Source organism: Papio anubis, chromosome 8 (genome assembly GCF_008728515.1).
Source record: "Papio anubis isolate 15944 chromosome 8, Panubis1.0, whole genome shotgun sequence".
Classification (NCBI taxonomy): domain Eukaryota; kingdom Metazoa; phylum Chordata; class Mammalia; order Primates; family Cercopithecidae; genus Papio; species Papio anubis.
Window position 1 is genome coordinate 28,238,645 of NC_044983.1, and position 60,948 is coordinate 28,299,592.

A 60,948-nucleotide genomic window follows, 5' to 3' on the forward strand; every position below is an offset into this window, starting at 1 on the left:
AAGGGAGAGATCATTCGATAATAATCATTACAAACTTCACTACTCCACTTTCAGTAGTGGGTAGAACAACCAGAAAAAAGATCAACAAGGAAATAAAAGAGTTGAACAACACTATAAACAAACTAGACCTAACAAACTCTATAGAGCTCTATTATAGAACACTCTACCCAACAGTAGACACTTTTCTCATACCTAGCATTCTTCTCAAGTCTATATGGACCAACACCAGAATAGATTATATTTAAACCACAAAACAAATCTCAAAGACTTCTCAAAAATTGAAATCACACAAAGTTTCTTCTCCAACCACACAGAATGAAATTAGAAATCAATAGCAGGAGGAAATCTGGAAAATTAACAAATATGTGAAAATTAAATAACACTTAATTTAATTTTCACTCTTAACCAACAGGTGAAAGAGAAAAGTAACAAAAGGAATTAGAAAATACTTTGAGATGAATAAAAATAAAAACACAACATACAAAAAACTTTTGAGATGCAGTGAAAGCAGTGCTCAAAGAAAATGTATAACTCTAAACACTTACATTTAAAAATAAAAAAAGATGTCAAATCAATTACCTAACCTCCTATTTTAAGAAACTAGAAAAAGAAAAGCAAACTAAATTCAGGAATCAGAAGAAAGTAAACAATAAAGATTAGACAAAGATAAATGAAATATAGAAAAACAATAGAAAGAAACAACAAAACAAAAAGTTAGGTTTTTTAAAAAGATAAGCAGGCCGGGCGCGGTGGCTCAAGCCTGTAATCCCAGCACTTTGGGAGGCCGAGGCGGGTGGATCACGAGGTCAGGAGATCGAGACCATCCTGGCTAACCTGGTGAAACCCCGTCTCTACTAAAAAATACAAAAAAACTAGCCGGGCGTGGTGGCGGGCGCCTGTAGTCCCAGCTACTTGGAGGCTGAGGCAGGAGAATGGCGTGAACCTGGGAGGCGGAGCTTGCAGTGAGCCAAGATCGCGCCACCGCACTCCAGCCTGGGCGACACAGCGAGACTCCGTCTCAAAAAAAAAAAAAAAAAAAAAGATAAGCAAAATTAACAAACTTTTAGCCAGCACTTTGGGAGGCAGGGAGGGTGGATCACCTGAGGTCAGGAGTTCGAGATCAGCCTGACCAACATGGAGAAACCCTGTTTCTCCTAAAAATACCAACAACAACAACAAAAAAAATTAGCCAGGCATGGTAGTACATGCCTGTAATCCCAGCTACTTGGGAGGTTGAGGCAGGAGAATCACTTGAACCTGGGAGGTGGAGGTTGTGGTGAGCCGAGAGAGCACCATTGCACTCCAGCCTGGGCAACAAGAGTGAAACTCCGTCTCAAACAAAAAAGAAAAAAAGAAAGGGACAAATTCCTACACAAAGTACCAAAGCTGACTCAAGAAGAAGCAGAAAATTTTAATAGACCCATAGCAAGTAGTGACATTGAATCACTAATCAAAACATTTTCAACAGAGAAAATTCCAAGACCCAATGACCTCACTGGGGAATACTACCAAATGCCTAAAGAAGAATTAATATTCTTCTCAAACTCTTCCAAAAAATAGATGAGAACACTTATTAACTCTTTATATGAAGCTAGTATCACCCCAATGCCAAAGCCAGGTAAAGACACCAGAAGAAAACAAAACTACAGATCAATATATCTCATGAAGATCGATGAGAAAATTCTCAACAAAATACTACCAAATTGAATCTAGTAGCATAGTAAAAGGATTACATACCATGGCCAAGTTGGATTTATTCCAGGAATGCAAGGATGATTCGACATATGGAAATAAATCCATGTAATACACCACATTAATAGAACAAAGGAGAGAAAAACATGAAAACCTCTTCATGCATAAAATGTTTGACAAAAGCCAACACTCTTTCACTGAAAAAAAAAAAAAATTCAACAAACCAGAACTATAAGGGAACTTCCTCAACCTGATCAAGGGCATCTATTAAAAACTCACAGCTAATATCACACTTACTGATGAAATAGTGAAGGTATTTTTCCCTGAGATCTGGAAAATGACACACGTGTCCACTGTCACCACTTCTGTTTGACATTGTGCTGGAAGTTCCAGCCCGAGCAATTAAGCAAGTAAAACAATTAAAGGCATCCAAATCTGAAAAGAAGAAGTAAACATTTTTCAGATGACCTGATCGTATATATACAGAGAAAGAGAAAACCCTAAGGAATACACAATAAAATTTTTAGAGATGATAAATGAATTCAGCAAAGTGACAGATATAAGAACAATACACAAAAATCAGTTGTGCTTCTAAACACCAGCAATGAACACTCTGAAAAGGAAATTAAGAAAATAACTCCACTTACCATATAATCCAAAATAATAAAATACCTAGGAATAAATGTAACCAAGGAGGGCAAAGACTTATATATATGCTGAAAACCACAAAACGTTGCTGAAAAAAATTAAAGAAGACCTAAATAAATCAAAAAACATTTCACTATCATAGATTAGAAGACAGTATTATTAAGATGGCAATTGTATTAGGCCATACTTAGATTGCTATAAAAGAATAGCTCAGACTGCATAATTTGTAAAGAAAAGAGGTTTAATTGGCTCATGGTTCTGCAGGCTGTACAGGAAGCACAGTGCTGCACATCTGCTCGGCTTCTGGGAAGGCTCAGGGAGCTTTTACTCATGGCAGAAGGTGAAGCAAGAACAGGCACATCACATGGCAAGAGCAAGAGCAAGAGCAAGAAAGAGTGTGGGGGAAGATGTCACACACTTTTAAACAGTCAGATCTTTCAAGTACTCACTCACTACAGCAAGGACAACACCAAGGGGATAGCACTAAGCCAGTCATGAAAAATCCACTCCCATGATCCAGTTGCCTCCCACCTGGCCCCACCTCCAACACTGGGGATTACAATTCAACGTGAGATTCTAGGGGAACAGCATCCAAACTATATCAGTCATGTTCCCCACATTGATCTACATATTGATCCTCTGTCAAATTCTGTCATTTTGGCAGAAATAGACAAGCTGATTCTAAAATTCATAGGGAATTGCTAAAGATGGAGAATAGCCTAAAACAAAGATGGAAAAAGAAGAACAAAGTAGGAAAACACAGTTCCCCATTTCAAAACTTACAACAAAGCTACAGTAATCACAACAGTGTGGTATTGGCATAAGGATAGACAGATCAACAGAGTAGAACTGAGAGTCCAGAAATAAATTCTTACATCTATGGCTAATTGGTTTCCAACAAGTTTGCCAAGGCTATTAAATGAGGAAAGAATCCTCTCTTCAACAAATGGTGTTGAGACAACTGGATATTCACATACAAAAGAATGAAATCAAACCCCTACCTCACACCATATGTAAAAACTAATTTGAAATTGATCAAAGACCTAAATGTAAGAATAAAAATGATAAAACTTTTAGAATAAAAAATAAAACATAAGTACACGTCTTCTTGATCTCAAACTAGTTTTCTTAAATATGGCACCCAAAGCACAAGCAACAAAATAAAAAATAGACAAATTGAACTTCAGAATAAGAGGCTTTTCCACATCAAGGAAACTATCAAGAAAGTAGAAATGATAACCTACAGAATGGGAGAAAAATATTTGCAAACATATGTCTGGTAAAGGCCTAGTATCCAGAACAGAAAAAGAATTATTCCCCGTCCCCTCCCCTCCCCGCGGCCTCCATTCCCTCCCAGGGTCGCTTCGCAGAGCTGCTGGGAACCCTGCGGTGGCAGCACTTTTCACGGCAGGAGGGGGAGCTGGGCTCCGAGCTGGGCTCCGGAGCTGAGCCGCCCGAGCCGGAGGGACTGGTTGGTTGAGGGAGAGAGGGAGGGAGTCCCGGGCTGCCCAACCGCATGTTCAGCCCTATCCGCTCCTGCGGGGAGTCCTGGGCAGGTGGGGCGGGGGTCCACTAAGACCGCCACCGGCCCCTCGGCGCTGACGGGACCGCGAGGGACGCACCCGCCGAAGGCAGCCCCGCCGAAGGCAGACGCGGCCCGGACTTCGTCCTGAGCAGCGGGCGCGGGGCAGCGCAGCGGGAGGAAGCGAGAGGTGCTCCTCTCCCCGGAGTTGGAAGCCCCTTGGCCGGGTCCAAAATGCGCAAGAAGAAGCCAACGCCCATCCAGCTGACCCCGGCCCCCCACGGCTCCGCGGTTAACGAGACCAGCTCTGCGGAAACCAACTTGGAGGCCTTGCAGAAGAAGCTGGAAGAGCAGCAGCGAAAGCACCTTGAGGCCTTTCTTACCCAGAAGCAGAAGGTGGGAGAACTAAAGGATGACGACTTTGAGAAGATCAGTGAGCTGGGGGCTGGCAATGGCGGTGTGGTGTTCAAGGTCTCCTGCAAGCCTTCCAGCCTGGTCATGGCCAGAAAGCTAATTCATCTGGAGATCAAACCCGCAATCCAGAACCAGATCATAAGGGACCTGCTGGTTCTGCATGAGTGCAACTCTCGTGGGCTTCTGTGGTGCATTCTACAGTGAGAGGTGAGATCAGTATCTGCATGTAGCACATGGATGGAGGTTCCCTGGATCAAGTCCTGAAGAAAGCTGGAAGAATTCCTGAACAAATTTTAGAAAAAGTTAGCGTTGCTGTAATAAAAGGCCTGACGTATCTGAGGGAGAAGCACAAGATCATGCACAGAGATGTCCAGCCCTCCCACATCCTAGTCAAGTCCCGTGGGGAAATCAAGCTCTGTAACTTTGGGGTCAGTGGGCAGCTCATCAACTCCATGGCCAACTCCTTCATGGGCCCAAAGTCCTACATGTCACCGGAAAGATTCCAGGGGACTCATTACTCTGTGCAGTCAGACATCTGGAGCATGGGATTTTCTCTGGTAGAGATGGCAGTTGGGAGGTATCCCATCCCTCATCCAGATGGCAAGGAGCTGGAGCTGATGTTTGGGTGCCAGGTGGAGGGAGATGCGGCTGAGACCCCACCCAGGCCAAGGACCCCAGGGAGGCCCCTTAGCTCATAAGGAATGGACAGCCAACCTCCCATGGCAATTTTTGAGTTGTTGGATTACCTAATCAACGAGCCTCCTCCAAAAATGCCCAGAGTGTTCACTTTGGAATTTCAAGATTTTGTGAATAAATGCCTAATTAAAAACCCCGCAGAGAGAGCAGATTTGAAGAAACTCATGGTTCATGCTTTTCTCAAGAGATCTGATGCTGAGGAAGTGGATTTTGCAGGTTGGCTCTGCTCCACTGTCGGCCTTAACCAGCCCAGCATGCCAACCCATGCTACTGGCGTGTAAGTGTTTGGGAAGCAGCAAAGAAAGAAAGAAAGAAAGAGAAAGGAAAGAAAAAAAGAGGAAGGAGGGAGGGAGGGGAGGTGAGCGAGGAAGGGAAGTGAGAGCAAAAGAAAAAAAGAAAGAAAAAGAAGGAAAGGAAGGAAGGAAATAAAAAAAGAAAGAAAGAGAAAAGAAAGAAAGAGAGAGAAAGAAAGAAAGAGAGAGAAAAGAAAAGAAAGAGGAAGGAGGGAGGGGAGGGAGGGAAGGGAAGGGAGAGGAAAGAAGAAAAAGAAAGAAAAAGAAGGAAAGAAATGAAGGAAAGAAAAAGAAAGAGAAAGAAAGAGGGAGAGAAAGAGAAAGAGAGAAAGAAAGAAAGAAAGAAAGAAAGAAAGAAAGAAAGAAAGAAAGAAAGAAAGAAAGAAAAGAAAGAGAAAGGAAGGAAGGAAGGAAGGAAGGAGGAGGGAGGAAGGAAGGGGAGAGGAAGAAAAGAAAAGAAGGAAAGAAGGAAGGAAAGAAAGAGGAAAGAAAGAGAAAGAAAGAAGGAAAGAAAGAAAAGAGTGGAAGAGGGGAAGGGAAGGAGTGAAAAGAAAGAAGGAAGGAAAGAAAGAGGAGGAAAGAAAGAGGAAAGAAAGAGGGGAGGAAAAGAAGGGGAGGAATGGAAAGGAATGGGGGAATGGAATGGAAGGAAGGAAGTTATTCAACCTATGAACAACAGTCCATAGACCAGATTTAACACCCAGCTCCAACCAAATCCAAATCCAACCATTTGAATTAGGGCAAAAATTTTAGCCTCTGAGTCTCAGTGTCCTATATAAAAATGGAGATAATAATGCCTGCCTCATAGAGTCCTTAGGATTAAATGAGCTAACGAAAGTAAAGAACATATAATGCGCCCTAGAATGTAATAAATTCTCAGCAGTGAAGAATTTACTGCTGGGTGCAGTGGCTCATTTATAGAATCTCAGCACTTTGGGAGGCTGAGGTGGGAGTATCAGTTGTGTCTAGGAGTTTGAGATGAGCTTGGGCAACATAGTGAGACCCCGTCTCTATAAAATGATGATAATAATAATACAATGGCATCAGCAGTAGCTGGGAAAGTTATTTGCTGCAAAGAAAGACAAGTGTCATGAGTTTCCACTTTGCATAATGTGTTCGCCAAAATTACAGCTCTATGTTAACTTCAGTCTCTCTGCCTATACAAATCTTTCCAAAACCAACTTAAATCTCATCTCAATTAAGCCTTTCCAGTTACCCACACTGAAGATACCTCCTCTTCCATTGAACTTCTCAGAAAAAGAAAAAAGAAATGACGCAAAAAGAAAAGGTACCGCCAGGTGCAATGGCTCATGCCTGTAATCCCAGCGCTTTGGGAGGCCAAGGCAGGAGGATCATTTGAGCCCAGCAGTTCGAGACCAACCTGGGCAACAAGGTAAGACCTTATCTCTGTAAAAAAATAAATAAACAAATATTAAAAAAGAAAAGGCACTAATTTAAAAACCTCTATCTCCTACCATAACTTCTTTCCTTTGACATCACTTTCTCCATTTCCTTCCACATTTCTTTGACCTCATCAACATCCCAAAAACAATGACATTGCTACTTTTTTTTTACCCAGCACATTCCATCTCATCAAGCTGCAATTCCATAGTCTAACAATACATTTGCTGTCTTACAAATACCTTCAGCTCCATGACCTTCTCCTTCCAAAGCAGAACCTGCACTCTGCACAGATCCAATATCCACCTTACCTCCTCTATGCCTTGAACTTGAAACATTAGTTATGACTGGAGAAAAACATCCAGTTAGGCAGAATGGTAACAGGTCAAATTAATAGTGACCATCCTCAAATGTACACTCGACCATGCCCAGAAATTTTCTTAAGTATCCTCTATTAAAACCTTCTCCCATTCTCCATTAGGATTTCATACCTCTCCACTCCACTAAAACTCTGACTTCCTGTTCCATGTAGCCTCAATTGATCATTCCTCACACTTCATGAAGAATACAGAACCCATCAAGTACCAAGTCATCCCTTGTATTTTAGCCACCAATTCTCCATTTGCAACTACAGTCTTCTTTTTCCTTCTATTACATAGAAATGCCTTTCCCATAATGAAAGTTATACTTCTACATCTCTGCTCTAGATTGAATCCTCTTTTCACTCAGGGCCTTGCCGCATACCAAGGTGTGAATATGGTGATCTGGGGGTTTTCTTTTAACTTTTACATAAGTGATTATGGGGCCAGGCGTGGTGGCTCATGCCTGTAATCCCAGCACTTTGGGAGGCGTAGGTGAGAGGATCACTTGAGTCCAGGAGTTTGAGACCAGCCTAGGCAACAAAGTGAGACCCTCATCTCTAAATATAAATAAATACAATATGATAAATAAAAGAAGCTATCATGGATTACTTACATCGTTTTTAAGGAAGAAATTAAGAGGGAGGTGTAATCCGTTGTCATCAGAAAGTTCTGGCATCCTTGGAGAGGATCTAACACTACATTGTCATTTTGGGTCAACATTCAGCCACCAATTCAATTTTGGGGTAGGAATAGAAATTAAATTCTGCAGCCGGGCACGGTGGCTACGCCTGCAATCCCAGCACCTTGGGAAGCCAAGGCAGGTGGATCATGAGGTCAGGAGATCGATACCATCCTGGCCAACATGGTGAAACCCTGTCTCTACTAAAAATACAAAATCAGCCAGGTGTGGAGGCACGCACCTGTAGTCCCAGCTAACTTGGGAGGCTGAGGCAGGAGAATTGCTTGAACACCAGAGGCGGAGCCGAGATCACGCCATTGCACTCCAGCCTGGCAACAGAGCGAGACTCCATCTCGGAAAAAAAAAAAAAAAAATCTGCCCAACAGAGAACTGAGTGAGCCAGTCTCATAAAGATCATATGAAGTGCTACAGAATGTAGTAACTATCTCTTGTAAAATAACAGGCCATATATCTCAAGCCTCTCCCATAGCCGACTTAATTGTTGCTAATTTTCTAATTTACCTAAATCACAAAAGTGAAATCAGAGAGATTACCTAATGACTGATCTGTTAAAAGAGGAGTGAATTCAAAAGGCATCAGCAGCATTGGAGAGCCTCTGGTGTGGGGAGGGCTCACCTCCGCAGGGCCACTTTTTCTTGTCAGTGAATCACACGGTCAAATTACGGAAGAAAGTGACAGGAATTCGGCTAAATTCCAACTCCTGGCCTCAGAAGGTTATTCATAATCAACCCTGCAGCAGCAGCTCTCTGTCTGGCAGGGGAGGTTTCCTCTAATTATGTATCGCTCCCTGCGGGCCACCCAGCAGGACCTTTATTTTCTTCACAGTTATTAATCAGCTATCCAGTGTTAACAAGAACATCAGATCCAGAAGTATACAAATCCACCCCCAATTCTTTGTCATAATCACTAGGCAGGCCACCTTAGGAGCTCACTAATGAGCTGACCGTCTAAAAGCCTCCTGCTAACTACCAAGTCTCCTATTCTTAATGATCACTTCCAAAATGGGATATTTTTGTTTCAAATACATAGGCCTATTCAATACCCTGAAATATATAACTTGTCAGCAACTTTCTGGCAAAACTTTATCTAAATTAGGCAATGCTGAAACTGACTAAATTGTAATAAAACCGAAGAAATGTCCAATGGGCAATTCAAATTCAACACCTGGGGACCTTCCAGTCCCCAGAGACTGAGTCCCAATCTTTGTTCTTTTCTTTTTTTTTTTTTTTTTTTTGGAGGTGGGGGCGGGCGGCAGAGTTGCACTCTGTCGCCCAGGCTGGAGTGCAGTGGGGCGATCTCGGCTCACTGCAACCTCACTGATACCACTCCAATGACTGGAGGAACACCAGGGTCCTCGGTCTCGCGCCGGTTTAGATAAAACGAAACGGACACACGTGGAGTGGTTTTAAACATCGGAAAGTTTAATAGGCAAAAAAGAAGAAAGAAGAAAACAGCTGCCCCGTACAGAGACAGAGGGAAGGGGGATTCTAACAAAGAGAAAACTCCGTGTGCAGCGGGAAAGTGGCTGCTTATATGAGGAAGCTGGAGGAGGTGGTGTCTGATTTACATAGGGCCCAGGGGATTGGTTTGACCAGGTGTGTCATTTACGTAACCCGAGAAAAACCTGGCCCTCCCACCTTAGCCCTGTAACATGCAAATGCAGGTCGCCATTATGTTCTGAACACATGGTATTATTTGGAGGTGGTCATGACAATTGCTACACCAGTTGAAAAGGAAAAGACAGCAGGAATCGCCATATTAAGTGAACCCAGTTTCTAATGGCCGACATTTGCATATTAAAGCTTGCTGACCCAACCCTTCAAGCCACCTTTTCTGTTCAGAAAACAGATGGTTCAGGGATTGTTTCTTATTACAGGAAAATTTCCACCAAGAAACTTTACCCTTACTATCTGCCTAAAAATTATTTCTTTTTTTTTTTTTTTTTTTAAGATTGGAGTCTCGCTCTGCCGCCCAGGCTGGAGTGCCCTGGCGCGATCTCGGCTCACTGCAAGTTCCGCCTCCCCGGTTCACGCCATTCTCCTGCCTCAGCCTCCGGAGTAGCTGGGACTACAGGCGCCGCCACCACGTCCGACTAATTTTTTGTATTTTTAATAGAGACGGGGTTTCACTGTGTTAGCCAGGATGGTCTCGATCTGCTGACCTCGTGATCCGCCCGCCTCGGCTTCCCAAAGTGCTGGGATTATAGGTGTGAGTCACCGCCCCCAGCCCCAATCTGTGTTTCTATTATCAAAGTCTTATCCTTTGAATGTGTCTTCTTCTAACAACTTCAAAATAGGATCCCTGTTCTGGAGTATTACATTGAGCCTTACCAAACTGCCAATCTAATAATTTTTTGTCTACAAACATGGCGATTTTGTGGTTCAACTTAATATACTGGCCCTCAGAGTCTTTTGGAAGGGGATTGAGATTTTTAAAGCATACAAATAAAGAATTTTAATAATAATAATTGTAATAACTAACGTTATTGAATCATTCATTTAGTCCTCACAACATGTAACACTCTCATTTCACAGATGTGAAAACTGAGCATAAAGAAGTTGAGTAAGGCCAGGTGCAGTGGCTCATGCCTGTAATCCCAGCACTTTGGGAGGCCAAGGTGAGAGGATCACTTGAGGCCAGGAGTTCAAGACCAGCCTGGGCAACATAGTGAGACCTTGTCCCTATAAAAACTTTTTATTATTTTCTTTTATTTTTTAAAAATTAGTGCACACCTGTAGTACCATCTACTTGGGAGGCTGAGATAGGGGATCACTTGAGCCTGAGAGGTTGAGACTGCAGTGAGCCAAGAATGCACTACTGCACTCCAGCCTCAGTGACAGAGCAAGACCCTGTCTCCAAAAAAAGAGAAGTTGAGTACTTTTCTCAAGGTCACAGACTGGCAAAGGCTAGATTCAACACAGGCTTGTCTGATACACAGGCGTTAACCACTGCACTGTATTTCCCGAAAAGTTTCTGTTGATCATGAAGGGACTCCCTCTGACCCCATATACTTTTCTAGGCATTGAAACTTTTACTTTTTCCACTGAGATCCCATAAGGGATAAAGTTACACATGGGCACTATGGGTGAGTCTACTGTATGCAAAACAGGTATTGTGTGGCTACACACGTGTGCACATGCAGCATGCTCCTGTAGAAGTGTGTGCCATGAGTGGAAATTAGGCTATGATTGTGTGGTATGGACAACAACGTTTGATAGATTAGAATTCTGAAGATTTCTAATTTTATGAACTTATGAACAGGACAGACTCAATGTTTTAAAAACTCTCCCACTATTAACACAGAAGAATGCCAGATGTAACATCCATTTGAATGCATAGCAGCCAGCTGTGGTGGCTCATGCCTGTAATCTCAGCATTTTGGGAGACTGAGGCAGGTGAATCACTTGAGGTCAGTAGTTCGAGACCAGCTTGGCCAACATGGCAAAACCCCCTCTCTACTAAAACTACAAAAATTAGCCAGGCATGGTGGTGCATGCCTGTAATCCCAGCTAATCGGGAGGCTTAGGCAAGAGAATCGCTTGAACCTAGGAGGCAGAGGTTGCAGTGAGCCAAGATCGCACCACTGCACTCCAGCGTGGATGACAGAGTGAGACTCTATTAAAAAAAAAAAAAAAAAAGGTAAAACCATTTGAATGCAGAGTTAAGCTTACAAGAAAGTAAGAGAAATCCCCAGAGCTCAGCAATGAAGATTTGGTTTCTGAAAACCAGAGCATTATGCAAGTGAGCTGATGTGGCAATTAACCTGGATTGGTTGGGTTTATCTTCATCTTGACGAATGTTAGGAATTTGTTTTAACATGCACACAGCGATAAAGTAAAAGACCTTGAGACTGCCAAGTAGGAAGCTGAAGTAAGACCCACCCATCCTCCCTCCCCTGACTCCACATACAGCACAGGAAGAGTCGACTAGAAAAATCTCTCTCTACCAGCATAATGAAATGACGTGGAAGTTAGTCCCTTCTGGCCTACCTAGACTCTGAATAGAAAAACAAAAATATGAGTTTCCTCACTGGAAAGTCAATTATGGAGCCCTGCTGAAGATGAACTCACAACATACAATCACACAACTCAGTACTTAATAATCCGTCGTGAGCAAGAGCCAGCAGAAGTAACAAGCATGTAACAAAGTTCATTAGACTCTCAGAGCTTCAGGTTGCTGAATAATCAAATGAAGATGATAAAACAAAGACATAAAGGAGAAAAGTAAACATAGGAGACAGTATAGAAAGAAAAAAAACCTTATGAAATGAAAAATGGAATCACTGAAACAGAAAACCCATTAGTCAAATTTGGCAGCAGCTTAGACACAGCTGAAAAGGGAAGAGTAGACTATGATAGGGCTCAGGAAATTGCCCAGAATGCAAAAGAAATAAAACACAGAAAGTCTTCAAGAGAGTTTAAGAGCCACAGAAGAGAGAATGAGAAGATAAATATGTATCTAATTGGAATTCCAGCAGAAACAAAGAGACGTGAGAGAGGTAATATTCAAAGAACACATGGCTGAGAATTTTCTAGAATTAATGAAAGACATGAATCCTCAGATTCAGGAAATACAATACAAAAAGTACCAAGCAGGAATGCAGAAATAAAGCTATACCTTGTCACATTATAATAAACAGCAAAACTCCAAGACAACAAGAAAATTTTAAACACCAAAAAAAAGTAGATTAACTACAAAGGAATGACAAAGAGCAGACTTAACAACAATAGAAACCAAAAACACAATATCTTCAAAGTGAAAAAATGTAATTATTATCTAGGATTCTCTGCAGATAAAGAAGATAAACTATCACTGAAGAATGAGGGCAAACTAAAGACATTTTAAAGCAAACAAAGAATAAGAGAGTTGACCTCTGTCAAACCTTGGCTGAGAGGAATCCTAAAAGACATAATTTAGGAAGAAGGAAAAGAGGGCTGAGTGCAATGGCTCATGCCTATAATCCTAGCACCTTGGGAAGCCAGGGCAGGAGGATTGCTTGAGACCAGGAGTTCCAGACCAGCCTGGGCAACATAGCAAAACCCTGTCTCTATGCAAATGTTAAAAAATTACCCTGGCATGGCAGCATCCACCTGTAGTCCCAGCCACTCGGGAGGCTGAGATGGGAGGACCGCTTGAGCCCAGGAGTTCCAGGCTATAGTGAGCCATGATCATGCCACTGCACTCCAATTTGGGCAACAGAGAGAGATCCTGTCTTTAAAATGGGAGGGAACAAAGAGAGGGAGGGAGGGAGGGAGGGAAGGAAGCCAGTGGAAAGGAATAAGGTGCAAATGTGTCAAATGTAGGTAAATCTAAGTAAGCATTGCTCATATAAAACAATAAAAAGTAACAAATTTGTGGAGGAAACAAAACATTGTGAAACTAGAATATTAGCTACAAATAACATATTATTGGGACTGTGTAAAGAATAAAGATTATTTTCTACTTCTAGAGGAGGCTGGTGATGCTAATCAATTTCAGACTTTCTTAAATCAAGATGCAAGTTAAATGTAAGAAATAGAAATTGAATGCATGATGTCGTTAGTTAAAAAGAAAAATGTGAATTTAAAAAACACACTTAAAGCAAGACAAAAAAAGGAGCAAAGAAAAAGCATAGTAAATAGAAAGCACAAAAGAGGAGGACAGGAAGAAATCTAAACATGTAAGTAATTGCAATAAATGCAAATGGATGAAATTCATCATTAATAGAGCATCAGCCTTTAAAAATGCATGTATGGCTGGGCACGGTGGCTCACGCCTGTAATCCCAGAACTTTGGGAGGCCAAGGCAGGCAGATCACCTGAGGTCAGGAGTTCGAGACCAGCCTGGCCAACATGGTGAAACACCTGTCTCTACTAAAAGTACAAAAATTAGCCAGCTGTGGTGGCGCACGCCTGTAATCCCAACTACTTGGAAAGCTGAGACACGAGAATCGCTTGAGCCCAGGAGACGTAGGTTGCAGTGAGCTGAAATTGCGCCACTGCACTCCAGCCTAGGTGACAAAGGGAGACTCCATCTCAAAAAAAAGGTTTTTAATTAAAAACTTAAAATGCAGGCATAAGCTGCTTACTAGAGACACAGTGGAATACAGAAAAATTACAACTAAAGATGTAAAAATATATTACAAGTAAATATCATCAAAACTACTGGTAGAGCTATATTAATATTTTAAATAAGACTTTAAGTCCAAAAGAATTATTATGAAAAAATAGATGAAAGCTATACCACCAAAAACATACAACAATTCAGAACATGTACTCAACTAATAACAGTATCAGAATATGAAGTAAACATGGGTAAAATTACAAGGAAAATTTTTAAATCCATTGTAAAACTGGGAAATTTTAACAAAAGTACCTCAGTAATTAATAAAGCAAATGGACAAAAAAAAAAAAAGTAAACAGAGGTCGGGCACGGTGGCTGATGCCTGTAATCCCAGCACTTTGGGAGGCCAAGGTGGGCAGATCACTTGAGGTCAGGAGTTCGAGACCAGCCTGGCCAATGTGATGAAACCCTGTCTCTACTAAAAATACAAAAATTAGCCAGGCATGATGGTGAGTGCCTGTAATCCCAGTTACTCTACTTGGGAGGCTGAGGCAGAAGAACTGCTTGAACCGGGAGGCAGAGGTTGCAGTGAGCCAAGATTGTACCACTGCGCTGCATCTTGGGTGACAGGAAAAACAAACAAACAACAAATATATATATAATTAATATATTATATATCAGATTATATAATATACTATAATAAATATAGAATGATTATAATACATAGTAAATATAATAGATATATAGATATATGTAGTCTATATACACAATCATATATATATACCATATCAAGCTAATTTTTTATTAACATATATAAAATATATAAACTATGCTTGTGTATATATATGTGTATATATATACCACAGCCAAAAATCAGCAAATATGCGTGCTGTTAAAACATAAGCAGAATGTTTTAGAGTATTTGAACATGTATTTTGTCTCAAAGTAAATCTCAAAAACTTCTAACAACCCAATCCTAACAAAACTCAAACTAGAAACCAATAACAAAAAAGTAACAAAAAAATTATATAAGGCCGGGCGCGGTGGCTCAAGCCTGTAATCCCAGCACTTTGGGAGGCCGAGACTGGTGGATCACGAGGTCAGGAGATCGAGACCATCCTGGCTAACACAGTGAAACCCCGTCTCTACTAAGAAATACAAAAAACTAGCCGGGCGAGGTGGCGGGCGCCTGTAGTCCCAGCTACTCGGGAGGCTGAGGCAGGAGAATGGCGTGAACCCGGGAGGCGGAGCTTGCAGTGAGCTGAGATCCGGCCACTGCACTCTAGCCTGGGCTACAGAGCCAGACTCCGTCTCTCTCAAAAAAAAAAAAAAAAAAAATTATATAAAGAAATGTTAAAATACACTTCTAAATAACTCTTATTTATTTATTTACTTTTTAATTGAGATGGAGTCTCACTGTGTTGCCCAGGCTGGAGTGCAGTGGTGCGATCTCGGCTCACTGCAACCTGTGCCACCCAGGTTCAAGCAATTCTTGTGCCTCAGCCTCCCGAGTAGCTGGGACTACAGGTGCATGCCACCACACCCGGCTAAATTTTGTATTTTTAGTAGAGACAGGATTTCACCATGTCGGCCAGTCTGGTCTCAAACTCCTGACCTCAGGTGATCTACCCACCTCAGCCTCTCAAAGTGCTGAGATTGCAGGTGGGAGCCACCACACCCTGCCTGAGTAACTCTTAAGTCAAAGAAAAAGTATAATGGAAATTAGAATATAGTATGCATCAAAACGTATAAGATGCCGCTAAAGTTGTGCTTAGGAAAAAAATGCATAGATGTCATGGATTATAATTGAAAAAATAAAAATGACAATAGGGGAGCTAAACTTCTGTGTATGTTATATATTGCTATGTAACAAGCTAGACTGAAACTTAGTGGCTTAAAGACATAACAATTTATTATTTCTCCTGAATCTGTAGGATGGCTGGGCAGTTATTCTGTTGACGATACCTGCATGTCCTGCTGTGGCTACACAGCTGTTGGCAGGGACTGGGCTCAGCTGGGATGGCTAGACCTCTGTCTATTTGATTTTATATCCTTAGGGTGGCTGTGAAAACTGGCCTTTTTCACATGGCATACAATTTCCCAGTGCAAAGTGCTTATCAAGTCTCTGCTAGCCTCGTATTTGCTTATCCCCTGCAAGCCAGAGAAAGTCACATGGCTGGGTGCGGTGGCTCACACCTGTAATCCCAACACTTTGGGAGGCCAAGGCAAGCAGATCACTTGAGGTCAGTAGTTCGAGACCAGCCTGGCCAACATGGTGAAACCCCGTCTCTGCTAAAAATACAAAAATTAGCCAGGTGTGGTGGCAGGCGCCTGTAATCCCAGCTACTTGGAAGGCTGAGGCAGAAGAATCACTTGAACCCAGGAGGCAGATGTTGCAGTGAACCAAGATCACACCATAGCACTCCAGCCTGTGTGACAGAGTAAAACTCCATCTCAAAAAAAAAAAAAAAAGTCATATAGCCAACTCCAGCATCAAGACAGGAAGGCTGCAAGGGTTTGGATACTAAAAAGAGAAATTCATGGGAGGCCTTTAATATAGAACACTCTCAGCCAGGCACGGTGGCTCACTCCTGTAATTCCAACACTTTGGGAGGCCCAGGCAGGCGGATGACTTGAGCACAGGAGCTCGAGATCAGCCTAGACAACGTGGCGAAATTCCATCTCTACAAAAAATACAAAAATTAGCTAGGTGTGGTGGCACGCACCTGTAGTCCCAGCTACTCAGGAGGCTGAGGTGGGAGGATGGCTTGAGCCCCGGAGACAGAGGTTGCAGTGAGCTGAGATGATACCACTGGGCCTGGACAACAGAGCCTGGGTGCCCAGCTTGCACGATAGAGCCAATAAATACATATATATAATATATATACTTGCATAGATATATGAAACAATCTCTATCACAGTCTTCCCTTGACCCCAATGGTTGATACCCCTCCGGCATGCAAGGGGTACTCATCTCCAGTCAGGACTCCGAAGTCTCACTCAATCACGTCATCAGGGACAACGTCCATGACGACATGATCTGCAAGATTCAAACGTCAATGACGCTTCTCAAATCCAACTTCTCTGGATCCAGAGACCCGTGAACTAAAAAGACGAGTTATCTGCTCACACACACACCCAGCATACGATGGTGAGGCAGAGATAGGACAGTTACAATAGACACCTCCATCCAAAAACAAAAAGGAGTAATGGAAGGCATATAGTAACAACCAACCCATAGCCAGACAAATTTGATTAAGACCCTGGATTAACCCACTCGGGCTGCTATAACAAAATACATAGAAGGGATGGCGTAAGCAATAGAAATTTTTTTAAGTAGCCTTTAATTTTTATTACAAAAAAGTTCGAATTTACACAAGAATACAGAGAATAGTATAGTTAACCCATTATATCTATCTTCTAGCTTCTTTTTTATTTTTCAATAGTTTTTGGGAAACAGGTGGTGTTCGGTTGCATGGAAAAGTTATTTAGTGGTGATTTCTGAGATTTTGGTGCACCCATCATTCAAGCAGTGTTTACTGCACCCAATGTGTAGTCTTTTATCCCTCGGCCCCCTCCCACCCTTTCCCTCGAGTCCCCAGAGTCCATTTTAAAATATGGAATGTTGGCCAGGTGCAGTGGCTCACGCTTGTAATCCCAGCACCTTGGGAAGCCAAAGCAATCAGGTCACTTGAGCTTAAGAGTTCAAGACCAGCCTGGGCAATGTGGTGAAACCCTGTCTCTACCAAAAATACAAAACAAATTAGCCAGGCGTGGTGGCACATGTCTGTGGTCCCAGCTACTTAGGAGGCTGAGGCAGAAGGATCACTTGAACCCAGGAGATGGAGGTTGTAGTGAGCTAAGATTGTGCCTCTGCACTCCAGCCTGGGCAACAGAGCGAGATTCCATCTATACACACACATACACACACACACACACACACACACACACACACATATATGTGTGTATCTTCAAAAATTTGCATGTCATCCTTGCACAGGCACCACGCTAATCTTCTCTGCATCATTCCAATTTTTTAGTATATGTGCTGCCAAAGCAATCACAACAACAGAAATTTATTTCTCAGAGTTCTAGAGGCTGGGAAGTCCAAGATCACAGTGCCAGCCAACTTGATTCCTGGTGAGGGTGCTCTTTCTGGTTTGCAGATAGCTGTAAAGCTCTGGTGTCTCTTCCTCTTCTTACAAAGGACACCAGCCCTATTGGATTGGGGCCCCATTCTTATGACCTCATCTAATCTTATTACCTCCTCATAGGCACTGTCTCCAAGCATAGTCACACAGAAGGACAGAGCTTTAACATATGAATTTGAGGGGACACATCATTCAGTCCATGTCACACCCCCTATTCTGGAGGCAGAGGATGTTCCTAGTTTAGGGCCTAGTTTTCCTCCTGGGAATGGTTTCCTAATCCATTATTCCTCACAGTTCTCGGCTTCTGGCTCTGTTCTCCAAGAGTTCCTATCTACACAACTACTTGGTAGAGTGTAGTATCTAGTAAGGTGGAAGCTGCCTATAGCCCGTGATCCACAAATTTCACTTCTAGGAAGAAGGCCCACAAGTTACTAATGTTGTGACCTTGAGCAAATAACCTCTCTCTGTGACTTAACGTCCCTCTGTGCCTCAGTTTCCCATCTGTAAAATGGAGAAATAATATTGAGCTCCTCCTAGTCCTATTATGAGAATTAAATCAATCGGTACTTGTCAAGTGTTTAGAACAGTGCCTGACGCTTAATATGCACTATTTTAAAAATAATCTCAACATAGATCTATTTATTTTTTAAAATACTATCCAACAGTAAGAAAATAAATACAATAACTGGGTTAAAGCCATAGAGAAATATTATGAAGCAGTTGAAAGGAATGACCCAGAGGAATGAACACAACTTTATAAACTTATGTAAAGTTGTAATATATTCAAACTATTCTTCACATAATCGTGCACTTGTCTGTAATTAAAATTTTTTAATATTCATGGGAATGATGAACTCCAAAATTAGAATAGTGGTTACCTCTGGGAAAAGAAAGAGACTAATGAGATTGGGGAGTGATACACAGTGCCTGGTACTATACTTAGTGACTTAGATTCTTCAAAAATAGGGATCTGATATGACTGGGCACAGTGGCTCACGTCTGTAATCTCAGCACTTTGGGAAGCCAAGGCAGGCAGGTCACTTGAGGTCAGGAGTCAGAGAGCAGCCTGCCCAACATGAAGAAGCCCATCTCTACTAAAAATGCAAAACTTAGCCAGGCATGGTGGCACCCACCTGTAATTCCAGCTACTTGGGAGTCTTAGGAAGGAGAATCACTTGAACCCAGGAGGCAGAGGTTGCAGTGAGCCAAGATCACACCACTGCACTCCAGCCTGGGTGACAAGAGTAAGACTCCATCTCAAAAAATAAAATAAATAAAACAAGAATAGGGATCTGATATGGCTGGGCACAGTGGCTCACACCTGCGCTTTCTCCAAATTATGACCCTGTAAGGCTCTGTTTTAGGATAAGCACAGGAGGAGGAGCCGAACACAGAAAGGAAGTTATTAAAGATGCCTTCCTGTGGTATACTAAGTGTCCATGTGAAGAATATCAAAATCCTAGCACTTTGGGAAGCCAAGGCGGGCCAATCACTTGAGGTCAGGAGTTCGAGACCAGCCTGGACAACGTGGTGAAACTCTGTCTCTACTAAAAATACAAAAATTAGCCGGGAGTGGTGGCTTGCCTGCCATCCCAGCTACTCAAGAGGCTGAGGCACAAGAATTGCTTGAGCTCGGGAGGCAGAGGTTGTAAAAACTCTGTCTCAAAAAAATATATATATAGGGATCTGAAATAGCTATAAGATAGCAGGATATTTGATATACTATTCTCCATGCTTTTCTCATATTTGATGTACTTTGTAATAAATTTTAAAATTAATAATTATTCACAAGAAAATATATAATTGAGCACTGAGGCTGAATCTCCTGTTTTGGTCTCTGCAGAGGCCTGACACACAGAAGAGAGCACTTGGAGTCCAGATGACCCACCCTTGTTCCACCCTTCCCAAAATTTCCATCGTAACTGATGTCACTAGGTCAAGAAAGCATCCCAGCAACTGAACTGGGGAGGAAATTGAATAAGAGTGTACTTAAGGGAGGTGGTTATAGTGTAAAGTAGGACAGAGATTCTCAACCCTGCTTCCTCTACAGCATACCTGAGAAATGAAAGTCACATCTGCAACTTACTCCCAAGAGTAAGCAGGTATGTTTTTAAAGAGCTAAGATTAGCTATGGGTTATGTACCGCGTCATCATCTGCTGTCTACCAGATGTAAGTCCACCTCTTTCTCCTCCTCATATCAGGAGGGAACAAAAGCCCTGACCTAAGGTACAAAAACACTAAGTCATTGATATTGGACATCTGACCTCCTGACCAAACTAGACCAGGGAACCAGGCTTGCCTAGTCTAGGGCATGGTTGTGGATACTGGTGATACCATCTGTCTGGATACCCTATGCTGTTTCCTCACTATTTCTTCTCATTCCCTCCCACAAATGCAGTTTTGAGAGTAAATCATGAACCCAGAGGAGGAAAGCATGGGAATAGGGCAAATTAGGACCCATGAGAATAGACTGAGGGATTGAAAGAGGATACCACATTTACCACTGGAGTCAGTCACTAACAGCAGTGGTTAGTGGGGAAGAAGGGGTATGGCCAGGAGAGTTTACTGTTCCATATTCCCTCTCCCTTTCTCTCTCTCAATCTTTTTTTTTTTTTTTTTTTTTGCTTTTCGAGATGGAGTCTCTCTCTGTCACCCAGGCTGGAGTGCAGTGGCACCATCTCGGCTCACTGCAACCTCTGCCTCCCAGGTTCAAGCGATTCTCCTGTCTCAGCCTACCGAGTAGCTGGGACTACAGGCTCCCGCCACCATGCCTGGCTAATTTTTGTATTCTTAGTAGAGATGGGGTTTCCCTATGTTGGCCAGGCTGGTCTCCAACTCCTGACCTCAAGTGATCCACCCGCCTCAGCCTCCCAAAGTGCTGGGATTACAGGCATGAACCGCCCACCCAGCCTCCTCTCCCTTTCTCCATCTCCTGTGCTATGCTGTCAGTCCTCGCCATTTAAATTGCCTGAGAGCCTGACCTACCATAATATGAGAGGAGAAAAAAAATTGTGACCCTAGGCAGGAAGAAGAGAGAAGGAAACAGGAAAGGAAGGTGGTAGAGACAGAAGAGAAGGTCCTCTGGCTGTGGACCTTGCCCCTGAGGCCACAAATATATGTAAGGGACATAGTAACCTGGGGAAATGGAAAAAGGGGACTATCAGATGGACCAAAGCTAGTTTAGGATAGGAAATTTACATAATTTTTTTCAAAACACTAATGAAAGCCACTTATACAAACGAAGATTGAAATTTATACTTTTCATGATGCTCATACAGTCTTTTAAGTAAAGGCAAAAGAGATGTTTTATTTTAAAATAGCTTCTTCTCTTGGGATTCAAAATTTTAGTCAATGGGCATTTCTGATGCAACCTGCAATTGCTGAAGATAAGTAGTAAAGGAAGGTGTTCATTAATTTGAAGAAATCTGGTCATTTAATATCTTAGCACTTATTCCAATGGACCCTGGTCTTAATTTGAAAACACACACACCCCTCACATTCTTTTTCCCTAAGAAAAAGAGGTTTCCAGCCAGGCATGGTTGCTCACGCCTATGTAATCCCAGAACTTTGGGAGGGCGAGGTGGGTGGATCATGAGGTCAGGAATTCAAGACCAGCCTGGCCAACATGGTAAAACCCTGTCTCTACTAAAAATACAAAAATTAGCCGGGCATGGTGGGGGATGCCTGTAATCCCAGCTACTCGGGAGGCTGAGGCAGGAGAATTGCTTGAACCTGGGAGGCCAAGGTTGCAGCGAGCAAGACTGGACCCCTGCACTCCAGTCTGGATGACAGAGCAAGACTCCATCTCAAAACAACAAAAAAAAGAAAACGAGGTTTCCGTAACTTCTTTGAAATCAAAATAACCATCAAACCTCTCCATCTTTTGACTATTCTTATTTTATTTTATTTATTTATTTATTTATTTTGAGACAGAGCCTCGCTCTGTCATCCAGGTTGGAGTGCAGCGATGTGATCTCAGCTCACTGCATCCTTCGCCTCCCAGGTGCAAGCAATTCTCCTTGCCTCAACCTCCTGAGTAGCTGGCATTATAGGTTTGTACCAGCACACCCGGCTAACTTTTGTATTTTTAGTAGAGACGGGTTTCATCATGTTGGCCAGGCTGGTCTCGAACTCCTGACCTTAAATGATCTGCCTGCCTTGGCTTCCCAAAGTGCTGAGATTACAGGCATGAGCCACCGCGCCCAGCCTATTCTTCTTTCTTATGACCAGGCTTGCAGCGTAAGGCAAGAAAGGGAAGCAATGAGATAAAACAATTTCTTTATCACCTTTCACTTGATGATTTCTGGAAGCTGGTGTTGGAACGGCCATGTCCCAGAATCACAGACACTTAATGATGGAAGTCATCTGAGAAGCGTCCTTGTCTGTTGCTCCGCCACACGGGCGTTTTCCCCACAGAAAATGACAACTGATCCTTTCATTTCCATGAAGTCCAATGAGTAACTAATAATTGTGAGTTATTTTAAAATATCAAGTTAGGCAGTACCGAACTAATGATAAGAATGCATATGCAATGAGGAATCTGACTCCACTTTTTGATGCTTGACTGCTGACAGCTTTTAAGCCTCCATCTGCCTCTGCAGGGACCACAACAGCATATATTTAAAATAATTGGCCAGGCACAGTGGTTCACTCCTGTAATCCCAGCACTTTAGGAGGCCGAGGCAAGAGGATCACTTGAGGTCAGGAGTTTGAGACCAGCCTGGGTGACATAGTGGGACCCATCTCTATTAAAAATGAAAAAATATTAGCTGGGTATGGTAGCACACACCTGTAGTCCCAACTTGGAGGCTGAGGTGGGAGGATTGCTTGAGCCCAAAAGTTCAGGGCTGCAGCAAGCTATGATCACACCACTGCACTCCAGCCTGGGTGACAGAGCAAGACCCTGTCTCAAAAAAAATAAATAAGTAAGTAATTAAATAAGAAAAGAAAATAATTGACTTACCATTATGTTTACCATCATGCTTATGAATCCAACAGTAAAGACAGTACAGTAAACAATATTCCCAATCTGCTTGTTGTCATGATGCTTTATGAGGTCCTGGATTCAAAAGACTTCATTCTCCCAGTAAGACACCCTACTTGCAAAGACTTTCCTAAATATCATGGTTTGGGGTTTTTTATTTTTGTTTTTATTTTTTTATTGAGATAGAGTCTCACTCTGTTGCCCAAGCTGGAGTGCAGTGGCATGATCTCGGCTCACTGCAACCTCTGCCTTCCTGGTTCAAGTGATTCTCCTGCCTCAGCCTCCCAAGTAGCTGGGATTACAGGTGCCCACCATGTCCGGCTAATTTTTGTATTTTTATTAGAGACAGGGTTTCACCATGTTGGCCAGGCTGGTCTCGAGCTCCTGACCTCAAGTGATCCGCCCACCTCAACTTCCCAAAGTGCTGGGATTATAGGTGTGAGCCATGGTGTCCAACCTAAATATCATGGTTTTGAACAAGCACAGTGTCAATTTCTCTAATTCGTGTCATCATTCCACCTATACAGGTGGGCTATTGTATAAGGTGAAGAAAATTGTTGTATGATCAATTGGTTACTCATTCATTCAATATGTATTGAATACCTAGTATGAGACAGGCACTGCTCCAAACAATATGGATATAGTATAGAAGAAGATAGACAAAAATTCCTGTCCTTGTGGAATTTATATTCTAGAAAGAGGGGGTAGGAAAAGTAATAATAAAGTAAATTATATAGTAAGTCAGAAGATAAGGGTTATAGGAGAAAATAGAACAGAATAAGGGAAATCCAAAGTCCTGGGGCAGAAATGGGGAAGTGAAATTATCATTAGAGTGGTTTGGTTTCCTTTCTGCTGTTCACCAAATACATATGATTTTCAATGTCCAGGCTTATACTAGGATTGTACTTTCCTAACATATTAAAGTTAAGTACAGCCATAGGATTTGTTTTGGCCAATGGAATGTGAGCAGAAATTATGTGTATGATTTCTGGACAGAAGCTTTAAGAACAGTGTGTGATTCTCCACATGCCTCTCCCACTGCTGCATGCCATAGGAAGCTTCGCTTGGCCAGAATTCCTGAATAACATCATGAGTCAAAGCCCCTGCCAGCCTGCGTTAGACACTTGGTGTGAGCTACATATTGATTAAGCCAATGAGATTTTAGTCTCATTTGTTACTGCAGCATAACCTGAGCTATCCTAACTGATGCAAGCTGTCGGGGTAGACCCCACTAAGATGACAGATGATAGTGGCTTGAACCTGAGTGACAATAGCAGAAGAGATGAGAAGTCATCAGAATCTGGAAATATTTTGCTGTATGGAAAAGAGTTAAGTCCTATATGATTGAAAATGTGAGACCAGTTACAGAAGACTACATTGATTCTAATAGTATGTCAGAGACTTCTCATGTAAAAAGGGGAAATACCTGTGTAAAAAGGGGAAGTATACTAGAGGCAATCTTTTATAGTCTGGTGACAATCTGGGAGGAGATAAATAATCTATCTAGCAAGTTTACAACAGCATAAGCAACCTACTAAATATTAGGAGATTTTATGTCTGTGATGAGTTTTCCGACTTGTATAGTGGAGCATTATTGCCCTCTAGTGATGAAAGAGAAAATGTTCTTAGAGAAAAGGAAAGTGACAACTAATGCTTCTGGAAAACACACAGTTTGAAATTTGGGGTTCTCTTTGGGCCAAGACTGGTTGCTTTCTAACAACTTTTGACTGGGAGACACCATGAGCAACTGTATATCTGAGAAGATAAAATCTGGCATTGCTCTTCAAAGTTATCCATAATTTTCAAAAAAGTGAGAATCCTGAATCTCTGTTGGTTAAGGTGCAATGATTATTGTAAGTATAAGAATTAGTAGTGATATCAACAACACAAATATTTTATTGTCTTCCCTAAAAGATAGGGACAAGTAAGGGGATGAAGATTAATACGTGTAACTGATAATTCCTGAACCTGGTGTTTTTTGTTTTGCTTTGTTTTTTAACCAGTTGTACAAATGAGGAATGGTGGGAGACTTCCTCTTAGTAGTTCTGTGAAATAGTGGTTAGTGAAATAGAGTGGCATTTTTTTTTGGCACCTTCATAAGCTCAATATGAAGTAGTAGAGAGATGTAGCTTCCCAAAAGGCTGCAATCATGAAATGTTTATCTAAAAGGAAGTAATATATCCACTGAACTTCATATAATTATGCTGGCACAACCAGTATAATTTATTTAATCAAGATACAAATATGGTTGCATCTCTTATTTTACTTAACTAAACCAAGCAGCATCCCAATATTTTGGATAGGTTGGAGGTATAATTTCTTTCAACGGACTTCACTTCTTCTGCCCACTTCTTCAAGAATCCCAGGATGTTGTCCAGAGTAGCTGAACATATATCTGAAATGCCTTCTGGAGAGTAATCCAGAGGATCCAGTCCATCACCAGCAGACCTAACTTTCAGCTACCATTGTTGTTGCCACATTATGAATACAGGTCTTTCCAAGTCTGGTATATTCTTTTCTGTCCATATTCCTATGCAGGCCACAGTGGTGTCCTCCTCCCTCACTTCCCAGGTAATAGCTCTCCAGGTTAAACCCACATATGCAGTCATTCTTCCCAACACACTCATTGTGCCTTTGTGGATCCAGGACAATTCCAGTTCCAGACATAGCCACAAGCTAACCCGGAAACCACTTTTCCCCAAGACTATGTGGAATCAGGTAATAAGCCAGAATCCCCGGTCTTCACTCATCCTTCTCTCCCCTAAGAGCTGCCTCTAACCATCCAAAAGGTCCTATTTATGAGGAAGTCCAAAAGAGATGTGTGAGAGATGTTGCATACTCTTCCAGTAGCCACCTGGGTTTCCATGAAAATTTATTTCCACTTAAGCAAACTTTCATCTCTACATATTTAAAAAAGCAGCCTTCATCAAGCCCTTTTTAAAAGGCTTTGTTGTACATTTCCCCAAGAGCAATAGATGCCTGCTTACCCTATGTTTACTTATGAACCACAAAGAACAAAGAAGATCTGCTTTGGAATGATTCACTTTATCCTCCCATGCAGGAAGATAAAAGGCCGAGTTTAAATGGCAGCTTCTCTGACATCCATATCTTAATTACAGTCTGCGTGCCACATTTAAGCATAAATCTTATTCTAGAAATGTATCTTATAAATCTATACACATGTACATTAAAGATCTAAACTATAATAAAGACTCTGACTCCAGTGTCTGGAGCAGCTACAACATAAACTCATGTACAAAAGATATGTTCGGATGTTCATTATTGCATTGTTGAAAATAGGGAAAAAATTGAAAATATGGTAAATGTATATTGATAAAGGAATGGTCAGTTTAAATTATAATATATCCATATGATGGAATACTATGCAGTTGTGGAAAGAATAGATTTATTCTTTGTGAAAAAATTCTGGACATTGTGTATAATTTCTATAATAATAACCAAAAAATGTTAACAGAGATTATTACTAGGTAGAGGGATCACACTGAGAGGATGAAAGGAAGGGAGCTGTGGGGATTTGGGCAGATATACACTTTTCTTTTTTTTGGAGACAGGGTCTTGCTGTGTCGTGACTGACACGGTCATAGCTCACTGCAGCCTCAGACTCCTGGGCTCAAATGATCCTCCTACCTCAGCCTCCTGAGTAGCTGAGATTACAGGCATGTGCCACCATGCCTGGCCAGATACAGACTCTTTATTTTCTCTTTATATCCTTCTAATCTGTTTGAATGTATTACAAAGAACTTGGATTGCTTTTCTTTTTCAATTATGAAATATGCATATTATTTTACCATATATAGTTGTGAATGATTTATCTGTATAACTTAATTAAATATAATTTAATTTGATTAATATTCATGTTTGAATATTTTAATGTAAGAAATAAATGTGTTTTTTCTCCTTTAATAAGGAAAGATTGTGCTGGGGATTTAAAAAACAAAAAACAAACAAACAAAAAAACATTATCAAACCTAGGTAGATGACCAGATGGTGGAGGATCCAAAAGCTAGGTAAAGTAAGAAATAACTGAGGATGTTTCGGATTTTTAACTTGAATAAAAGATAGAGCTGTCTTCAAATATCTAAAGGGAATTCCACTTTTAGGTTTGTGAGGGCAAGATGATTTGGACCAATCCTATCACACAGGGAAACTAACAAAACTGGGCAAAATATGAAAAGGCATCTTCCTGAAGGCATCCTAGAGCTAGCAAAATCATGAAGATTTACTGTTCCTGATTCCAGCAAAGACAGGAACTCCTATAAATTATGTGGGCATTATTCCCATCCTGCCCTTCATCCACTATAAAATTATTTACTTAGAAACAATGTGAAACATTGAGATGCACAATAACACGTTCTGTAAATCCACATATCATGGTTTCAACAACAGCTTTTCAACTGGGAAGGGCCAACCCAAACCCAGAGTAAATGTCTACTCCAGTGACAACAAATCCTTGCCCCTTTCATGATAGAAGTGGTCTCATGTAATCAACATGCCACCAGGTGGCGTGCTGATTTCCCCAGGGAATTGAACCACATTCAGGGTTCAGTGTTGGCCTCTGCTGTTGGGAGATAAGGCACTCAGCAGCGGTTGTCACCTGATCGGTTTTGGTGAATGGAAGACCCTTTTGCTGAATCTATGGATAACTTTCATCCCTACCACCTTAGCGACTTTGTTTATGAGGCAATGAAACAGGAATAGGGTTTGCTGAAAAAAAGACGCTGAATAATAGCCACAGAAAATGTCATCTTGTGAAGTGACTTAAGATTCAATGTTCTGTTGGGGACATGAACTACTGATCCTAATACTCTGTGTGGATGGTTTCCTGAGGAATGATGGCTTCCTGCTTGGATGTGATGATGCCTATAGTAAGTGAGGTGGAGATGCCAGAATTTCTGTGATATTCTACTACTCAGGTAGTTGTAAGCATGTATATTGGACCCAAAAAAAAAATCTCATTTTTGTTGAGAGGACTATACATCTACATTCCCCCCAGATCTCCTTATCATTAATTTTTCTCTTTTCTTTTTTTTTCTTTTTTTGGCAGGGGGTTGACAGAGTCTCGTTCTGTCGCCCAGGCTGGAGTGCAGTGGCACAATCTCAACTCGCTGCAACCTCTGCCTCCTGGGTTCAAGTGATTCTCCTGCCTCAGCCTCCCTAGTAGCTGGGACTACAGGCGTGTGCTACAATGCCTGGCTAATTTTTTGTATTTTTAGTAGAGACGGGGTTTCACCATGTTAGCCAGGATGGTCTCGATCTCCTGACCTCATGATGTGCCTGCCTCGGCCTCCCAAAGTGTTGGGATTACAGGCGTGAGCCACCACACCCGACCTAATTTTTTTTATTTTTAGTAGAGATGGGGTTTTACCATGTTGGCCAGGCTAGTCTCTTAACTCCTGACCTCAGGTGATTCGCCCACCTCAGTCTCCCAAAGTGCCGGGATTACAGGCGTGAGCCAGTAATCCTGCCCACCTTTATCGTCTATTTTTCAATCTCATTTTTCCAAGCCACTGGTCACCCATTCAAACCAGAAACCACTGTCTATTTTGAAACGTGTAGATTCATGTCTTGCCATCTCTTATTTCAGATGCATAGCTCAAAACCCCACCCCCTCAGGGCACTTCCCTTCACTGTCCTTTCAGGTGTTATCAGCACATCATGCAGATCCATTTGTAAATCAGGCTACTGTTGACTTGCTGCCCAGTATGGAACTCCATCCACCTTAGTTCTGACAATGAAGAGATGCAATCTGCCACTTCAGAAACCCACCATCTCTGTTGATCTTTGGAAGTCCATTTCTATGACAGCATTTCCCACTATTAGCCTTTGCCCACAGAGGACAGCCATCATTGAGCTCTTAAAAATGCCAGTAACTCTCTCACCAGTACCTTCCTTACTACCTTGGGTGAAGGGAGATGCTCTGAACCCTCAGAGAGGAGTCAAATGTTGGATTATTCAGTCTCATAAGTCAATTCTAACATTCCACTTCCTTAAGTCTTCGGATACTGTGCTCAATACCGTACCACAGAAAGTCTGGCATCTCCACCTCACTTATGGTAGGCATCATAACATCCAATCAGGAAACCATCATCATCCATCAAGAAACCATCCCAGAAGAGTATTAGAACCAGTAACTCATGTCTTTGACAGAACACTGAATCCCAATTCACAAGTGCACATAAAGGACTTCTCTTTCCACCATATTTCACTCCTCCCACAGCCCAACAACCTCCAGATGAATTTCCACCTGGTTTATTCCTACTCTCACTGGTACATATTAGCTGTATGGTACCATGATTTTTTTAGTATGTGACCTACTTCCTCCCAAGCCAAGTGCTCTAATTCCAAGAGAGTTATCATTCCTTTGCTATGTGACTTATTTCCTCCCAAAGCAGGGACTGTCTTTCCCTGTCAAGGTTGAGATCTGACTCTAGTTATTGGCCTGGAGGCAGAGATGTGGCAGGACTCAGTCTTAAGAATAAATGCTATCTTGCAAGGCATCTGCTTCAGGTGAGGCCGTTACATGGTCTCTAGACAAGGAAGGCTAATCCCCTTCAGCAAGAAGGAAGGGGCTGCTATGCCAGAAATAAAGACTTGGGAAGATGTCAATGTTCAAGGTCTTCTGATTCCTGTGAACAATCCAATTCCAAAATTCCATCCTGTACAACTTTCACAACCAATTGTCTTAACAGAAGTCCTCTAGAAAGCAGAACTCAAAAAAAAAAAAAAAAAAACCGTTTCTGGCACTTGGACAGAAGCATGTCCAGAGACACAAACGTGAGGGAAAAAAAAGTGAGACAAGACATGATGCAATGGCATGCAGTGGATTGCAGCACTGATTCACAATGAGCTACAGACACACAGCACGTCGCTTTGCAGGCAGGTTCACTCTGCACACAGGACTTCTCCAGAAGAGGTGCCAAAAGAAAACACACCTTGTAGTAATTCCTGAAAAGACAGGAATTTATTTCCCATTGGTCATTGCTCATTCCATTGAGCTAATGCCCTAAACTTCTGAGTTGCACCATCTGGGCTCCTGGCAGCCACACAGGAAACCATATTCCACACCTTGCAATGTGGCGTCTTATTCAAATCTCAAAGTGGAGGGGTGACCTGGTGTGGGTGTGACACCAACCAAGTGTAAGAAGGAGGCAGTCAAGAGCCTCTGAGAAGGTACACAAGTGGTACTAATATGGTGGATTTGGAAGTTCCAGTGCGCAAGGAAGGAATGCTTCCACCAGGAAACACTGTCATGATGAATTGGAAATCTGAGACTGTCCTTGGCCAGTTTGGGCTCCTCATGCTACTGAACAAATGGACAAAGTAAGGGGCCACTCTAGCGGGTAATTCATCCTAATTATCAAGGAAAAATTAGGTCGCTGGCCAGGCGCGGCGGCTCACGCCTGTAATCCCAGCACTTTGGGAGGCCAAGGCGGGTGGATCACTTGAGCTCAGGAGTTTGTGACCAGCCTGGCCAACCCTGTCTCTACTGAAAATACAAAAATTAGCCAGGCATGGTGATGGGCACCTGTAATCCTAGCTACCCTGGAGGCTGAGGCAGATGAATCACTTGAACCCAGGAGGCGGAGGTTGCAGTGAGCCAAGATCACACCACTGCACTAAAGCCTAGGCAACAGAGCAAGACTATGTCTAAAAAAAGAAAAAAAAAATGAGTATTAAAATGACACTTGAGCTTGCCCAATAACCTGGACCCATCACAGAGCCTTCTTTTGTTCTAGGCTCCTGTTAAAACTAGCAGCTTTGGGATCAGTCAGTAAATGGACTAGAGTCTCATACCACTTAAGGAATACGTTGCCTGCAAAATCCACTCGGTGTTGCATCATTTTTTTCATCTGGAGCCAGATGTAACAATTTATCCTTGGCCTTAGAAAAGATATTTCAACATTTCCCATACTACTGGATTTCTAGAAATTTCCCTGAGGTAGAAAGCCCCTGAATCTTTGTCAGATTTGTTTCTTACCCTCTAACATACAAATGCCTTACCAATATATCTACAGTAGTTGTTACTTCTTGGTAGTTGCTATTTCTTGCTCATCAGGTCCAATCAGCTTAATATAATCAATGTCATGGACCAGTGTGAAGTCTTGTGGAAGGGAAAGGTAACCAAGGTCCTTGCAGACTAAATTATGACCTAGGACTAAAAAGTGAAGGTGTACTGCTGGCCATGCCAGCTGAAAGCAAGTTGCTTCTGGTGGTGTGTACTAACAGGTATGGAGGAAAAGCATTTGCCAGAGCACTTGTGTTTCAAGTACCAGATATGTCAATGTATCCAAGCGATGAAACCACATCTGGAACAGCAGTTGCAATTTGAGTCACCATCTGGGTAAGTTTATGACAATCTACTATTATTCTCCGTTTTCTGCACAGGCCAAACAGGCAAGTTGAATGGGGATGTGGTAGGAAGCACCAGCCCTATATCCTTCAAGTCCTTGATGGTGGCATTAATCTCTGCAATCCCTCCAGAAATGTAGAACTTAAACTGTCTCCCAGTTCTGGAGGCTGTGAGTCTGAGATCCAGGTGGTAGCAGGGCCATGCTCCCTCTGTATGTGCTGAGGAAGGATCTGTTCCAGGCCTCTTAGCTTCGGGTGGTTTCCTGGCAATCTGTGGCATATATTGGCTTTCAGCAGAACTCCAGTCTTTAAGTGACGATTTCTGTGTATGTCTGTGTCCAAATTTCCTCATTTCATAATGACATGAATCATTGGTGTTCACTCTGCTCCAGTATAACCTGATCGTAATTTCATCTGCAGTAATCCTGATATGGTTTGGATGTTTGTCCCCTCCAAATCCCACATTGAAATGCGATTCCCAATGTTGCAGGTGGGGCCTGGTGGGAGGTGTTTGGAGCATACAGGAGGATCCCTCATGAATGGTTTAGCACCATCCCCCTGGTGATGAATGAATTCCTGCTCAGTTAGTTCATACAATATCTGGTTGTTTAAAAGTCTGGGACCTGGCCAGGTGCGGTGGCTCACACCTGTAATCCCAGCAGTTTGGGAGGCCAAGGCAGGAGGATCACTTGAGGCCAGGAATTCAGCCAACATGGTGAAACCGTACCTCTACTAAAAAAAATACAAAAATTAGCCAGGCATGGTGGCATACACCTATAATCCCAGGTAATCAGGAAGCTGATGCGGGAGAATCACTTGAACCCAGGAGGCAGAGGTGAGGTGAGGCAGTGAGCCAAGATCACACCACTGCACTCCAGCCTGGGTGACAGAGCGAGACTCTGTCTCAAAAAAATAAATAAATAAATAAATCTGGGACCTCCCTCCCTCACTCTCTCTTGCTCCCACTCTCACCATGTGACACACTTGTTCCCTGTACCTTCCACCATGATTGGAAGCCTCCCAAGGCATCACCAGGAGCAGATGACGGCACCATGCTTCCCGTACAGGCTGCAAAATTGGGAGCCAATTAAACCTCTTTTCTTTATAAATTACCTGGTCTCCGGTATTCCTTTATAGCAACACAAATGGACTAACACAGACTCTATTTCCAAATAAGATCATATTCTGAGGCACAGAGCTCAGGCACTTTTTTTTTTTTTTTTTTTTTTTTTTTAGGACGGAGTCTCACTCTGTCACCCAGGCTGGAGTGCAGTGGCGCAATCTCAGCTCACTGCAAGCTCTGCCTCCCAGGTTTACGCCATTCTCCTGCCTCAGCCTCCCAAGTAGCTGGGACTACAGGCGCCGCCACCTCGCCCGGCTAGATTTTGTATTTTTGTAGAGACGGGGATTCACTGTTAGCCAGGATGGTCTCAATCTCCTGACCTCGTGATCCGCCTGTCTTGGCCTCCCAAAGGCCACTTTTTGTATCCCTCCATTTCACACTATTTCCTCACTCCAACTCTCCCTAGTCACCTTCATCTCTAACTTTGATATTCTTCCAACTGGGATTCCCCACAAGTCCTCTCAGCCCCTTTAATCAAGTGTCCATATCACAGCCACTATTGGTTTATCATTCTTGTAGGTAGAGGTAGTTCTAGTGACTTCCACTTGGCCTATGCCACCATAACAGCCTTCATTCTACAGGTCAGGGACCCAATGTAGAGATTCTGCTAATTGCTGAGTATGTCTATTCTAATTCTGCATTCTAGAATGCAGGTTCCATTCCTATGTAATAATCACAGGATCATTCAAGGGACCCATGGGACTCACTGTGAAACTCATCTGAGCTAAAACTCTATAAGCTCTTACTCTGACTGGTGGACCACAGTAATGTTTTGAGCCTCCTGGAATTAGCATCAATTCAGTGTCCAGTAATCCCTAAACTGTCTGATTCTTTTCCCTTTCCCCAGAGCATAGTTACCCCAGTAAATAGTCATGGGTCCATTGAGGGAAGACTGGGAGAAAGATAAACAATATAAATCTGGCAATGTGGTAGGGTCCTTCCTCAAGGGGAACCCAGTCTCTCCTTCATTGAAGGGATCCTGGACCTATAAACTAGCTCAAGTCTAGGAAATGATTCAGAGGCTATGACACAATTTTGGTGACTTAAGATAGACTTCTGTTCGTTGGGCACAGTGGCTCATGCCTGTAACCCCAGCACTTTGGGAGGCCGAAGTGGGCGGATCACCTGAGGTCAGGAGTTTGAGATCAGCCTGGCCAACTTGGTGAAACCCTGTCTCTACTAAAAATACAATAATTAGCCAGGCATGGTGGCAGGTGCCTGTACTCCCAGCTACTTGGGAGGGTGAGGCAAGAGAATCACTTGAACCCGGGAAGCAGAGGTTGCAGTGAGCCAAGATTGCACCCCTGCACTCTCCAGCCTGGGTGACAGAGCGAGACTTGGTCTCAAAAAAAAAAAAAGACTTCTGTTTACTCAGCCTAGAGCTCTTCCACTTACATAAATCAAGTAAGACTGCCATCTATCTCTTCCATATGTACACAGTGATCAACCAGCCAATGCCATAGGTCTTTGAGTCAGACAATTCTTGTTAAATTCTTGTTAATTTTTGCTTTATAAAATTTTTTGTAGAGAGAGTCTCATTATGTTGCTCAGGCTGGTCTCAAACTTCTGGCCTAAAGCAGTCCTCCTGCCTCTGCCTCCCAAAGTTCTGGGATTACAGGCATGTGCCAATGTTTCTAGCCTGAGTCCAACAATTCTGATGGCTGCTTTGACTCTGCTGTCCATTACAGTATAACCATGCCATGCTATCTTTGGTGATTGGCACCATTTGCCCCTGCTACCCTGGGATCAGATTAACCCCACTGCCTCTAGGGGTTCCAGTTTGATGCTAGCAGTTCCCACTGTACATTCTGACCTACAAAGAAGAGAACCCAAATTTGTGGGCCTCCTCAAAAATCTATTTCTCACAGTCATGGTGAAAGGTGTGTCCTCTTGACTCCTCCAGGGTGGGTGGGTGGGGCTTATATGATAAATCCACCCTAACATTCCAATCTCCCTGAACCTTTGAATCCCTTCCTCCACAGTACACTGAGGCAGTTCTGGCATTTTGACTTTAGTGTAGGCCATATTTGAGTCCATGTTCAGCAAACCAACTAAACTGTTAAGAGTCCTTTTTAACCCCTTAAATATTGAATCCAGATCAATAAAGTTGTCCTGACTCATCTTTAGTCCTACCACCATATCCTACACTCTGAGATCCATTCTCACACATATTCCCCAGATTTCTGTCTGTATAGACTGGGAAAATCATGGAGTCCTTTTGGTGTGCAGGGTACCTCCTCATGGATCATAATTTATACCTCACTCTTTGGTGCCTACTGGAACTTATGTCTAGTTATACATCTAGGAGCAAAGCAGGTAGCAAGGGCAGACCCTGAGGAAGATCAGTGATGCCTGGTAAGGAACCCCTCTGAAGAGACCATTACAGATCCTTCAGGCAAAGTAGGATTAACCTTCTCAAACAGAAGTAGAAGGGCAGCTTCTACTGGCAAGAAATACAACGCAGAATTTAGGGGTTCCATTTCACTGGCTTCATCAGGATCCTCTCATATGTCCCCATTCCACTTTTCAGGATCCCACTGCTTCTCAATCAATGCTCTCATCTTATTTTTTAAGAGACTAGGTCTCACTCTGTTGCCCAGGCTGGAATGCAATGGCAAAATGACAGCTCACTGCAGCCTTAATCTCCTGAGCTCAAGTGATCCTCCCACCTCAGCCTCTGGAGTAGCCAGAACTACAGGTGCACACCACCATGCCCAGCTAATTAGAATAATAATAATAATAATCTGTAGAGATGAAATCTTGCTATGTTGCCCAGGCTAGTCTCGAACTCCTGGACTTAAGCAATCCTCCTGCCTTAGACTTCCAAAGTGCTAGAATTACAGGCATGAGTCACCACACTCAGCCAATGCTCTCACTTCAATAGTATACACTCTGCAAGGCTGAGAATTCCATTTACATAGTAATACAGCCACTTGCAGGATGCACTCTGGGTTTGGTTTTCAGAAATCTTAGTCCTGTGGCTAAGAAGATGAGAGTTGCTTCCAGGGCAGACATAAAACACTTTCGGATCATTTATGCAACACTTCAGCTGGGAATTTGAAACCCTTAGCTCAACCTTTTCTTTCTCCACTTTGTCCAGCTCAATTAGGAACAGTCAGCCAATCTCATTATAGTACCTATTTGATTAAAATGTTCTAAGATATCAGATCCATGGTCACCCAGAACCTTGCATTTTATAAGGTATTTCATAGAGGCATCTAAACATGGTATTTCGTGCATCTCCACTGGCACATCAGGCCATGGACCATCAGCACTGTCTTTACCACTGGAAACACAGTCATTAGTGCCTTTCAATCTAATCAGATTAGAAAACAAATTCTAGAAAACAGAGCCAATTCAGAAAACTCATACTTAAGATTCCGTTCCTCTGGTACCAAAATCCGTATCAGTCAGGGTTCAACCAGAGAAACAGAACAAGTAGGAGACATATATGGAGAAATTTATGGAAGGAACTAGCTTACATGATTGTAGAAGTTAGCTAGGCAAGTCCAAAATCCGTAACATGGGTCACCAGGAAGGGCAGGTGCTAATTCCCAAGCTGAAACTGCAGTGCACAGGCAGAATTTCTTCCAGGAAACCTTAGTTCTGCTCCCAAGGCCTTTCAGCTGATTGGATCAGGCCCACACAAATCATCAAGGATAATCTAGATGTAGATGTTAATCACCTCTACAAAATATCTTCACAGCACCTACAACGCTGTTTGAATAACTGGAGACTATAACCTAACAAAGTTGACACATAAAACCAACCATTACACCTACAAAATCAGAATTTCTGAGGGTGGGGCCAAGCAATGTGTTTCCAAAGCCCTCCACTGATTCCGATGCTCCTTCAAGTTTGAGAACCACTGGTTTAGAAACCAATCTACTTACCTTCTTTCAAAATGTTAATGAAAAATATAAAAAGAAAAAAAGAAACCAAACCAACCAGGAGGAACAGATGTTGGGAGTCAACCACAATGTTTCATTACCATTAGCCAGCCAACATCTGTTGCTTGCAATGAAAGAATCTTAGGAGATTCACCATATGTATGAAGTTTTTAATAGCAAACAACAAAAAATGACTCTATTAAAGTAGGCAGAAAGGGAAATTGTTAACGTATGTGTCAAATAGCTCAGAGTCGATGGGAAGGCTAGAGATGCAGGCTTGGGAAGAGGCAGGTTTTCACCATCAGCATCCAGGCAGCACAACCCAGCCAAGATATGCCACAGCAAGTGTCCAGTGAGAACATCTCCCCATGAACTACCACCAGGCACTCGCCAAAGCCTCTGTTAAGTCTTTGACTACTCCGTCACTGCTGAGAATAATTTCTAATTGCCCTGAGCTCTTAGAACCACTCCCCTCAAAGACCTGAAGGAGGCATCTGATTGACAGAATTTAGTCACATGACCATGCACTAGCTGCAAAGGGAAGAGTACTCCATGCCCCTAAAGAGCAGAGTAGCAAGACCGACCTGTGTTTAAAAGATAATTATGACACAAAAAGTTAAGATGTGTTATAGAAGAACATTGGAAGGCCAGGTTCGGTGGCTCATGCCTATAATCCCAGCACTTTGGGAGGCCAAGGCAGGCGGATCACTTGAGGTCAGGAGTTCAAGACCAGCTTAGCCAACATGGCGAAACCTTGTCTTTACTAAAAAAAAAAACTACAAAAATTCAGGCCAGGCATGGTGATTCACACCTGTAATCCCAATACTTTGGGAGGCTGAGGCAGGCAGATCACATGAGGTCAGGAGTTCGAGACCAGCCTGGCCAACACGGTGAAACCCCGTCTCTACTAAAACTACAAAAAAAAAAAAAAAAAAAATTAGCCAGGCATGGTGGCAGGCGCCTGTAATCCCAGCTACTTGGGAGGTTGAGGTAGGAGAATCGCTTGAACCCAGTGAGCCGAGATCACGCCATTGCACTCCAGCCTGGGCAACAAGAGTGAAATACCATCTCAAAAAATATATATCCATATGTATACATGTATAGATACACACACATATATATGTATATACATGTGTATATATGTATGTATGTGTATATATACATGTACACATATAGATATACATACATATCTATATATACACACATATATTTATATACACACACACACAAATTAGCTGGACATGGTGGTGTGCATCTGTACTCCCGCTACTCAGGAGGCAGAAACAAGAGAACTGCTTGAACCCAGGAGGCAGAGGTTGCAGCGAGCCAAGACTGCACCACTGCATTCAAGCCTGGGAAACAGAGCGAGACCCTGTCTCAAAAAAAAAGAAAAAAAAAGAACATTAGAAAAACTTAAACCAGTCTTAAGGAGGTACAAGGTCAGAATGGAAAAGATCAAGCAGCTTCAGACAGAAACCTGCTTGAATCTATAGAAACACCCCTAACTGGTTAAAATACCAGAAACCTCATCTTAACATTCAAAGGTTCTAGTGAACTCTCATGTGTATAAAACTTCAAAGCTTGTCTTCAGTTCCCTTTCACTCCTCTTTGTCCTTTCTTTGCCCTCCTAACAGGGCACACCAATCTTCCACTGAAGTGCCCCAGTCTCCCTTAGCAGTGACCCTTATCTTGGTCCCTAAGGAGACTTAGCTGTACTATCTTATTACTCTGAGTTTTACATTTGGGGAGGCGATATATGTGAACCTTTTCCATAAACAACAAAAGGCCGGGAGTAATGGTTCATGCCTGTAATCCCAGCACTTGGGGAGGCCAAGATGGGAGGACTGCTTGAGGCCGGGAGTTTGAGACTAGACTGAGCAACATAGTGAAACACTATCTCTACCAAATAAAATAAATAACAAGGAAGTGCAAATACACAACAGATAAAAGAGGAACACTCAGGTGGGGTTTGAAACCTCTTTTCCTCCCTTCCTTCCAGGGACCCTCTGAAAGAACCTCGTAAGAACATCCCTAGGGTTCCCCAGAGTAGCTTGAAAGTCACCAATTAGTCAACTTTTTTTTAGTTTTAGACACCTCTCTTTACATTAACTCATTATTTTCTTACAATCCCAATGATCTGCAGTACTATGTTCAAAAACAATCTTGAGTAAGCTGGGCGCGGTGGTTCACACCTGTAATCTCAGCACTTTGCGGGGGCTGAGGCATGTGGAACCCCTGAGGTCAGGAGTTCGAGACCAGCCTGGTCAACATAGTGAAACCCCATCTCTACTAAAAATACAAAAAATTAGCTGGGCTTGGTGGCAGGAGCCTGTAATCCCAGCTACTCAGAAGGCTGAGGCAGGAGAATTGCTTGAACCTGGGAGGCGGAAGTTGCAGTGAGCCGAGATCATGCCACTGCACTCCAGCCTGGCAACAGGAGCGAGACTCTGTCTCAAAAAAAAAAGAGGCCGGGCGCGGTGGCTCAAGCCTGTAATCCCAGCACTTTGGGAGGCCGAGATGGGCGGATCACGAGGTCAGGAGATCGAGACCATCCTGGCTAACACGGTGAAACCCCGTCTCTACTAAGAAATACAAAAAATAGCCGGGCGAGGTGGCAGCGCCTGTAGTCCCAGCTACTCGGGAGGCTGAGGCCGGAGAATGGCGTGAACCCGGGAGGCGGAGCTTGCAGTGAGCTGAGATCCGGCCACTGCACTCCAGCCTGGGCGACAGCGCGAGACTCCGTCTCAAAAAAAAAAAAAAAAAAAAGAAAGGCAACAAACTACGTTCTCTTTTACTCCATATCCTTCTACTAAGGAGAAATGGAGTAAGGATTTAGTGGAACATACATAAAGTAAAGCTGTGTTTCTTCTATCAGTTAAAATTTCTACTGTTTCACTGATGAAGAGAGGATAGTTCTAATCGCAATACCCTTGCAACTATCCCCTAAATCATATTTTAAAGTTTTAATAAGGGTTTGTTTTAAATTAGTTCCTATTGGTTGGTGAAAAGTAACTGCAGTTTTAAATAGCAAAAATCAGTAAACACATAAGATATAAAACCGGGGTTTTCAGGTTATGAAGCTTAACTAAGTGTAACCATGCAATCTCTGATGGGTTGGGATGCTTGGAGATTTAATTATTTTTTTAAAAAGCTTTTTGGCAGAGGCTTCCAGACCATTTCTAAATTGCTTTTTGAAAACATTTACCAAAAGACTAAGGTATGACTACCACATAAAATTATTGTTTAGGGAGACAGAACTTCTGCATGAACTTTCCCCTTTGGGAAAATGGGTTGTTTTTTTTTTAAAAAAAGTAACATTTATTTGTGCCTAGGCTAATAGAAAGAATGCGACTAAACCCCTTGTTTTTATTGATTATTTTTAAGATTGAAACAGACTATTACAACAATATTTGAGATTCCACAGAGAACTGCATGCTTTTGTTATTAAAAGACTTTTTTTGAAAAATTTGACCTTTACCTCTTATGAACTGAATATAGAGGTTTCAAGCATTTCTGCCAGCACACAGTCATTCACAACAACCTTCTAGAGCTTATTTTCTACCTTTTCCTACAGAAGGTAATACTCACTTACCAGAAGGCCATCACCACCATTGAATGATTCAAAGTTTCAGAGCTCAAAAGTGATCAGAACTCACAAATTAGCATAATTAGTCCAAAGCTTGATTTAAATGTTTGAAGAACAGCAAACATCAAATAATATAATACCAAATAGAATATTAAAGTCTCTATGAGGTAATTACTCATCAGCTACAACCACCTAAGACTGAAATTTTCTGTACTTAGTTTCTATTAGTACAACACTTTCATTCTTAATGCTTCCTAGGGCATCACAGGTTTTAGAAATTAATGTATTTTTAGCATTCCACAGTAATGATCACTTTCAAAAACTGCAATATACATCTGCATGTTACACTGACATACAACACATAAGTATTTTGTCACACATCAACTTTTAGCCTCAAATAATAGAATACAAAAAGCTATACAGGACAAAACACCACAGCACTTTTGAATATCCCCCTTTCCCAATTGTTAACAGGTAGCACTTTTTCTAAAGAGAAAGTGATGAAAAATCCAAAATTTCTGCATCCAATGTTTGACTCCAACTTTCTACTTTATCGTCTCCTGGTACCACCATATCCTAGAATGAGAGGGGTAAAATTTACATTAGTTTTTAAAAATGCATTAGAATTGCTTATAAAATTACAAGTCATACATGTTTATTGTTAGCAAATGAATGAGATAGGAGGAAAGGAAAGAGTGAGCCACTAGGTGGAACTGGGCTGAGCAGGACAGTGCATCACCTCCCACAGCAACCTTCCCAATCATTGAGCCTACTACACTCGCACATGGTTGCTGGGAATGACAGTTAAGACCCCAAAAAAGAAGATGCATTCTATAGTGGAGCCACCATGGTACAGGCAATACTCAAAGTCTAAGCCAAAAAGACAGAGGCCAGTGGCGCATAAGCCATGCCCTGCTACTTCTCACAACTCCAGTGGTAAGAGACGTAATGTAGGGAGGGTTATGGACTTTAGATGGTTAAGCATTATTTAGACACCATGCCCACGACACACAGGCTACAGGATGACAAGTCTTCCTATCTGGAAAGTCTCTCCATTATTTTCAGGTTTAGATTATTTGGTTTTTATGATTTTCTTTCATATAATTCCCATACATTTCTAGTTGATAGTCATGATTTTTTGCAAGTCTTCTTTCCACTGAGAAGGAGTTTTCTTCTGTCATGATGTCTTACCTAGCCATATATATATATATATTTTATGTATCTATATAATATATATATGAGTTTTCTTCTGTCATATATAATATAGATATATACAAAATATATATAAATGAGTTTTCTTGTCATGTCTTACCTAGCCATATATATTAAGACATCATAAGAAAACTCATTTATATATATTTTTATATAGTTATTTATATACATTTTATATATAGTTTTATACACACACACACATACATATATATATATATATATTTTTTTTTTTTTTGAGACAGAGTTTTCCTCTTGTTGCCCAGGCTGGAGTGCAATGGCGCAATCTCGGCTCACTGCAACCTCTGCCTCCCAGGTTCAAGTGATTCTCCTGCCTTGGTCTCCCAAGTAGCTGAGATTACAGGCATGCGCCACCACACCCAGCTAATTTTTCTATTTTTAGTAGAGACAGGATTTCACCCTGTTGGGCAGGCTGATGTCTCAAACTCCTGACCTCAGGTGATCCACCCCTCAGCCTCCCAAAGTGCTGGAATTATAGGTGTGAGCCACCACGCCTGGCCTTACCTAGTCATATTTTTATATATTCTCCCAACTCCTTTTTTTCTCCCCAGAAGTATGCACTATCTCATACTCTAATACCACAGATCAGTTTTGCCTGTTTTTGCATGTGTATTTTATAAAATATAACTGCTATCATCATAGTGTATATATTCTTTTGTGTCTGGCTTCTTTATATTTGGTAGATCTATCCATGTTATTGCACACAACTGCTTATTTTCTTAGTTGCACAGTAACCCACTGCAATACAGCAAACATAACTCAATTTATTCATCCATTTTACTGCTGATGGATATGTGGGCTGTTTCCAGTTTTGGGCATTTATGAATAGGGATGCTATAAACAGTCTTGTGCTTATCTGCCAGCATACAAGTGTATGCATTTCTGTCGCTATATATCTGAGAGCAAAACTGCTATGTCCTAGGTATGCATAGGTTCAATTTTAGGAGGTAGTACCAGTTCTTTTAATTGAATGTATCAATGTATATCCAAACTAGCATTATGAGAATTCTACTCACATTTTAAAACATATTTAAATGTATTTTTCTATCAATTTCAAGAATTAATCACTGTCTATAACTTCTTTCTCCTGAAAGACAAATCTACTCCACAGCAATCTCTCATGGCCTCCTTACCCAGCAGCTCCCATTTTCTGCCAATTAGATTTGATGTTTAATCCAGTTATTCCTCTTTTTTATATATCTTTGCTTTTTACAAAATATTCTCTCAGCATTCCAGTAAACATTATATTTTTGAAAATTAAAATATACCTCAATATCTTTTTTGAATGTTACTGAATTTTAAGTTTAAGTTTCTACTTAGAAAAGTCTAGTTTAGAACTTAAAGGATCTCTAGAGATCACAGAATTAAATACATGTGGAAGCTAGCATACAGTAAAGTTCAAGTTAAAACCTTGGTCTATGGTAGAGCTAAGCCCAAATCAAATCCCTATTTGATTTTTAAAGAATGTTTAGAAGTGGGATCTCAGTTAATTGTGCTGTTAATATTTTTGGTAGGTACACACCAAATAAAACCACGGTGGCTAAATAGATAATCATCTTCTAAAGTTCCAAAACTATTTTTGTACTTTACTCCTAGGTTAAAATGAACTTGTATTTTTTGCTCTTACCTGATGCAGTTCTGGTTTTTGTGTCTGAGTTTGAACATGCCGAATAGCCGCCCAAGCCTCCACGAAGGGGTGAGTAAGCTCTATTCCATGTGCCAGGGTAGGAGGGAGGATAGGACGGGTAGTACCACGAGTCGGAGAAGGGTGTTGCCGCTCTTTAAAGGCATAAAAGTAGGTTAGGCATTTTTTTCTTGTGGCTATAATTTTTAAATACCTTCCTGTTCCTAAACTGTCAGAAAAAAAAATACCTTTATCAAGTATTTTTTCCTGAATGTTCTGGTATATCAGAATTAACATGAAATAAAAATTGTTTCATATTTCTGCCATTATTATGGTCATTGCTATGGGGGAAAAGTGACAGGGAGTCAATGCTCTTTCTTTCTGAATTTGTACTCAAATAAAATCTAAGCTTAAACTACCATTAATATCTGGCCCCAAGCTCTTTCCAGCCTTACTTTTATCATTCTCCTACCAAACCAGACTAACTGTTCCCCAAATATTGTATTATTTCCTGCCTTCTCATTTTCTCAGATGTCAACTAAACAGTCTTTTTCTTATAATATCTATGAGGATGACATAGGAAGAAACACAATGCAAGAAAATAACATATACAATACTGATCAAAACACATATAGTGTACCTTCCCCCTTCCCAGAGAATCTTATTTAATAGGTTAATGTCACCAGAATTTATTTTCCTTAGTGAAACTAAATGCAGTTAAATTGTAAGCAGAAGTCTCTTGAATTAAAGAGCAAGAGAGATAAATGCAAAAAGCTTACCTATTGCTGCCAAACAAATATCCTAGTATTCCACCAGTTCCCAAGCCAGTCCAGAACCCTGGTCCTGAATTTTCATATCCTTGTTGTCCTGTAAAAGCACTGCCAAAACCAGAAGTTGCACCATGGCCAGTATTCTGCGGTCCTTAAAATAAAAATGATTTATTATGTATCCTCACTTAAACATGACATAGTCTACAAAAGCAAAGATAATATAACCAATATAACACTTCAGTTATTTCATCTGTACTGAACTATTAATAATACTCAGGCATCAAGTTATTAACAAGTTGTATTCAAAAAGGTATTTGTAAAATACTGGTTTATAATGAAGGAGAGCATTTCCCATAGATATGGGAGGAGAGGGATAGATTTTAGGACTGGGGAGGGTCTTGCTATAAAATTTCTACCTCCATTTTTTGGCTGTTATAAACAAAACTGCTATGAACACTCCTGTGCATCTTTCTTGGTGCACCATGCACTCACTTCTCCCAGGTATTTATGTAGGAATAGAAATGGGTAGGCATATGTTTGGGTTGTTTTACCATTTTAACTCCTACCAGCAAAGTATGGAAGCTCCAGTCACTCTACATCCTTGCTCACACTTGGTACTCTTGTCTTTTTAACATTAGTCATTATGGTGGTTATCTGGTGGCTAAAAATAATCTCCCTGTAGTTTTCATCTGCATTTCTCTGAAGACTAACGATGCTAAGCACCTTTGCTTATTTTTATTGACTATGTAGATCATGGATTGGGACCCCAGCACTGGTCAGTGGCCTGTTAGGAATTGGGCCACACAGCAGGAGGTGAGTGGCAGGCAAGCAACTGAAGCTTCATCTGTATTTAGAGCCACTCCCCATCACTTGCATTACTACCTGAGCTCCGCCTCCTGTCAGATCAGCAGCAGCATTCGATTCTCACAGGAGCACGAACCCTACTGTGAACTGCACATGTGAGGAATCTAGGTTGCGTGCTCCTTATGAGAATCTAATGCCTGATGATCTGTCACTGTCTCCCATCACCCCCAGATGGGACTGTCTAGTTCCAGGAAAACAAGCTCAGGGCTCCCACTGATTCTACATTACAGTGAGTTGTTAATTATTTCATTATATATTACAATGTAATAACAGCAGAAATAAAGTACACAATAAACATAATATGCTTGAATCATCCCAAAACCTTCCCTCCCTGCCCCATCCCACCCCAACCCAACCCCCCTAGTCCATGGAAATACTGTCTTCCACAAAACTGGTCCCTGGTGCCAAAAAGGCTGGGGACTGGTGAAGTAGATGTCTTCTCTTATTATAAAATGGCCATTCAAGTTCTCTTTGGAGGGCTTGTTTGCCTATTGCTCAGATTTATGGGAGTTCATTGTATGTTCTAGACACATATATATGCCGGAAATATGCTTTGTAAATTTTTCCCAGTCTGTGGCTTGCCTTTTCACTCTCCTAATAGTGCCTTTTGATGATTAAATGTTCTTAATTTAAATAAAGTCTAATTTACCCATGTTTTCTTTTATGGCCAGTACTTTTTATGTTCTGTTTAAGAAATCTTTACCCATCCTAAGGTCATAACAAATATTCTCCTATGTTTTATTCTGGAAACTTAATTGTTTTGCCTTTTATGTTGAGAATTATACTACTTAAAGAATTAATTTTTATGTATAGTGTGAGACAGGGGTCAGGGCAAATGATTATTAGCAAAGTTGATCAAGTTTCTCTGATTAAGAGTACTTATAATTTAATCAGGCTTTTTTTTTTTTTAAGACAGGGTCTCACTCTGTCACTCAGGCTAGAGTGCACTGGTATGATCTTGGCTCACTGTAACCTCCACCTCCCGGATTCAAGTGATTCTCATGCCTCAGTCTCCCAAGCAGCTGGAATTACAGGTGCCTGCCACAACACCTGGCTAATTTTTGTATTTTTATTAAGAGATGGGATTTTACCATCTTGGCTGGCCTCAAACTCCCGACCTCAAGTGATCTGCCCACCCCGGCCTCCCAAAGTGCTGCGATTACAGGCATGAGCCATGGTGCCTGGCCAATCAGGCATTCTTAACGTAGCGATCACAATATACCTTGGGAGAGAGCAGAACAGAAGAGGTAAAAGAAGTTGAAAGTAAAAAACAAAATGAGAAGACAAACCTCCTTTGGTTTCCCAATGCAACGATTTTCTATTTCAGAACCAAGCACAGGATGCACGAACCTCACACCCACCCTATTTATGGCCACTGCTAGGGAAACATACCTGTGAACTCAGACTTAAAGCCTGGGGGAGGAGGTCCTGCTGAGTTGGTGAATCTCTGGTAACGGTGGGAAAATGGAGGATACTCAGAATACGGTGGAGGAGAATACTGCCCATCACTCAGGAACAGCTTATAGACTACAAAGGCGATCCCAAGGAGCACCACGATGGTAATCAATCCACCCATGTTACAGGAATCCGCCGAGTACCACTTATAATAATAATCAGAGAAAGAGGCAAAGCCGTGCTGCTTTCCAGACTCCTTCAGTTTCTGCAGGCCAAGTTCTGTATAATCTAAATTGTACTCCAAGCCACAAGACCCTCTTAGTACATACTGGTCTTCAGAGGACTCATAGCCTTCACAGCTCACCACAGTTTTTCCAAATTTGTATGCAATATCTAAGTCGGTCTTACATTCCCACTGTGAAGAAAAATAGAAACAGACTATTAGAAACAAACTTTTTTTCATTTAATATATGTTACTTGGGGGCCGGGCCCAGTGGCTCACACCTGTAATCTCGGCACTTTGGGAGGCTGAGGCGGGTGGATCACGAGGTTAGGAGTTCGAGACCCGCCTGGCCAAGATGGCAAAACCCCATCTCTACTAAAAATACAAAAATTAGCCAGGCACAGTGGCGGGTGCCTATAATCCCAGCTACTAAGGAGGCTGAGGCAGGAGAATCGCTTGAACCCAGGAGGCAGAGGTTGCAGTGAGCTGAGATCGTGCCACTGCACTCTAGCCTGGGCGATAGAGCAAGGCTCCGTCTCAAAAAAAAAAAAAAAAAAAAATGTTACTTGGGCTATATATCCGTCATAAAATTGCAAAATGAAGCAAGGGAATGATCCGCAAAATTCACGACAGTAAGTATTCGTGTCTAGAAGGCAGGGAAAATGAGGGGCTTCAAAGATAATGGTGGTATCTGTGTTCTACTTCTTATGCTGGATAGTGCATACACGAGTATTCACTTTATCACTATTCTTCATTCTTTACACATACATGTTATATATCCATCTGAACATATTAAGTATTCCATAATTTATACAATTTAAGCAAACTGCCAAAATGTCAACTTTTTGCCACTGTTCAAGAAGCTTTCTTTAAAAATACAGATTTCTTAAAAGACACTAAGGCTCAAAACAGCATCATATATGAACATCTGGTAGCTACACAAAGCAACAGAGATATTACATAACACTCTGAGAAAAAAACCTTTCTACACAAATTTTATAAAACTATGGACTAACTTTCCAGGGTCCAATTCTATGTAATTCTCTTGTATTTTTAAAAGATATTTAGAAAAACGCAAAAAGAACCCAGGCTAGCCCCAAAAATGTCCACCTTAAAAAAACATATGCCCAAGTTTGGTCTACATTCTATATTTTGTGGTGAAAAAGCAATATGCTTCTTTAACTCTTAAGATACAAGCTAAAGGCTGGGTGCGGTGGTTCATGCTTGTAATCCCAGCACTTTGGGAGGCCAAGGCGCGTGGATCACCCCTGAGGTCAGGAGTTTGAGAACAGCCTGGCCAAAATGGCAAAACCCTGTCTCTACTAAAAATACAAAAATGAGCTGGGCATGGTAGTGCATGCCTATAATCCCAGCTACTTCAAAAATAGAGGCTGAGGCAGGAGAATGACTTGAACCCAGAGGCAGAGGTTGCAGTGAGCCAAAATCATGTCACCGTACTCCAGATTGGGCGACAGAGGGAGACTCCGTCTCAAAGAAAGAAAAAGAAAAGATACGGCCGGGCGCGGTGGCTCAAGCCTGTAATCCCAGCACTTTGGGAGGCCGAGGCGGGTGGATCACGAGGTCAGGAGATCGAGACCATCCTGGCTAACATGGTGAAACCCCGTCTCTACTAAAAATACAAAAAACTAGCCGGGCGTGGTGGCGGGCGCCTGTAGTCCCAGCTACTCGGAGGCTGAGGCGGGAGAATGGCGTGAACCCGGGAGGCGGAGCTTGCAGTGAGCCGAGATCGCGCCACTGCACTCCAGCCTGGGCGACAGAGCGAGACTCCGTCTCAAAAAAAAAAAAAAAAAAAAAAAAAAAAAGAAAAAGAAAAGATACAAGCTAAAGTAGATTTAATTGGTTCTGCTGCTCTTCTGCAAATTTTTGTACAAATGATTTTCCTCTTTCAAAGTTCAGACACACTATTTTATTTCATTTATAACAGCCTTATTGAAATATAATTCACACATACCATACAATTCACCCATTTCAATGGTTTTTAGTATATTCACAGTTGTGCTACCATCACCACAATCAATTTTAGAATATTTTCGTCACCCCAAAGAAATCTTGTACCTATTAGCAGTCACTCTCCATTCTGCCCTCTGCACCCCTCCCAACCAACTTTCTGTCTATATGGATTTCCCTAACTGGACAGTTCACAGGAATGTAATAATACAATATGTGGTCTTTTGTGACTGGCTTCTTTCACTTAGCATAACATTTTCAAGATTCATCCACATTGTAGCATGTATTGGTACATACGCTACATAATATTTCTTTGCATAGATATACCACATTTTATTTATCATTCATTAGTAATGGACATTTGAATTGTTTCTACTTTTTGGGTATTATGAATAATGCTGCTATGTACATTTGTATGCAAGTTTTTGTGTGGACATGTGTTTTCAATTCTCTTGGATGTACACCTTGGAGTGGAATGACTGAGGCATACAATGGTAACTCTATGTTTAAACTTTTGAGGAAATGCCAATTTTCCAAAGCAGCTGGACCATTTTACATTCCCAACAGCAGTGTATAAGGGTTTCACTTTCTCCACATCCTCACCAGCCTTGTTATCTTTTTTATTATACCCATCCTACTGAGTGTGAAATGGTATCTTACTGTGGCTTTGATTTGCATTTCTCCAATGGCTAATAAGGAACATTTTTCATGTGGTTTATTTGTTACTTATGTATCTTCCTTGCAGAAATGTCTATTCAGACGCTCTGCCATTTTTAACTTGGTTGTTTTCTTTTTTTTTTTTTTGAGACGGAGTCTCGCTCTGTCACCCAGGCTGGAGTGCAGTGGTGCAATCTCGGCTCACTGCAAGCTCCGCCTCCCAGGTTCATGCCATTCTCCTGCCTCAGCCTCCCGAGTAGCTGGGACTACAGGCGCCTGCCATCACACCCGGCTAGTTTTTTGTATTTTTAGTAGAGACGGGGTTTCACTGTGTGAGCCGGGATGGGATGGTCTCGATCTCCTGACCTCGTGATCCGCCCACCTCAGCCTCCCAAAGTGCTGGGATTACAGGCGTGAGCCACCGCGCCCGGCCTTTATTGAGTTGTAAGAGTTATTTTATATTCTTAATACACGTCCCTCACCAACTATGATTTGCTGAGCTTCCTCCCATTCTGTAGGCTGTCTTTTCACTTTCTTGATGATGTCCTTTGACAGTCAAAAGTTTTTAATTTGGATAAGGTGCAGTTTTTATTTTGTTGCTGTTGCTGTTACTACACTGTTTTTAAAATAATTTTATTTGGAGGAAGATTTATAAGTTTGCTGACTTAGGTAAATAAAACAAGCTAACCTTATATTGGTATTTCATGTTAACTACCACTTCCTTAATCATGCGTACTATAAGTAGCTTCTAAGTACTGTATTTAAATTTCAACTCTTGGAATAGAAGGAGTTTCTCTCCTGCTACTAAATGGCCTCTCTCCAGCTACTAAACATAAGCCAATGTATGATATGCTCAACACTCCTTTGCTCATGCTATTCCCTTCTCTAGCCTTTCCTCTCTAAAAATGTTATCATTCTTTCCTAACACAGCACAAATACCTCATCCTTTAAATCCCAATGACTCCAACCAGACATGACTTTATAATGTTGTGTTGGGACCTACATGTAATCTGAGTACTTGTCTTACCTCCTCTACCACTAAGAGAACTTCTTCATTCTACCTTATCCATTTTTGTATATTGCAATTAATACATATTTAATGAATGACATCACCATTACTGCCTTTTTTTCCCATCAAGACTGTAAAAGTCATAAGTCAAGTGGGAGTGAGACTTCCGCTATAACCCAGAGGATTCAACTTAGCAGTACTGGGGGAAAATATTGTGAAGTAAGTATCACCCAGTACATATCAACTTCCTCTCTGAATTGCAAAGACTATGCATAAAGGTTGTATCAAACAAGAATATCATTCTGATGGAGAGGGGAAATTGTCAACACAAGTTTCTTGCCTGTGACCGGTCGTCTTAAATCCCTTTTGAAAGCAGTCAGAATACAAAGTAGAAATACGTAACTAGTGATTTAAACTGAATTCATTTAACAAAATCTATATTTAAAGCATACTCAGTTTTGGAACTTCAAGGAGATGCTCTGCTCGTATACAAAATACCAGTGTCCCAAAGACAATAAATGAAACCTACTGAAATGCTTCCATTCAAAAGTAACCACCCCCAGTTATACGATAATTTTAAAATCAAGTGCTAGAAGCACAATAGAGATATATGAACCCCTACTATTTACGATCTATAATTCCTAATTATCTCAATTTTATCTTAAGGGTAGGTTGGTATTCTTTGAGGAATGACAGGAAAATGACAACCACAAGAGATCCCCTATCCCTCACCCTCAAGTATATAAAAAGTTGTGAAAATTTACAAGTATCTTAGAAGGAGGACATGGTACAAAAACTACAATAAGTATTTTCAGGCTTTAAAATCGGTGCATTTCTTTTGGAGGCCATTTCTTCCACAGGAAGAGTGACTGATTTACTTACATATTTTAGGCTGATCTGAGATTTCTGTATGTGCTCCCTCAAAATACTGAATAATGTCCCAATAAACAATTTACTGAATAAAAACCCCCATTTAGACTGCCATCACTGTAGTGGATATTACCTGTACATCATACCCATCCCAGCCTTTGTTCTGACACTGTATGACTTTTGGGGTATAAGAATCACAACCAGCTGTGCCTCCAACACATTTCAACTGTGGGATGGGATCCAGCCTGCGGGAGGTGGTATAGCGGTCATAGTGGAGGGTAAGAGCTTTTACATCCCGCAGCAACATTCTGTCTGAAATAGCAAGAAAACAGAGGAACACAAAGTAAATATCATGTCAGAGAAAGAAAGGTTCATCCTAACAAAACTCTCGTCATAGGAAATGCCTTTCTCGCCTTCTGAGAATGGCTAAGAGAGGATGAATCCATCTCTCAAAGCTATCCCAACAACATTCAGGCCTTCTGCACAAAATTCAGGTCACACTTTTAAGATCTCCCTGCATTTCAGGCCAGATGCTTCTACAGCACAAGTTGTACATCATTTTTGCTAAATCAAAAGAACAAAAAGTTCACTAACCTGAAACATTGTACTACTGTGTAATAATAACAGTGGTTAATTAAAAAGGCAAAAATATAAGCATGTTCCTGAAGCACATTTAATGATTTAAATGTCCATCAACAGGTGAAGAGATTAATATATTCTGATCTATTACAGTGGAATATTCCACAGCAGTTAAAATGAGTGACCTAGAATTCATGTATCAAACTAGATAAATGGCAAAAACATTTTAAACAAAATACAAGTTGCAGAATGTTTTGTATGATAGCTTTACATAAACCTTTAAAAAAGGTGAAACGATACTATGTACTGTTAATGTCTATATATGTATATAACAACAACATGAAAACACATATGGGAAGGAATAAACACCAAATTCAAGTAAGTATCTAGTCTACGGAGAGAGAAAGGAAGGAGATTTTATCTCTATTCCTAATGTTTTATTACTGGGAGTGGGGGATTTGTAGCAAATATGGTACAATGTGATAATTCAATAAAACTAGGTGATGACGGCCGGGCGCGGTGGCTCAAGCCTGTAATCCCAGCACTTTGGGAGGCCGAGACGGGCAGATCACGAGGTCAGGAGATCGAGACCATCCTGGCTAACACGGTGAAACCCCGTCTCTATTAAGAAATACAAAAAACTAGCCGGGCGAGGTGGCGGGCGCCTGTAGTCCCAGCTACTCGGGAGGCTGAGGCCGGAGAATGGCGTGAACCCGGGGGGGGGGGCTTGCGGTGGGCGGGGACCCGCCCCCACCCCCCCCCCCTGGGGGAAAGAGGGAGACCCCCCCTCAAAAAAAAAAAAAAAAAAAAAACTAGGTGATGACTACATGTATGTTCACTGTACACTTCTGTATGTTTAAATACTTTAGATATTTCACAATTTTAAAAATCAAAACTATTTAAACTATTTCACAAACTAAAAAATTTAAAACATACTGACAAGAGACTTTGAAAGGAGGAGTCAAAACAATAAAATTATGTCTGGCATTCATGTACAAAAATGAATTTCTAGGTGGCTCACACCTATAATCCCAGCACTTTGGGAGGCCGAGGTAGATGGATCACCTGAGGTCAGGAGTTCGAGACCAGCCTGGTCAACATGGCAAAACTCCATCTCTACTAAAAAGACAAAATTAGCTGGGAGTGGTGGTGCATGCCTGTAATCCCAACTACTTGGGAGGCTGAGCCGGGAGAATTGCTTGAACCTGGGAGGAGGAGGTTGCAGTGAGCCAAGATCACACCATTGCACTCTAGCCTGGGCAACAAGAATGAAACTCCATCTCGAAAAAAAAAAAAAAAATGAATTTCTATGCATTATTGCAAAATAAGGACAAAATCTTCTTATTTATCATGTTGTGGATTATTGATGGAAGATGCTGTGGATTGGCTCAGTCAAGATCCACTTCATCCTCAAACAGATGTGCCTTCCTGCAAAGCAAAAGGAATCCCAAAACCTCTTGCAGCTGTAGTTGCCAAAAGCAATTTCAGTTCTGCCAACCAGAGGGACTAGAGCAAAATCCAGAAAGCAGACCCTAGACTTATACCGTGCTCTGTCCTTCAGCTAGCAAACACAGGCATGGAGACCGTGGGTTTTCAAACTGACAGTATCCTCTAATCAGCTTCCTGGCTGTCAAGAGGCTTGACATGAGCAACCTATTTTTCAGTGTGGCAGATGTAATAGGCATCACTTTCTATCATTTTGTGAGTACCCAATTCCCTATATTCAACCTGTCAAATTAGCAGAATTTGCAGCCTCCCAAAATTCTACTAAAACTATAATAAATACATTGTTTTAATGATGTGAATGACTGTGGTCAGGTAAAACCAAAGAGGAGATGACAGCAGAATTTTGGAAGGAGAAAGCAAATAGACTAATGGTAGGTGACTAGACCTAAGTGAAAGTCAAATGCCAGAACAGCAAAGGGGGGAAACTGAGAATCAACCTGATGTACATAACAGAATCCCAAAAAAAAAAAAAAAAAAAAAAAGCAAAACAAAACAAAAAATGGGAAATGGCAGCTCTGGAATGAGAGATGCCTGAAATACACACTATAGGGTGAAAGCTACTTGAGAAGAAGCCATATCCCCAGATCCTCTCCCCAACTCCACACTGTTCTAACTCCCTCTTCCCCACTAAGGAAACTGTCTGGATATGTATTCTCTGGAGAGGATAAAACTGAAGAGATTTGCATTGGGGACCATCTGGCATAGTAGAAGGCATGGGTACAAAAACAACCATCAGGGAACCCAAGTGACTGTGTGCACTCTGACAGCTGAAAGCACAGTTCTCCTTTCCCATATGGCGCACAAAATGCTAACAGCCATCCCCTCGTCCTCTGTGGGAGACTGGATGACTACTCCCTTGGTAATCTAACCAAGAAGAAGTACCTAAATACAGTGATATCAGGAACTTCCTCCAAAAAAAGAGCAACCTAGGTCACCCTGTTGTGAAGTTCAAAATCAAAACTGCAACTGCACACTGATAGCTTCCAATGAGCTTTTTGGTTCCTCAGGGTTAACCGTGAGCAGGGAGCCAAGGATTACTAAAAACATGACGAAAGTCCCTGCTGTGGTTTGAATGTGTCCCCCAAAGTTCACGTTAATCCCCAATGCAACCATGTTGAAAGATGGAACCTTTAAGCGAGCTCTGCCCTCATGAATAGATTAATGCTACTCTTGCAGGACTGGGTTATCGCAGGAGTGGACTCCTGATAAAAGGATGAGTTACGCCCCTTTCCCCTCTCTCACTCTCTCCCTTTTCTGCCTTCCATCATGGCATGACACAGCAAGAAGGCCCTCACCAGATGCCAGCACCTTAATATTGAATTTCTCAGCCTCCAGAACTGTGAGAAATGAATGTTGTTTTTTAATAAATTTCCCAGTCTGTGGTATTGTGTTACAGTAACATTAAACAGACAAAACAGCCCCTAACATGAAATATAGCAACCAGGACAGAACAGAACAACAACAAAAGGAAGCAGGAGGAAAAATGAGACCATGCAGAAGAAGAAAACTTTTTAAAAAACACTGTAATATCCTCAGAGAGATAAGAGAAAAAGACTGCATTAATAAAACAATCATTTTTAAAAGGAATATTCAGGAAAAAAACAAGAGCTTTTGGAAATTAAAAACAGGACAGCTAAGATTAAAAACAACAAAACTGCCAGGTGCAGTGGCTCATGCCTGTAATCCCAGCACTTTGGGAGGCTAAGGCAGGCAGATCACCAGTGCCCAAGAGTTTAAGATCAGCCTAAGCAACATGGCAAAACCCTGTCTCTACAAAAAAATTATAACATTAGCCAGGTGTGGTGGCACACACCTGCAGTCCCAGCTACTCAGGAGGCTGATGTGAGAGAATCACCTGAGCCCGGGAAAGTCGAGGCTGCAATAAGCCATGCACTCCAGCCTGGGTGATAGAGTGAGACCCTGTCTCAAAACAGAAATAAATACATACATACATACATATAACAGAACTGTCAGAAGAAAATCTTCTAGAAAGTAAAGCTAAAAGAAAATCTTCTAGCAAGTAGAGCAAAAAGACACTGTACGCGGTGGCTCATGCCTGTAATCCTAGCACTTTGGGAGGCTGAGGCGGGCGGATCACGAGGTCAAGAGATCGAGACCATCCTGGCCAACATGGTGAAACCCTGGCTCTACTAAAAATACAAACATTAGCTGGGCATGGTGGCATGTGCCTGTAGTCCCAGCTACTCCGGGGGGCTGAGGCAGGAGAATTGCTCGAACCCAGGAGGCAGAGGATGCAGTGAGCCGAGATCGTGCCACTGCACTCCAGCCTGGCGACAGAGCAAGGCTCCATCCGAAAAAAAAAAGGAAAGAAAAGAAAAAGAAAAAAGAAGGTAGAGCAAAAAGACAAGAAAGTAGGAGGGAAAGGCCAGGCACAGTGGCTCATGCATGTAATCCCAGCACTTTGGGTGGCCAAGATGGGCGGATCACAAGGTCAGGAGTTCGAGACCAGCCTGGCCAACATGGTAAAACTTCGTCTCTATTAAAAACACAAAAATTAGCCAGGTGTGGTGGCGGGCACCTGTAATCCCAGCTACTCGGGAGGCTGAGGCAGGAGAATTGCTTGAACCCGGGAAGCAGAGGTTGCAGTAAGCCGAGATGGCATCACTGCACTCCAGCCTGGGGGACAGAGTTAGACTCCGTCTCAAAAAAAGAAAAGAAAAGAAAACAGACAGTAGGAGAGGAAAAAAAAAAGAAAATTACCAGTTCAGGACCAGTTCAGAAAGTCCAAAAATCCAACAACGGTTTCAGAAAGAATGAACAAAGGAATCTGATTAGACAAACTCCAGGCTGTAATTCAAGAAAAACTCCCACACTGAAGGACTTGAGTTGTCATACTGAAAGGGCCCAACAAAAACCCAGGCCTGAGAAACAGACCACACAGAGGCACACAAAAAGTGAATTTTAGAACACCGTAGACGAAGAAAGATTCTACTAATTGCCAGAAGAATAGGGGGAAAACAAGCCATATAGAAAAGATAAAACTTAGAAAAGCTTCAGATATCTCAACAGGATAGAAAAAGAAAATGGAGAAATGTATTCAAAAACTCTAAAGGAAAAAGTCTGGCTGGGTTTGCCAACCATCGCTTTGCTAATGGTAGAACACACTGACGTTACAACATATCCTATGATGTATTTCCCACAAGTATTTAATATGAATCTAATCAATCCAATAAACTTAAGGTCAATACCCTATCTATGTAAGAAAATATATATATAAAGAGACCTAAATATACTTCCAACCAGGAACCCACTAGGGTTTTTGGGGGAAAGAAATTATGTTAAAGGTCCTGTGAACAATTTTTTTTTAAAAAAAAGAACACATAGCTTACCAGATAGTAAAGGTTACTATAAAATTATTATAATCGGTCGGGCATGGTGGTGCATGCCTGTAATCCCAACACTTTGGGAGGTCAAGGAGGGCAGATCACCTGAGGTCAGGAGTTCGAGATCAGCCTGGCCAATATGGTGAAACTCCGTCTACAAAAATTAGCTGGACGTGGTGGCACACGCCTGTAGTCCCAGCTACTTGGGAGGCTGAAGCAGGAGAATCACTTGAATCCAGGAGGCAGAGGTTGCAGTGAGCCGAGACTGCTGCCACTGCACTCCAGCCTGGGAGACATGAGTGAAACTCCATCTCAAAAAAAAAAAAAAAAGATTATAATCAAAATAGTAGGGAATTGGAACAGAGACAAGGAAATTGTGAAACAAAAGAAAGATCAGAAACAAATTGAGATACATGTGGGAATTTGGTAAGATGAAGTGGTCTTTTTAATTTAGTGGATAAAAGATGTCTTCTTTAATAAGTAGCACTGGCATAATTGACTATGCAGCCACAAGAAAATTCACCTAAAGCTATATAAAAACTTAATTCCACATGGGCTAAGGATCTAAAATTTCCAAAAACTATATTAAAATAAACTATGCTACATTAAACACAAACTACTACCTCCTCATAAATAAAAAATAAAACAATGAAAATGTTCAATGGTTTAGAAAAATCAGACTGTATTAATCAACTAAATAACAGAAATAATAAATTGAATTTATTGTAACAGAGTTGCAATAATGCAAAGAACACTGAGCTAAGTTGGTGTCACTAACTGGCTATGACTTTGGCCAAGGCACTTAATTTACCTGTGTAGAAGTTTCCTCACCTACAAAATTAAAATGCTATCAACCTTGAAATTTGTTGTGAAGCTTAGATGTAATTTATTATCTGGCAGAGTACTTGAAGCATAACAGGTGATCAGGTATGATAAACATTACTCAAAGTTTTAAGATGGAATAGCATTACCATAATCCTATAGCATCTTTCTTCCCTAGAGATTCTTAAGGTCCAAGAACAAAATTCTAATACCCATGCCCCACTATTTACATCAGTCAAGGGACACAGGAGCTCCCTGAACTCCAGACTCATAAATCAAAATCCATGGCAGGTCTCAAACGGGATAAACAAAACCAAACTCTCCTAAACCTGATCATCCCACATTCTTCCACTTCCATGCTTCTAGTTGCTCAAGCCAAAAACCTTGGATTTCACCTCATCTTCTCTCCTCTCACTCCTACATCTAATCCTTCAGAAGATCATGTTAGCTCCACCTTCCAAACAGGTGACAAGAGAATCCAGCTACTCTAACCAACTCCACTGCTCCTCCCCTGGTCCAAGCGGTCACCACTCTAAGAACTTACTGTACAATATTAAAATAGATACCAATATATATTAATTCACTGGTTTACCTGCTTCCCTCCTACCCTCTTCGGTCCGTTTTCCACAGAGCAGCCCAAATGACCCTTTAAAGATATAAGTAATTTCAGGTCATTTACTCCTCCTCCCCACTTCAGGTTTCCAGTCAAATGTCACCCTAACAGTGACTTCCCTGACCAATGTACGTTTTTTAAGTCTCCACTTCTGCCCGCACAACATGTCCTCCTCACCCTGTTTATAATACACGGTGCATACCAATTTTCACAATATAGCATGCTGTTTACATGTTTATCTGTTTATTGCTATTTCTCTCCAATAGAGGTAAAGTCCTTGGAGGCAAGACACTGTTTTGTTCACTGCTATATCCCCAATACCCTGAAGAGTAACTTAACATAAGACTACATTCAATAAGGAATTTTGAAAATTCTTTGGTAATCTCTTTAGAACGGTGCTAATTTTTTTTTCCAGACAAATTACTGCTCAACATGAGCTAAAGGGCATCCAAGTCAAACAAAAGATAAATTAGGGAGCTGATTAATGCTTTACTAGGCCGGGCGCCGTGGCTCAAGCCTGTAATCCCAGCACTTTGGGAGGCCGAGACAGGCGGATCACAAGGTCAGGAGATCGAGACCATCCTGGCTAACATGGTGAAACCCCGTCTCTACTAAAAAATACAAAAAACTAGCTGGGCGAGGTGGCGGGCGCCTGTAGTCCCAGCTACTCAGGAGGCTGAGGCAGGAGAATGGCGTGAACCCGGGAGGCGGAGCTTGCAGTGAGCTGAGATCCGGCCACTGCACTCCAGCCCGGGCGACAGAGAGAGACTCCGTCTCAAAAAAACAAAATGCCTTACTAAAAGACTTAATAAAAAGTATGCCAATGAAGTACCTTCATAAAAAAGTTCCTCAAAGTAAACTTTGAGGTAGAATTTACATAAAACAATTGAGTTTACTCTGCAAAATACTGTGGTGCTTTGTGTTCCAGAACAATAGTTTTACAGCGTAGATAAAACGAGGAAGTGGTTCATCTTTAAATCTGGTTCTTCTTTTATAGTTTTTATAGTTCTTCTGACTCAACTGTAAACTTCCTTTTTAAATTTATTTACGAACTGATTCAAAATTCAACAAATTAATGTTTCATTCTAGGTTTTCAACTGTAATTCTGATCAAGTCTCCCACTCATATACAACTTTCTAGAAATACAAAAGAAAAACATACAGACATTTAAATACAAAGTGGCTTTTTATTTTTTGATAATAAAACGTCCATATCAAATGACTACTCAACGTGATGTGCTTGCAAATAGCACCTTCTCTCTCACTTCAGCATGTAAGAATAAAACAGGCTATTACAGAAATAAACCTGTTGCTTAAACTCGACAATGCAGGCATTTCCAGTCACCAAATCACAAAGGCAATATGCTTTCCATGCCATCTTTACTCCGCGAACCAAAAATGATGTCTTTTTTTTTTCTTTTACAAAAGTACAATGTAACAGCATGCGTCATTTATTAAATGAAAAAAGTCAAAATCTGTATCTAAGTATATAGACATACACGTATTAATTGCACGGAATATTACTGATCCCATGAAAATTCTTTAGACAATTTTAATACCGTACTGACATAAAAGAACCTCTTCCCTGGAATCCACTGAGCATGTGCCACCACCAAAAAAGAAAAAAAAAGAGAGACAGAAAATTATTTTTTAAATTCTTCTCTACGGTGAAAGCCAATGGGAAGAGCTGGTGCCGCGCGACTGACTTCACTGCAATCTTCAGAATAACAGGCAGGGGTTCTCATAAAAACGCGGTGGCTCACGCCTGTCATCCCAGCACTTTGGGAGGACGAGGCGGGTGGATCACGAGGTCAGGGGTCGAGACCAGCCTGGCCTATATAGTGAAACCCCGTCTCTACTAAAAATACAAAAAATTAGCCGGGCATGGTGGCGGGCACCTGTAATTCCAGGTACTGGTGAGGCTGAGGCAGGAGACTCTCTTGAAACTGGGAGGCGGAGGATGCAGTGAGCCGAGGTCACGCCATTGCACTCCAGCCGGGGCGACAGTGTGAGACTCCGACTCAAAAAAAAAAAAAAAGAGTGCAATCTGCGAGTCTGCTAACAGACCTGTGAGGTCTGCAGCCCTGTCCACTAAGAGTGACTCAGAGACTGCGAGTGGCAGGCAAGGGCCGGCGATAGCAACAGGCAGCCATGACAACAGCCGGCCACGATGACATCACACAATCACACAGCCATAACAACAAAGCAGATGCGCAGGTGAGTGTCCAGCTCTCCAGTCATACTCAGAGATGAGAAAGAAGACGGTGGGCAAATTCCGGGAGTCCGGGGCAGGGAGAAAGGGGACGTTAAGGATCCCCAGCCGTCCCGCCCCGCCCACTCGAGCCATCCCTACCCGCCTACCAGGACGCCTGGGAAGAGCAGCGGAACCAGGGAGGGCACGAACAGCAAACAGGCCAGACATGGGGAATCCGGGCACCTAGGCTCCGGGAAGACGGCGCACGGAAACGCAGGGAAGCCTGCACCGGCTGACGGCGGCGGAAAAGGGCGAGCGAACGGCCTGAGGGCCCCGGCAGCACTCACCAGGGTCGTTCCAGCCCAGGGCAGGGCCCGCGGTGAGCAGAAACAAATGCAGGCCGAGAAGCAAGCAGTGCCCGGCCGCTCCCGGCCCGCAGGCTACGGCCATGGCGCTCGATGAAGATGGCGCTGGGCTGTCAGACGCCTGCGGGCCGAACCCGGATACGGCAGCGCGCGCGACGCTTCGCAGCGACACCGAAATCTCTGGCGGCGGCGCCGCAGGGACTGTCAGACTGCAGAGTCGCAGACGCAGCCGCAATGGGTCAGTGCGCCAACCCTACGTCACTGCCGACGCGGCCAGTGGGGCAACGTGAGTGGCCGTCGTCGGCCCCGCCCCTAGAGCGCCCCGCGGTTTGGGGCGGGGCGAGGCGTGTGGGCGGGGCCGAGGACCAGGGGAGATGCGGCAGGAGGCGGGTTCGAGGCGGGGCGCCACGGTGTGGGCTGGGCCGAGGGCCTGACGCTGCCGCGCCCGCGGGCGGGGCGAGGGCTGCGAGCTGCTTTGTTGTGTCTGGTCTGAGATTCGGGAAGCTTCTGTGCGTAGGCGCTGCAGTTTGAGAGGCTGAAAACGTCACGACGCGAAATCTAAGAAACGTAGTCAAATTATGTATTATTAAAACCTCAATAACTGTACCAAGGGAAGTTCTGTGCTTTATTCAGCTCTATGTGTTCAGCACTTAGCATAGCGCCTGGCGGATGGTCAGTGTTCTTTGACTTGTTGCTAAATACAGAGAAGATTCAGCCGAAAGGTAGCAAGGAAATACATTGTCTGGTTTCAAGGCTCAGAACCTTTACATGGTTCCTTACTCATGGAGGCCGGAAGACTGTATAAAATGTCAGGAGGAGAAAATATTATCTGAATGAAGAACCAGCCAGAGAAAACAGTTCTCTGAACTTTGAGGTCTGGCAGGCCTGGGTTTCTTTCTTTCTTTCTTTCTTTTCCTTCCTTCCTCCCTTCCTCCCTTCCTCCCTTCCTCCCTTCCTTCCTTCCTTCCTTCCGTATATGTTGAATACCTAATACGCACCAGGCACTGTTTTAGGCGTGGAGGATACAGACAAGATCCCTGT

The 60,948-nt window shown here is 42.1% G+C and overlaps 1 protein-coding gene, 1 non-coding gene and 1 pseudogene across 3 annotated transcripts; 1 reads left to right on the top strand and 2 right to left on the bottom strand.

Annotated features, from left to right (window-relative positions):
* Window positions 1-4,078: 4,078 nt before the first annotated feature.
* LOC101007227 lies at window positions 4,079-5,344 on the top strand (annotated as a pseudogene).
* A 12,381-nt stretch (window positions 5,345-17,725) lies between these two features.
* Window positions 17,726-17,830, bottom strand: LOC116268702. Its single transcript, XR_004175875.1, has one exon. It is a non-coding gene; the product is annotated as a U6 spliceosomal RNA (small nuclear RNA).
* Window positions 17,831-39,635: 21,805 nt separating this feature from the next.
* SARAF (store-operated calcium entry associated regulatory factor) lies at window positions 39,636-60,587 on the bottom strand. Of its 2 annotated transcripts, XM_021942180.2 has the most exons (6): window positions 59,890-60,587; window positions 50,619-50,797; window positions 45,756-46,173; window positions 43,509-43,650; window positions 42,733-42,884; window positions 39,636-40,451 (listed from the first exon to the last, which is right to left on the bottom strand). In XM_021942180.2, the coding sequence occupies exons 1-6, from the start codon at window positions 59,990-59,992 to the stop codon at window positions 40,426-40,428; spliced, it is 1,020 nt and encodes a 339-aa protein (XP_021797872.2). In that variant the 5' UTR covers window positions 59,993-60,587; the 3' UTR covers window positions 39,636-40,425. The 2 variants fall into 2 exon arrangements, with proteins under 2 accessions (XP_021797872.2, XP_021797873.1); XM_021942181.2 differs by lacking the exon at window positions 50,619-50,797 and having other exon boundaries at window positions 59,890-60,258.
* Window positions 60,588-60,948: the final 361 nt, after the last annotated feature.

What these genes read in the sequence shown, in the direction of transcription:
- SARAF (XM_021942180.2), bottom strand. Translation starts at nt 59,992, where the DNA reads ATGGCCGTAGCCTGCGGGCCGGGAGCGGCCGGGCACTGCTTGCTTCTC. An exon ending in CCTGGGCTGGAACGACCCTG is followed by an intron (nt 50,798 to 59,889) that starts GTGAGTGCTGCC and finishes TTGCTATTTCAG; the next exon opens with ACAGAATGTTGCTGCGGGAT. An exon ending in GGGATGGGTATGATGTACAG is followed by an intron (nt 46,174 to 50,618) that starts GTAATATCCACT and finishes TTTTCTTCACAG; the next exon opens with TGGGAATGTAAGACCGACTT.